General features: G+C 42.4%; 2 protein-coding genes across 5 annotated transcripts in view; both read right to left on the bottom strand.

Annotated features, from left to right (window-relative positions):
- Positions 1–29,822: 29,822 nt before the first annotated feature.
- crispld2 (cysteine-rich secretory protein LCCL domain containing 2) lies at positions 29,823–54,444 on the bottom strand. 2 transcript variants are annotated; one of them, XM_080760507.1, is made up of 15 exons: positions 54,228–54,444; positions 50,202–50,590; positions 46,893–47,011; positions 43,733–43,865; positions 40,529–40,644; positions 39,486–39,586; positions 37,730–37,927; positions 37,208–37,268; positions 36,817–36,883; positions 36,566–36,696; positions 36,361–36,404; positions 36,165–36,237; positions 35,745–35,820; positions 33,302–33,432; positions 29,823–30,536 (listed from the first exon to the last, which is right to left on the bottom strand). In XM_080760507.1, exons 2-15 carry the CDS (start codon positions 50,478–50,480, stop codon positions 30,485–30,487), a joined length of 1,581 nt encoding a protein of 526 aa, XP_080616633.1. In that variant the 5' UTR covers positions 50,481–50,590; positions 54,228–54,444; the 3' UTR covers positions 29,823–30,484. The 2 variants fall into 2 exon arrangements, with proteins under 2 accessions (XP_080616633.1, XP_080616634.1); XM_080760508.1 differs by lacking the exons at positions 50,202–50,590; positions 54,228–54,444 and adding an exon at positions 50,129–50,170.
- A 16,871-nt stretch (positions 54,445–71,315) lies between these two features.
- usp10 (ubiquitin specific peptidase 10) overlaps positions 71,316–72,089 on the bottom strand; it is a 47,657-nt gene continuing 46,883 nt past the window's right edge. For all 3 annotated transcript variants that reach the window (XM_080769370.1, XM_080769368.1, XM_080769369.1), the window contains exon 15: positions 71,316–72,081. In XM_080769370.1, coding sequence (XP_080625496.1) covers positions 71,894–72,081 — 188 coding nt within the window. In that variant the 3' untranslated portion in view covers positions 71,316–71,893. The remainder of the gene's footprint in view (positions 72,082–72,089) is intronic.

Genomic DNA, 72,089 nt, shown 5'->3' with positions numbered 1-72,089 from the left:
TGACTCAGTCATAACTGCCAGGTGCAACAAGCTCTTGTAGCGCCCGTTTGTTAGTTTCTGACGTTCTTTTGTTGGTTCACTCACTGGGTTTTGTTATCGCTTTCCTGTAGCTCCAGTTAGCTCATAACATTAGCGGTGTTGCCACTCGCTCCGCGTTGCAGCGTTCAGAGTATGGGGTTTTTATGCCGTTCAGACTCCCATTGGCTTGGCAGGTAGCCAATCATGACTAGGTTGCTAGTAAGGTCACTAGGAGGCAGCCAATCACGGTTTAGTAGGTCAAGTTTAGTAGTGGTGTGTGCAAATGTAAGCCAGGCTGCTTCGCACCTGGCAAAGAAATAATAATACCTTGAATATGACGTGATAAATAATGTTTACTGTGATTATGGTAAGCTTACATTTTATATCACAGCAATTAGATCCACCATAGAGTAAAAACTCTGGGCTGTGACTTTAACCAGCAAAACAAAATACCCCCAAAATACTGATACCGATATTATTGACCGATAACGGCAAATATTGGTGCATCCCTACAGCAGAATATGTTTATATTGTGGTATTGATACTTTTACTTAAGTGAAGAAATCAGATTACTTCTATTCTGCTACAACTGACCCCCTCTCTCAGAGAGAGAGAGAGAAAGGGTGGGGGGGAGGGAGTTGTTAATAGCGTTTCTACTCATTCTCAAGTTTCATTGTTTGTCACTGTTAAGAAGAGGTTCACCAGAGGCTGCTGCTAGCTATGCTGTTCCCCATCCCAGGAGGGGCTGGCCTGCATGCTGCCTGTCTGGCTGGCTGTCTTATTGATCCGTCATGCCCAGCAGACAGTGCAGTGATCAGTGTGTCTCATTGATCCGTCATACATGCCCAGCAGACAGTGCAGTGATCAGTGTGTCTCATTGATCCGTCATACATGCCCAGCAGACAGTGCAGTGATCAGTGTTCAAGTGAAGCGTTGGCAGACCAGATCCTCCAGTGACAGGAGTCCAGTCTGGGGAGTTCAAACCGCCCCGCTGGAGACATGGCTGACAGCTTCGTGGGGCCCCGAATCGTCTCAGGCTAATATCAAAGAAAGCATCCGGAAAAACAGAACAAGTTGCTTTGGGTTGTCATTTCTCACCCCAGTTCAGACCTTCATCAGGCGACCAAAATGTTGCTCAATAAATCTAATTCTGTAAGTGAAGACAGTGTTTGGGATTATTTTTTACTCTACTCTCCAGTCTTGGCAACAATGATTGCGAACGCAGTGAGCACTAACTATGAGACCTAGCAGAACATGTCTGTCTGTCTGTGTGTCACGCTTGCAACACACTCCATATTTGGACGTATAGCTGCTTTGGGGACTCCTTACATGGTTATGGCTGAGTCAGACAGACAGACAGACAGACATGATCTACAGGGTCTCTGCCCGCCACCAGAGGGCGCAGCTGTATCACACACAAAAAACACACAAACGAGCTGCGTTTGCTTCACGCGTTTGCGCGTCTTACTTGTGTACAGCACTGCACCGATGTACAGTAGGGCTAACGGTCAATCATGAGGCAGGACTGGTATAGTGAGGTAGTGTGTCTTAAATCTATTCAAATGCATGTTAAATCGGGGTCCTTCCTTGGCACAAAAAAGTTTGAGAACCACTTGTATACAGTAAGTACAGTATGTGGTTCTATGTTGTTGCAATACTGCAGAGGTAGTCTTCATGTCAATCCGTCTCTCCACAGCTCTGTTGCCGAAGTTTGGAACAAACACTTTGGAGATACAGCACTGGCCTTCTACGCGTGCATAAATATGCCATTGACTAATCTCTAAAAGGTGAAACGTTAGGCAAATATATTTTCGGTGGCTTTCCTCTCCTGAATGACATGTTGGACTGAGCTAGTAAACTCTGTATCTTCTGGTGATTGTGGAAAAACTGCAGAAAACAACCACGTCACCAAGGCCAAATAAATCCTTTGAATCACTAACATTGTCAAGGCTCATTATATTGAAGAATAGCACAGCTACATGTTAAAAAAAAAAGTGGTTTCCAGATATTTTTCATTAGCAGTGATAGCATTGTTGGATTTAATGTAGCATTAGCCCATTTAAAAAAAGACCTAAAATGAAATTATATTATGGTTGTTTTACCGTAGGATTTGATAATTGTTGTCTTCTTTGAACTCTTGAGAAGGAATTAATGATTTACCAACCAGGGAAGAGTGAGCGAGAAGAAAACAATCGTACTAGAGTTAATGCATAATGTATACTTAAGGCATTGTCGTGAACCCAAAAGAGCAGATCTACAAACAAAAAATGCATCACGATGCAAATTATGCAATACGTAACGTTTTAGATGTGCAACACCAGTGACCAATCAAGCATACTTTGGCACGTTGCCGTTTGTCAATTGTCATAAACAACAACAATCACTGTTGTTTATGAACATATCCATGTTTGACTTCCATCTACTGTACGTTTACTATTCACTGTAGTGCACGTTCTAATTCAATGTTTAGCTTTTCCATGTTTAAACAGTTGCTTTGGCAACGTGTACAGTACAGTGTGTTGCATGACTGAATCATGCCAATAAAGCCATTTGCATTTAATTTAAATTAATTGACAGCAGAGATGCAGATGCAAGAGGTAATGGCGTAACGGTGGATAAAAAGCTTGCGGCCATAACACAATCAAAGGAGTTGACAGATGCTCATCCCTCTGATCCCTGGCTCCTAGAAGACACTATGGACTGCTCATCCCTGGCTCCTAGGAGACACTGGCTCTAAGACACTATGGACTGTAATGTTTAAATCTGCTTCACAACACCCATCAGGTTTTCCATACAGACCTCTCTATAACCCTATGCTTTTAAAACAAGCATTGCACAGGGCAGATCTTATATGTATTAATGCACCAAGTCTCTGTACATAGGTATGTACTTACGTACGTACCCAATGCCAGGGTGGATTAAAGGACCCAATGCCAGGGTGTAACTATTACTTGCACGCTCTGCTTGCGCAAGTAATAACTGGGTGTGGCATGCATTTCCAACTTGCGTCGTTCCAAGTAGGACAGTGCCCAACAGGCACCACTCTAGTAGAATCTCTCAGGTAGATTATGTAATAATTGTGACAAGCCTAACTACAGTGCCAATAACTTTTGTCTTGCACCAGTTTCTAATAGATTTTTTATACCACCACCAAGATCCTATGATACTGTATATTGACAGCTAAGAGAAATAAGCATTGAATTAGTTAATTGTGCATATTATATGCCATAAAATAAACACTTTGGCGTGGTCAGTGACGGGACAGAACACGTCTTTATCTCAAGTAAGGCCAAACTGGTCAGTCGTCCAGATGTTTTCACTGCTCTCTCTCAGGTAGCTCAGAGTCAGACCGACAGCAGTCTCCTTTGTGTTATGGCTTTATGACAGGAAACCAGCCTACCTAAATATAGCTGTGTGGAGGGCCGGTCGCTCTCTCTCCGCGGGCTGCATTTCAATCAGAATCCGTGTAAAGAGAGACGGACGCAGGTAACAGTCGAGGCCTGAGCAGAGCAAAGCAGACATACCGGTAGGCAAATTTGTTTGCTTTAGTGACCAGTTTGACCTAAATTACTGGAGTGTGTGTGTACACAGTATTTAACATTTAAAGAACAGCTTATTAAAGTACTTAGGCTACTATTACAAATACGATTTAAAGATGGAGTGGCGTGACCAACCCGCAAAGGCTTTCAGCTTTCAGGAAGAAACCGAATACACACAGGGAAGACCATAGGTAGGGCAACTAGAAACCGAATACACACAGGGAAGACCATAGGTAGGACAACTAGAAACCGAATACACACAGGGAAGACCATAGGTAGGACAACTAGAAACCGAATACACACAGGGAAGACCATAGGTAGGACAACTAGAAACCGAATACACACAGGGAAGACCATAGGTAGGACAACTAGAAACCGAATACACACAGGGAAGACCATAGGTAGGGCAACTAGAAACCGAATACACACAGGGAAGACCATAGGTAGGACAACTAGAAACCGAATACACACAGGGAAGACCATAGGTAGGGCAACTAGAAACCGAATACACACAGGGAAGACCATAGGTAGGGCAACTAGAAAAGACCCCCGCCCTGCACCCTTCCCCACACAATACAAACTGACTGCAAAAATAATCTTAATAATAGAGAATGTATATCATAAATGAATACTGGAGGAAGGGAAGTTAATATGAATGTACTATGTGTACTATGTAAACTCTCAATTTCCATTTCCCAGCCATTCAGGGGGGGAAAAAAAAAAGAAAAAAAAACTTTTGAAAATAATTTGGGGACCCCCAAAATAATTTGGCGACCGGCCCGAGGGGTCACGACCCACGGGTTGAGAACCCAGAAAACACAATTCCTGATACCGGTATTACTCAGATTACTACAGATTTTCATATTCCATCTTGATTGGCACATTCTGAATATTCCTGGTCTACAATAACCTAGCTAGCTGACACCTGTGCTCTGAGGAGCACTTTTGATGTTTTTGCTAGTTTTCTTGTTGCTGCGAAATTTGACACTTATACTTAAAATAGGATGTAAAAAATAAAGAATAGTCATTAGCCTTTAATTAAATAATGGGCCGGTGTTTGTTTTTGTTTTGAGATAGAAAACAGTGAAGTGGAATTAAGAGTATGATTGATTGTGATTCAAGAGAACACATCTGTGAAGTCGCAGTGACCAATTTGTTTCACTGCTCAAGGGCCTTATATGAAAACAATTAGAAGGCAGCAGTCAAAACTGTATTTGCTTTTGTTCATTGTAACTATTTCTACATATTCTTCCAAATGCAGTAAAGTGAAATGAAGTAGAAGAACAGGCTACCAGAGTAAAAATGTTAAAAAAGATATATATATATCTGAATTTCTTTAGTGCCTTTATCTAAATCGCTTTAGAATGTACGTTGCCCATGGAGATTCACCCATGGAGATTGTCAAATGAAAAATGATTGCAATAAATTATGGTAACCATATATTAATATTCTCACTTTTCTGTTTCAATCAAATGTGACACTGGACTGGAGAATTACCCAATGCACTGAATTATTGGTGCGTGCAGCTGTTCCTTGAGTAATGACTATTTCAGAGTATTTATAAATGAGGTTGAGACAGATACAACGGATGTCCTGGTCCACTGAAAATATTTTCTTTGAAACATGAAAAAGTAAAAAAAAAAAAAAAAGAATCTGATGAAACTGTTCCACAGTATAATTATTATTGCCACTCTTTATTATATATATTTAACTTGAGCAACAATACAACAAAAGGTTTCTGTGTGTGTGTGTGTGTGTGTGTGTGTGTGTGTGTGTGTGTGTGTGTGTGTGTGTGTGTGTGTGTGTGTGTGTTATATGCTTCCAGTAAAAGGGCTTTTGCCATTATTAACCATAGAATAAATGGAATCTGGTCCACCATAGACAACATTTGGAGATTAGCCATAGAGGGATCAGCATTTATCATCCAGGCTGGGACAGAATGAGAGTATAACCCAGGGAACCACATCACCAATGAAAGCCAAGAATATGAAAACACTGTAAAATCATGACAAATTCTACAAATAGAACCAAAATGGACCTGTAAGGGTCCATTACAGACATCACTTCCATGGAGGCATACTGTACTGTAGGCATGACTACATTGTGATTCAAATACTTCAAGTCCAGCATCAACTGAGGGCATGTGTGCTTTTTCTGACCTGTATGATTTCTCTGCATAATACAGTTAAGCCTGGTTTTATATAAGACATCAGAATCTGTGTAGAGAGAGACAGACGCAGGTAACAGTCAAGGCCTGAGCAGAGCAACGCAGACGTACCGGTAGGCAAATGTGTTTGCTTTAGTGACCAGTTTGACCTAAATTACTGGAGTGTGTGTGTGTACACAGTATTTAGCATTTAAAAGAAAAGCTTATTAAAGTACTTAGGCTACTATTACAAATACTGTCGACACCATACGACAGTGTCAGAACAAAATAGGGACATTTTGAAAACATAATTTGAACGTCTTTAAACATTTCTGACAATAATGACATGCACAAAAAACAGGGACACCAGGTTGAAAGTGGTGTGGCCAGGAGAGGTGACTTGGGGGCATGCTGTGGGAACAGCTGTGTTTACAAGGACAAGGCAGAGATGTGTGTTCAGCCACTTTCTGATTTGTTTTTCCAAGCCCACGATGTTGTAGAACATTAGACCATTTATGAATGAGTTAGTTTAAATTTAAGTAGGGCAGTCAGGTTAACCACTTAACCCATTTAGGCCTGATGTCGAAATTCTTCTGAAAGAATATATATTCAAAGATTTGTGCCGTATTTTCACGATTTTTTTTTAAAATAGCAGACCTACAAGCTCGTAGCGTGCCACTCGGTGGCGCGCTATGAGCTTGTAGGTCTGCTATTTTACAATAGCTAAAGTATAACAGAATGCTTAGTTAAAACACCAAAAGGGGTTCCCGTCTAAACCCTACATATTTGTTGACCGGAGTCCCAGAGGTCTATACTGACCTACAAAGCCAAAGTGTAGTAAATTACTGTAGACACCTTGACTTTTTTGGGGGGGCAGCAGACTGACCTCATGCTTCCTTCTATGCATGAGGAGTCCAAGCTGCTTCTTTTCACCTGAAAGGGGAGAGTTTCCCCGGCCGGACGTAGCGTGTCGACGTAGCGTGTGAAACCCAGAATAGCTAGGGTTCATGTAGTTACGTAAGTGAGCTGCACCCAGACCCAATAAATCACCTACAGTACTGCAAACACATACAAATGCATACAAACACACCTGTGTGAGAGGCGAAAGGCTGCTGTGGGCTGTGGTACTGTACTGTACTGTACTGTACTGTACTGTACTGTACACAGGAGCCACCAGAACACCTGCTTACACAGAAACACCCCAAAGAGACCAACGCACAGCAGGCATGAATACACTACATGAGCGTTTCCCAAACAGTGTGGTGGTATACTAACTTGTGGGTCAAAAACATGAACTAGTGAAAATAGCTAATCTATACAAACTTTCTACATGTTGCGATGCTGCATGTTGTAAACTTGTAGATCAGCTATTTTTACTAGTCCTGGGGAGAGATTTAATTTTTCTTCTTTTTTTGGGTCTCGATTCGAGCTAAAAGGTTTGGGAATCACTGCACCTTCTACATCTAGGGTGCGTTCGGAAATGCGCACCGGGAATGTGGTCAGTTTGTTGAGTGTGGTGGGCGGTGACATCACAATGTGCCTTATTTACGATCGACCACAGCTGTGTCAGACTGCCGCAACACCTTTGTTCACTTCCCGCGTCTTACTTGTTTTAATCTATGGAACCCCAATCTACAGAGTAAAAATCATCCATGTTAATTTTACTCTGAGAGAATACAAATCCTAACTATGGATTATTTAGCTGTGGACCCCTGGAACCCCCTCGACTAGGCCCCTTGGAATCCCCTCTACTAGGACCCCTGGAATCCTCTCGACTAGGACCCCTGGAATCCCCTCTACTAGGACCCCTGGGCCCCACATTGAGAACCAGGGTTCTATACCAGGGTTTTTCCAACAGGTGGTCCGAGGACTACTGGTGGTCCGTAGAGGTATTGCATGTGGTCCCTGACCATTCATTTAGTAATGTAGGATTTGTTTTAAATGTTCTTTCCACTAGTTGAGAAACCGTGAACTGAATGACCTGGTGACCTATGATGAGTCCGTCCATGTAGTCATTTTACTGACAAGTTGGAGTTCAAGAAATTCAACAGAAAAAGGGAGTTAGAATCTCAAGAAGAGGAAAGTGCACCGGATTGTCTGGTTGAGTCATTATTATTAGGACATTTTACCAGTAGTAGTCAACGGCTGAGAAACAGTGGGATGTATTGTATACACATGGGATGCATAGCAAGTGTTAACTTACAAAAGCATTAATCTTAGCCCATATCCCCACCCAACACAATAGTGGTCCCCAGGTTGATTCTAATTAGTCAGGGTGGTGGTGGTGGTCCCTGGTTCACCATCAGTTGAAAACCCATGTTCTATACAATCAACACACCTCGACACAAGGTAAAGATTGACTTTTTCTACACGGGACACTCAAAAAGTTTGTAAATATCCTCCCAACATCGCATCTAGTTTCTCTAGTCTAAATCAATGCAACATATTAATGTCAGGGTTATATACTGTAGTAGTGGCATTCCATTTTGGTCATTGGTGCTCAGTGCTGAGTTTCTTGAATTGTCAACTGTGATGGAGCTGGTGTTAACCCATTCTGTACGGGAACCCGTTTTGGTGTCAGCATCATGTCATGCTTTAGCTATTGAAAAATAGCAGATCTACAAGCTCATAGCGCGCCACCGAGTGGTGCGCTACGAGCTTGTAGGTCTGCTATTTTTGAAAAATCGAAGAACTACTGACATTTTTTAAAATCTGATCTCAGGTCAGAATGGGTTCATCAGACCAGTGTGTGTCCAGGTGGAAACCTCGTATGAATCTGATCTCAGGTCAGAATGGGTTAAAATGGCTCTGTGTTCTGCCCTCATCAGCAGTACAGCTGGAGAGCAGACGTTGGAGCCTAAAGACAGATTGAAGCGGTCGGCCTATTCATCATGTTGTGAATGGGAGGATTATCAGGTCTGTGGAGAGGTTTGTGTGGCTTTGCAGTGTTTCCCGAACGTTGTAGCTCGAGAACCCAGGCTCCAGTGTTGAATTAATTAAACACCAAAACGTTTGGTAATTTTATCGTCTATACTCAGACAGTTTTTAAGCTCGATTCAGTAATTAAGATATTTTATATTAATTTCCTCCTTCCTATACAAACCCATTATAACTTCAAACTCCATTTTAACCATGATAGATTCATCGAAAACACCCAAACTTTTTTTCTGGTTTACAGCACATGAGTTCTTTAAACGTTCTATCTATACCTTTGAGTATTGTTGACCCTGATGAAGGCCCATTCAGGCCCAAACGCCTTGGTCGTTTTATAAAAACCCTTGTTTTTGAAATCTATAATGAAATAAAGGATTTTTCTACCGCAACTACACAAAGCTGCCTTGGATCCTCTTAAATGACTGCCACCTCCTTACCTCCTTCCACATTGATCTTTACTCAAAGATAAACAACTTAAAGATTTGGCTGCCCCTTGTCCATTACCTGAGTAGAAACGATTAATAGACAGGATACCATTGATATGGTTGACTGTACGCCATTTTCTTTTCAGATGTTTTCCACAAGATTTCTATCATCTTATTATATAGTATGCAATGTCACTGAGCAGTATGGGTGGGAGGGTTAAGGGATTTCTTTATCTTTTTTGTCTTTATCTTTTCTTTCATTTTGTTTCATAAAAAAAGTATTTCATATTATAATGTTTGTAATAATGTATCTGTTCAATAAAAACATATTTGACAAAAAAAAAAAAAAAGATAAACAACTTGTGCTCCATTATTGAAACCCTCCAAAGAGCACCTGCCTACAGTTTTCTACATAAAGGACCCACGAAGCGCTTTTTCTTTTATGTTCTGTCCTTTCTGGTGGCCCCCACCCTCACGTATTAGAAGGACAATATCAGTCAACATTCGATGAATGTATCACGGTTAAAATGGAAACACAATTTACACAATTTCGCCAGAGCAATATACCAAATAGGGGGTTTTGAGGTAGGTAGAACATTTTGACAACTTTTTAACATACTGTAGCTCATCATTTTCAGCAATAATAAGAAAACACTGATTAGAAGTATATTTCCGGGGGGTGCAAGCTACTAGAGTCTAGTAACTAGACCATTTACTGTTAGCTGCCCACCACCTTTCAACACCCCCCAGAGCCAAAACAGGGTGGTTGGTTTTTACTTGGGACATTCAACAGAGAAAATCTAAGTAAAGCAACCAAGTATTAACACCCTTGGGTAAATACAGAGTTTCAGAACATTTCCCATGCAACTATGACAAAAAAACACAGCTTTGACTTGTTGGCTTTTTCGGTCCCTCCCAGGCTCAGTCTGCAAACCGTACAGTAGAGATGCTACTGCTTTGACAAGAGGCCTAATTTGGGCCAATATTTCATCACATGACAGTTGACACCCACCTGACACCCAACTGATTTTTTTCATTTAAAAAAAGATGTATAAAGCCAAAGAGTGTTCAGACTATAAGCAAACTCTTGGTGCAGCAATGACCACTGCGGTTAGTTTTCCTTAGACTATTTTAAAAAGTCGAATAGGAATACGAATTTTGTGGTCATTGTCTCACACAAAATTATATTTAATTTCTTCAATATTTTGTTGCCGTCCGTCGGGCCAAACAAAGTCACGGAAGTGGAGAAAACAAGCACAATATGGACTGAAACAATTTTGTCTTGGCAGAAAAAGAAAATAAAAGTGGGAGTAAATGGCAATAGGTTATGTGAAGGGAGTGAAGACGCACACTGATTCACTGTTTACTGCCTTCATGCGTTGTTATATAATCACTTCAGAGACTCATTCATTCTGGGGAGGGAATGCTAAGATGACAAAAAGATGGAGCATGGACAGCAGAATCCACACAAAGTAATGTGGAAAACTAGCCGGAAGAAGCCTCGAAGTCTCGTTCATTATTGTAATCTACCAGACACATTGTGCATCACACAGCACAGTGAGGCGTATCATTTGTTAATATCTATTAATCAACCAAACATAATCACTCCAAGGTCAGCTATCGGCTCAGCCAGCTTTCCAACCGGGGACGACAACAACGTTTCCTTAACCCATTCTGACCTGAGATCAGATTCATACGAGGTTTCCACTGGACACACACTGGTCTGATCAACCCATTCTGACCTGAGATCAGATTCTAAAAATATCAGTCGTTCTTCGATTTTTCAAAAATAGCAGACCTACAAGCTCGTAGCGCGCCACTCGGTGGCGCGCTATGAGCTTGTAGATCTGCTATTTTTCAATAGATAAAGCATAACATAGTGCTGACACCAAAATGGGTTCCCGTTCAGAATGGGTTAAGAGCATGAAAGGCGAACACAGTGTACAAGTAGGATTTACAAACAGCTGGGGATGCTGGGGATTCGAAAATCGAAAGCACTCATCTTATGATGAGGATCCGTTTATTCAAGAGAATTGTCCATGCAGTCCTTCCACCACTGACTGCAGACTGGTGGTAAAACCACCACTAAAGACAAGCTGGGGGTATTTGATGAGCAGCAGAGCGAGCTACACCACTTTGAGGCCAGTTAGTCAGAGAGAGACAGACATACACAGAAGACACACGAGTTCCAGGAACACAGCCTCTTTGGCTCCGGAATCGTTTACTGGTCCCATTGCTGTCGACCTGCGTCAGAACTCCGTACGCCTGCTGAGATGGCTCAGTGCTCGTGTCAGCAGTCTGATTTTCTGCTTGCTACTACTTACTACTCATAGTGGGACAGACGCTGCCGCAGACGTCAACGTCAAGCCACCAAACCCCAAAATATGATTTATGGTTGAAGAGAGAGAGACACAAGGGTTTCATCACCTCCCCCTCAAACACTGGTCGCCCTCAACCAGATTTTGAAATACAACTACGCACATGTAAGACAAATAAAGCTGTCCACCGCCCCCACAATCATAATTGGCGACTGTAAATTACAGCACGGAGAAAAAAAAGGAAAAAAAACCTCTGGTTTGTGTTTTACACCATGATAACATATTGGATGTCTCTCTCTCAGCATGAAAGAGTTCACGTGAAAATTAAGTCCAGACATGGCTGGAGAAACATTATTTTTTCAATGAAAAGCTGTTCATACAAAAGGCTTAATTGCATAGACAGACAGACTGTTGCCCTGATGTGTAAACATGTAAACCAAGAGAGTCTGAACCTTCAGTATTTAAACCCTGGTGGTTATTCATCAGTGAACCGCAAGGGCGTGATCTAATTTCTGAGACGCTTGTTTGTTTGTGTTCTAAAAAGACACAAATGGTGGGAATTAAACTTTAATTTAAATTTAGAAACAAAAAGCAGTCTTTGTTTCCATAGCACCTAAGAACAAAAAGTCCCCAGAAATAATGCCTTAATGTGCGCACTGTGCAGCATCAAGGCATCCGTCTGGGAACCAATCCTTTCCCAGAACCCCTGCCACAGTGCAGCAGGGGACCATGCTAGCCCAGACCCGCTGGGTTTTCATCAGGAGCAGCAGCCAGGGGCAGCCAGGGGAGTCCCAGACTCAGTGACATTTGTGTTGGCATGAACACTCGATGCCAGCACTGCGCAAGTGGCTGTGGTGAAAAGAAGTACTCAGATTTCTAAGTAAAAGTCTTGCAGTAAAAAAGTAAAAAGTGCATGTATTAGCATCAAAATATACTTGAAGTAGCAAAAGTAAAAGTATTCATTATGCAGATTTATTGGTTATTGGACATAAATAGTCAACTATTAAGCCCCATTTTATGATTCAGAAAATAGTTATAGTCTACAAGCTCACACTGCTATTTCTGATTAATAATTTGATTTAATTTAAAGTAACTAGCAACTCAAGCTGTCAAATAACTGCAGTGGAGTACAATATTACTTAATGTGTATTAAAAGTACAATATTGCCCCCGAGAGTACAGTAGTGGAGTAGAAAGTATGAAGAATGGAAACACTCCAGTAAAGTACCTCAAATTTGTACTTTTTGAACTCAAATCTTTGCTTCTGGGGGGCCAATTATATTAACATATATTTTTGGGTGTCCTTGACATGAAAATGTTTGAGAACCACTGACATAGAAACATGGGTTTTTCAGAAAACTGTCAGGATTTAGAAGACATTTGTAGAATCGGGTCAAAATGTGTTAAGAGCACATGATAAATATTTAATCAAGATCCTCTTAGCATCAAGTAAAAAAGCAATCACACGACGCTGGTACCAACAGGACCCACCAACGAAAGATCAATGGATGGACATTATTGAGGAACTGTATTCTATGGAAAAACTAACATTCATACTGAGACTACAAGAGGATAAATTCTATAAAAAAATGGGAAAAGTGGAATCTCTTCTCTCAGCCTAGCGATATTGCGATAGAATTTCATTGAATGTTTATTGTAATATGAAAAATGCAGCCTTTTTTTCTTTTACTTTTTGTCCTTTTTCTTTTCTTTTTCTTTCCCGTATTGTCTTGTTAGTTGAGTTTTTGTTTGTGTCTGTTCTTCCTTCAATAAAAAATAAGTGGAAAAAAAATGTGTTAAGAGTACAGTACTTGAGAAAATGTACTTAGGTTACTTTCCCACCACTGGCCCATTTGTGTTGGCATGTGCACTCAGTGCCAGCACTACGCATTAGTACGCAGGCAGCATAATAACCCTGCTGAGTAACATGGGAAAGGAGATCCAAGTACGTCCACGCTGACGCCGATTAGCATCAGAGAGCGTAAGCCACGTTGATAAGATGTCCTTCCCATGAGAGCCTGTGTTAACCCATTCTGACCTGAGATCAGATTCATACGAAGGTTTCCACTGGACACACACTGGTCTGATTATAACCCATTCTGACCTGAGATCAGATTATAAAAATGTCAGTCGTTCTTCGATTTTTCAAAAAATAGCAGACCTACAAGCTCGTAGCGCGCCACTCGGTGGCGCGCTATGATCTTGTAGATCTGCTATTTTTCAATAGCTAAAGCATAACATGATGCTGAACACCAAATTGGTTCCCGTTCAGAATGGGTTAATAAGACAACAATTACGGGGGAAACCAAATCTTGTGGCTTGTGTAAAATGACAGATCTTATCAGCTATCCACTAGTGCTGCCAAGTTGACTGACTCAATTAGCTTACTTACGTCTCTAAAATAGTGAGTGATGCCCATGGGGGCATAACACCAGAGGGAGCTCACCTGACCTCATGTCCCCCAAATTCAGCTCAAACACGGGGCCATCAAAACATGGAATGCCTTATTACAAATGTCCTACCCAAACTAAACAAAAGCTAACCTAAAAAAGGATGAATGACCTTCAAATATTATAATATTATATTATAATTATAATATTACAAATAATTGGGCTTAGTAGACCAGCTTCTGTACCTTTCGCTGCCTGCTACTGAGTTTTTATGTATTCTACTGTATGTTTGTATGTATTATCTTACTGATTAATTGAGTTATATGGACCTGCACCACAATGGAAACAAGCAACTGGAGCTTTTTGTGTTATCCTTTTAGCATAACTTTTGACAGTACCACTTGTCATTACTCATTTCAATAATCTTGCTAATAAAGTATTCAATCAATCATTCAGTACAGATACATTGCTCACCATCAAAACAGCACTAAATTATCTACACATTGTAATGTCTTTTACTAGAACTAAAACCCCAGAGGTGAATCATATCACAGCTGCACATGAATCATATCACATCTGCAGAAAAGACAAACTCAAATGCTCATAAACAACAACTGTTCTACAGTATATTATTGTGACTCATAAATTATCTCCACCAGTCAAACAATGAACCGATCAGTGCTTGTTGTGCATGCTGCCAGTAGGCCAAAAGACAAGACGAGAAAAGAAAAGACAACACTCCCGGTATTCCCTTTTACAATCTATTTTTGTGAAGTAGACCTACCGTCCTTCTAGACTACAATCGGAAGGAAGCCTATAATATCCGGGTTCACATGTACTTCTATCGGCTACAGTTATGTACGGGCGGTGATGTAAATAACTCTACTAGTTCAACCACTAATTTAGAGTGACACCAGTTTTACAATTCCTCAGACACACACAGTGACCAACACAATGAACGAACCCACACACAGCAACATCGTAAAACACGGCACGCGCATGCACAGAGAGACTGCACACTGCATAGGACACGCCATGCGCATGCACAGAGAGACTGCACACTGCATAGGACACGCCATGCGCATGCACAGAGAGACTGCAACAGAGAGACTGCACACTGCATAGGACACGCCACGCGCATGAACAGAGAGACTGCAACAGAGAGACTGCACACTGCATAGGACAGACAGGCCTTTAGTTTAAATCAGAATATAAGTGAAGGTGAACTACTAAAAGAGAATGCCCTGCTATACTGGCCATTCAAAGATGACAGTTTGAAAGTGGACAAAATAAAAAATTACGTCTGTTGTCTGGTACAAGATCAATCGTGCCTTCATACAGTAAGTACATTACTAGTTGGTCGCCGACTCGCCGTTGACATAAATGTGGGTGGAATTTGTAGGCCTAACTTACTTGGTAGCCGTTGACATAAATGAGGGTGGAGAGTAAAATTAGAAGAAATGGAAGGTTCCCAGTTCGATCCCGACCCCAGTTTCATGTTAAGTGTTTCTTAGTAATACAAGGGACCCTTAATGGCGTCCCGTACGCATGACACGAACTCCAACGGAGACATCTCGTAAGTTTCGTAACAGTATATAAATGCACATAATGCAGACTATTTAGCATGTATTGATCAATGTGGAAATGTCCAGTCCCATCCTACTATTAGACACGCGGGGCAGACACCTGGGGATCAGCACCAGCTCAATGCCTCCAAGGTCAGGGCACTGGCAGGAGTATGTACCCAATATGCATTTTGGTGGGGGAGGAATCTGGAGGACGTGGAGGACACCTGCATGAACACCAGGAGGACATGTATGCCCCAGCAACTTAGTGTGGGAGATTTTTAGATTCTGGGGTATAAACAAAAAAAAAGAAAATACATCGCGTATACATCAGTGATGTATCCTGAGGTCAACAGGGTTTCGGGTCTACCAGCATCATACCCCTCACTCAGGCGACCCAGCCGGGAGTGATCAAGTCCCGACTTACGTCCCAGTAGCTACCCTCGATCAGTCCCACTAGGGCAAAACCAGGGCCACACAATCCGTTGGAACTACTCTGCCAGGGCTGGGAGGTACACTTCTGACGCATGGAAGGACTAGGCTCTGTGGGTTGTCTCCTGTCCGGGCCCCTCCTACGATAATAATATATTAGATGCTTTTAATCCAGAATTGATCGATGTCACCATGGGGCACATATTGTACAAAAAATAAAATAAAATGAACAAAAACAAAAAAAGATTCAAAAGGGCACATTGCTGTTCAGAGCGTAAATGGGCAGGTGGTCTATCTGTGCACGTCCCCCTCCCTTCCCCACAAGGACTTCACTAAACCACATGTCCTCAGGTCCCAGGGCCCCTCAGGACTCTACTAAACCATGAGGGAATACAAGGACTGTACTAAACCATGGCAATAAAAGCTCTTACCACTTCATTCACCCCATAGTCTCCTAAGCCATATCTGGAGTGGAAACTTGGTCAGAATTTATAGGCAGATTTGAAAGAATAACATTGCCATTCTAGTGATTAGAGCATTCTATGTGCGGCTTCACATCTCAACACCATCTCTTGCATAACCCATTCTAACTCTACCGCACGCACGCATGCACACACGCTTTCTACATAAGACTTACTTTTAACTTTGGTACTGTATATTTTGATGCTAATAATTGTGTACCTTATATAGGCCTTTTACTTGTAACAGAGTATTTTTATATCGTGGTTGGTACGTTTACTGAAAGGTCTAAAGTCTAAGCAGCACTTCTTCCACCACTGTATACAAGTGTGATGGATGTGTCACGTCTGTGTACTGATGGTCCAGAGAAATAACCTCCATTATATAAGATGGGATTAGTGGTCACAGACAGCAGAAGGGAAGATGCTTTCAGAAGAATAAGGGAACCTTTTGCATACCTGGCTGGTGGATCTACAGCTATACCATGGCCGTTCATATGAAGAAAGGCCTCTTGTCTTCATCTTTTGGAGACAGCCTGACAGACACAGAGAACGCCAGAGGGATGATTGATCTTCTCCACTGGCTCACAGGGCAGTCTGCAGCACATCTCAGGACGTAGGGAGACACTGATGTTTTAAAGCACAACAAGGAACAAAATCACAAGATTTACCATTTTATCGTATGCAGTGTGCACTGTAACAAATTCAAGTTTGATAAAAAGGAGGTTAACGATATGCACATGAACACTAGAAACTGAAGTTTTGAAAGCACACTGATGAAGTCCAGATGGCTGTTTTTTGAGTGGTGCAACCACTCCAAGGAACAGCTATGTCCCAACCTATGTGACTATGTCCCTGTGTCCCGATGTTTAGAGTACCAATAGGGGGTGCTGTTGCACCACTCGCTTCACACTGGTCTGATTTGTTTTCTTTGCGACTCAAAAATATATTAGTGAAAATGTTTTAAATAAAGTTGCTCTCAGTAGAATGCACTCCACCAGGAGAAGGAGGCATGCCCCAACTAGAAAGGGGCATCTCAGTGGAGCGCAGATCTACGCCAGTTACATACGTACACAGGGCTGTTTAATGACACTTTCTCACTGCATAGTGCAGTATCTATAGTCTCTCTTCTCTCTCTTAGTAGGCCAAAGAACTTGCTAAACAGGCCTAGATTGGCCTTTGGGAGATTAGGGACATTTACTGATGGCATGCCTGTGTAGTAATCACCAATGTGGCCTGCAGTCATGGCCTATCAAAACACAAGACAAAAATTCAGCCCAGAAGTACTATATAACTGCAGGCTACTTCAGTGAACGCAGCAGGCCAAGAGAGAGTTCATTTTCTTTTAGAGTGGTGCAACCACTCTAAAAGAAAATGCTATGCGTGTGGGTGCCTGGCTATGAGCACGAATGGGTGGCTATGAGCACAAAATAGAATGGTTGTTTTTCACCACCTGTGCGCAACCTAACACACACACGCACGGCTCGCCGGAATCTGCCTGACCCCCTGGGCACATTCCTGGGGGTCTGGATGTTTTCCCGGGGACCCCCCCCCCCCCCCCCCCCGGGGACCCCCACATGATAACTCACTCATTTCTCTACCGTTTCAGACGTGGGGGAGGCTCGCCGGAACCGGGCCGGCACCCTGGCTGTGGTCCTGTGGGTCTGGAACTTCCGGAGACCCCACAGGGATCCCCACACGGAGTTGCACCACTCACTTCACACGGGTGTGATTTTTTTTTATGTTGCACTGGCCTGACATGTTTACCTTGCTTACTGTAAGTCGCTCTAGATGTCTGCTAAATGCCTAACCAAGAACGAGTATCAGTAGCATTTTCAGTGTGTAATCAACTCGAGATTTTACTGTATATTAGTATAGATAGCAACATCCTTTTGGCTACAATAAATCAACCACCTACAAGTAAAGTTAGGGTGGGAGTTTAACACTGTAAAATATGGTGTAGCAAGTGTGTTGTGTTTTCAATAAGAACAGGACACGTTTTACAATCCAAAGTTGGCACCACAAAATAATAGCTGGTTTAGTTGAATGGAATCCAGCGGCTCTCATGTTTGATCAACGGGCTGTGTGTGAATCTTCAGCACACTTTTCCCAGAGTGGAATTACGTCATGAGAGAGAAAGAAAAAACTGTCCATGTCACTTTCATTGTGGGACACAATTTGTGGCAAATCATGGATGAAGAGTGGACCTAATTAATCATTTGATAGCGACGCATGTGGCATATATGGGTCAACTGTCCAGGGAGTAAGGCCAGTACACAGATTCATTTACTTAGTTAAAATTAGCAATACCACAATATAAAAAAATATTCTGTTAGAAGTACGTCTTGTTTTCAAAGAATAGGGCATGAGACGAGTATCAAAATATACTTAATAAAGTAAAAAATCTTTCAGGATTCCCAAAACATTATCACAGATGTGTCATTTTCAAATACACGTCGTAATATAAAGTATAGCCCAGGGATTACTGTAACTGGTTCATGTATGTTTTTTGGTAATCTAAATCTGCAAAGTAATTACCGTAAAAGCTTTCAAATAGAATAAAAACTGCAATCTCAGATGTACTGTAGTGGAGTAGTAGTAGTAAATACCTCAAGTATTGGGAAAAAAAATGGAAATACTAAAGTAAAGGGTACCTTGAAATTGTACTTGTAAGTTGTAACATGCTTAGTTAGTTTACACCACTGAATAAGGGTTGTTGTTGTTGTTTTGCTGTTGTGTTCCAGTCAGGATTGGTTGACTAAGCAGCATCACCATAGATTCCTCATCATCCGTCTGACAAGCTGTCTTTGTTCTGTTGCTTTGGGTTTGCTTTCATCTGGGACAGTTTTCAGACCAACTCCCCAGGGAACAGAGCCACAGATTTAATGCGGGCGCTTTTTATGCCCAGAAACAATTAAATGGACCAAAGCAAACGGAATAGCTCGGAGGGGGGATACATTAATTAATTCAGAGCGTATCATCAAGTTGAATTGCTCTTTACAAAGTGCTTTGGAGGCGTCAATGTGTTATTTTGTTTTATTACTTTGCAAATTCTAGACTGACCATTAACCTTTGTACAATAGAGTATATAGGCTGCTACTATATTCCTTCAGTAGATTTCAAATTATTGAGCATACAGGTTTACAGGGCCTAACATAACAAGCATGTTGTATATTTACTAACTATAAGAATATCCCGATTCCAGTTATACCGGTAATTATTTTTGTATCATTAAAAAAGGCAGGGAACAAGACAACTTCAAAGTTATTCAAACTTCACTGTTTTTTTTTTTGTTTAGTTTTTTCAGTTATAGTTGATTTCATTAATATACAATTTGTGGTTTTTACATTGTATTTCAGACTTTTATATTTTATACATGAACGTTGAGTACTGGGTGTTGTTGTTTTGTCCTGTATCTGTTCTGTAATTGTTGTCATGTACAGTAGCTGTTGTCTGTCCTGTCTTATGTACAAACTTCAATAAATATACTTGAATAATAATATTAATAACTTAACTGCACCATAAGCTTGAAACGAAACCTGTTCCATATCTCGGGGCCATACGGTATGCAGACGGACAACACAAATACTGTGATTTCCATAATTCTTTCCATAATTCTCTTGAGATAAGACGGCCCTAGGAGTGATCCAATACGCTTTTCTATCTACAAATCTTACACGTTTTACCACGGAGCAACAGGCCAGATGCACTGCTATCATAACAGCTCAAGTCACGTCTCCACATCATCTGTTTTATAGGACTGTCTGGAGTGCAGCGGCCTTCTAAGCCCCCACACACACAACCCCTTTTCCACCGGTTGGTTCCTAGTCCATGAGCCAGAGCTCCAAAATCGGGAACATTATTTATGAATTGAGTGGGCAAAACTATACCCATATTAAATTGTTTAGGATCAATATATATTCTCAAAAATATATATATTTTTTTTTGCATATTTTCCTATATAATGCCTAATTTGCATATACCGTATACAAATTTAAAATGTGTAGCCTAATACAATAAATCATTGTCTTCGTGTAAGTAATGAACTGGGGAAGTTTCATGGTGATAACAATCACACTCAATTCATAAATAACGAGTTCTGGCTCATGGACTAAGAACCAAAAAGAACTGAACCGGTTCCCATTGGGAACCAACCAGTGGAAAAGGGGCCTCAGTGACTCCACATGTCTTAATTATGTCCCTTTCTGGAAAAAACATGGTTAAAATTGGCCAGATCTGTCACATAAAGATGGACATGTTTATCTAGCACCTGTTCTAGCAGCATAGATATATGTGTTGCTGATGACACCCACCTCATCTCACCTATCCCGTAACCCCGGAGGGTCGTTGGGGCACCACAGACCATCTGTTGACCAGCTCTCTCCATCCCTCTCTGTCCTCGGCTGCTGATGACACAGTATGAGCAATATGAGTAAAACCCATGAACTATCTGCAGTACAATAAAGTAAAAATGTGTATAATTATATTAATTAATAAAAAATATCCATCCACCCAGCATTATAGTGCTGATGTACAGTAGGCCAGTGGTTCCCAAAGTGGGGTCCGGGGACCCCCACTGGTCCTTGAGGGAGTTACAGGGGGTACCCATGATAAATGATAGTTTGGAACCAAATGGACCCTTATGGGTCTGTAACTCTGAGAGTGTACCATTTGTACACTCAGGAGTTACAGACCAGTTAACTTAACATCAACAGTTAACTTAACATTGATTTTAAGATATAAATATGGGGGTTCCCGAGATAGAAGTGTTGGGAACCACTGCAGTAGGCTATAGCTTTTTTATATTAAGTATTACAATACCCTATTACCCACAGTAGCCTACCTATCTATGCCAACAACAATGCAAAGCCAATATTGTTGTAGAAATAGGCGCCAATTCCCCACCACTTTGTTTTTGTTTTGTTTTTTTGTTTTAGCCTAGGGGGAGGGGTCGTATATACGGTAGTTGTGTGTTTTCTTACATACATGTAATGCAATGTATTGTCAAAATGTAATAACGGAAGAAAATGTAAAAAATTAAGTTTACAAAAAAAAAGAAATAGGCGCCAATTGAAATATATCCAGAGCATGGATGTCAACTGTCAAGCCCTTTCCTATTTTGGACATAATTATATAAGCCTAATAATCTGTTTAGGCGACCTTTTTGAGAACTTAGTGGTTACTTTGGGTTTTAGCATATCACAGAAAGCCCTGGCTGATATCCCACACATTGTATCCCATTATGTATAAAATAAAACGCTGTAGTCTAGCCTAGCCTCTCTACTCACCCTCGCCCTGGTTGACGACGTTAGCATTAGCATCAGTGCTACTGCTAGTCCCAGGAGCAGCAGCATCACCTGTGTCGTCGGACTCTTCATGTGGTGGTTTAAGAAAGAAGTTTGAAGTCAACGGAACCCTTTTCAGTAATTTAGCCGTCTTCGCATCCTTAATCTTTTTTGCTTTCCTCTTGGAAGAACCGCTCGCCGGCATATTGTCTTAATTTGTCTATGTCTCAAATCTCACAAAACAAACGTAAACCAAATTGAAAAAAACCCGCCTCAAAGCCCGCCTCAATGCAGTCACAAATCTGATTGGACAAAACACAGCCGGATGCCGGATGCAGGGGTCACATGAGGTAGTCTTAGAGTATATATACAATAGAGAAGACACCCAAGTTCTCCTCCCGTCCACTTGCATTGAGTTGCTCAGAAGCGCATGAGGCGAATCCACTCCTCTTTCCGGTTTAGGAGCCCTGTGCATTCTGGATTTTTGCCCTCAAACACATGAACGCGCGAGCGACCGGCAGAGTGGACGGAGCCTAGTGCGCTGGAGGTAGTGTGTAGACGGTAGGTTTATCAAAATAAAATGTTGTTAAAGTTTAACCGTCCACAATTTATTTATAATATAAATTATCGCCACATCACCTTAGTATGTCAAGCTTGACAGCTTGATTTTTAGCTTCTACTGCATTAATGATAACAAATAAAAAATAATTTCATTTCATTAAGGCCCAAGGGTAACAAAATACAAATACAAAATATGTAATTTTCTCAACAATTATGACAACATTTATTTAAAGTAATAAGTGATGATAGCCTATAAAGTTAAAAAAAATCACAATATTTAATTATTCATATTTGAGCATTTTGAGGCAACAACATATTAATATTTGCCAATCTGCTTGAAACAAGTAATCAACATAATAATCCATTATATTTCTAGTCCTTAGCTTCAGGAAGGAGCTAGCTTGAACTGTGCTATTATTGTTAGGTTAGGTGGCTCTATTCAGAAATATATATATATACCTATAACTCCTGGTGGTCAGGGACGGGGTGGGAGTGACTTCCATTAACTTACAGCCTTCAAGGCCCCCGGCGGCCCCCGGCGGCCTCAATGGGACCTCCAAAGTGGGCCCCACTTTGGACCACTGCTTCACAGTACGGTGGAGCAGTGGTCTGCAAAGGGCCCACTTTGACGCCCAGCCTGTAGGGCCCCAGCCCCCAGGAGCCTGCGCTGCGGCTCAGACCGAGGGAGAATACAGAGCAGAGGAGGGGCCCACACACGTTTGAAATTGGTCCTCAAAGGGCCCACTTTAAGGGGTCCCCAGTAGGGGACCTCCAGCCTGGGGGGTGGTAGAGGCCGGGCTCCAGGGGCCCTTGTCAGGGCCTCAAACCCAGGGCCTCAAACCCAGTACTGCGCGACGCGGTCCAGTTTCCCGCGAAGGGCCCCTGAGAGCCAAGGTATTGCTTTTAAGTATTGAGTATAGCCTTAGTTATTTGTATTTTCTTTTGCAATACCAATTCATTGCTATATTGAAATATGACATTTAAGAACACCCGTGTGACGTGAAGGGCGCGCTGATCGTCGCACATCATCATGACTTTGATTTCCTCGTCCACATATCGATGTTCTCCATTCATTGTCAATGGGAATTTAGGACAAAAATACAGATTTGCTCGTCCACATATGACGAAAACTGTTGAGACAGGATATAGGATAGTGGTAAGCTTCTTTGTTTTTTGCAGATTTGCCATACATTTTGCCCTTATTAGGCTACAACACTCAAGTATTAGTATAATGTACTTTGTTATACTGTCCATCACCGCAAATGGATATGCTATGCTCAGCTGCTATACAGAACATGATGAGAGCTGACCCAAGTTGCAGCAATTAATGATTGGGTCAGTACACTACACAAGTACACAGTACGCTACAAATTAGAATGCCGGCTGAGAGGCCTGGGCCGTGGCTCAGCGGTCCAGGCACCTTGGCCGGTAGCCCAAGTCTGGCAGTGTGCCGCGGGTTCGACTCCCGATCCCGGCGGCCCTTACTGCATGTCACCCCCCCCCCCACCACCATCTCTCTCCCCATTTACTCACTTAACTATACTGTCTGTCCCTCCTATAAAAAATAAATAAAATAAAGGCGAAAGCCAAAAAATGCCGCCGAGATGAATCAGTCTACGAAATTGCTGGTATGGAATATAAGACATGGTCAGAGCTGCAGTGCAGTGCACTCCCTGACCCTTGCAGACTAAAAACTATGCCCAGTTATAGTGCAGAGTCTGAGCCAAAGGAGCTCCTGCCAAATAGCCTACAGTTTCTGTAACATCCTTCCCTTTAAACCCGAGTCAACTTCAAACAGCAGCTGGCCGATAAAGTTGTGGTCCTGCCGTGCTTCGTGGTGGGACAGAGGTGCTGAGATTGCATTCCTCCCTAGAAGTGCTTTTGTACAGTAGAGGATTAGTATAGCCTGACGTACAGGACAAGATGAGAAGTGCTAATTCCGTCTCTTACTAATTCTATACCCATAGACCAGTGACCACACAATAATACACCCTTCTATACAAACGGTTCCTAAATTGGGATCCAGGGAGCCCCGGGGCACTTGAGACTGGTTTCAGGGCATCCCCAGCATCATTTTAGCTTAGTAGCCTATATCAAAATCAGTTTTTATTTTTTTAAAGTTTTTATTTTAAATGTAACCATTAAAAAAGAACCGATCTACAAGCTCACAACGTGTCGTGATGTGAAGCGATGCAAGCTTGTACATTAAGTGTAAAATCATTTTGAAAGATTTTAAGACTCAAATATTCACTTATGGAGGGTTCCTGGCACAAATCATTTTCAGGTGTGGGTCTGTGGCCTAAAACATATACATTTGGTGGTCCTTGACATGAACAGAACATGTTTTAGAAATTACAACCACTGTTCTATACAAGTCCAGCCCCTGTTCTGACCCTGAGCAAAGGAGCAGATATTTGACTTGTATAGTCTATGGCTATTTCAAAGCATTTCTGTGGGTAAAGAGTTAGGTTAGTCTGTGGTTGTATGGAGAAGAAAGAGTGGTGCACCTGGCCTTGGTGGTATTGCATGCTTGTGGCCCATTCTTCACCTTCCTCGTCGACTCTCTCAATACATGGAAGTGGAAATCAGGGTCTGCAAACCTGGGCTTTATCTCATTAACACAGGAAGTAAAACTGTCCTCCCACAGGCCAACTGCAGTTGTTTATCAATAGTACGGTTAAGATCTTATTTGGAGGTTTGGATGTGAGATGAAGTGGATAAAAAAGTGGAAATATAAAAAAACTAAAGGAGAACATCTGGGGTTAATTAGACTACTGTTCAGCCAAATAGGATTGGCCTTCTGGGATTCAGGCAGAGCTACTCTGCTATGCAAATACCAGGGAAAAAATGCCAAGTATATATACAGTGCAAACGCAGAGTACTTGGAGAATAAAAAGGAAAATAATTATTTCAGAAAACAATGTTGAAACTGAGTGCACCTACCATAATGTCTCAGTACTTTTGGGATTTAACAGGCAAGTAAAAATCTTTATCTCATTGACACACACATAAAACTGTCATCCCCACAGGCCAACTGCAGTTGTTTATCAATAGTACGGATAAGATCTGATCCAACCGGGACTTAACTGAGCATCTGCCCCTTGTAAAAACCCCTGGCATAGGCATGCTATGTGACTTATGTTACAGTACTTCAGTGGTTCTCAAACCTTTTCATTCCAAACACCCACAGTTTGTTGGTAGTGCATTAAGTCACGGACCACCATGAATCTTGGAGTTACAGACCTGTCCATTTGGTTCCTTCTTCTAAATATCAATAATTTGGCGGGATACCCTCTGGAAGTCCCTCAAGTAAGTCTGGGGGACCCCACTTTGAGAATCACTTTCTCTCTCTCAGAAAGATATAGTACTTATATTATAGTACTTCATACAGTATTGTAAGATACTATAGATAACATATTAAAAGTAAAACATTTCCAACTGGATTCAACGTACTGTAGGTAGGTTTGATTTTGGAGCCCATATTTTGTGGAATACTGAGTGTGGAATACAAATCCTCAAAAATGATGGGTTATAGGCTAGCCCATTGTTTTTTGAATTTTTGGAGAAAAATCCTCCGCAATCCTCCGCAACACTCCGCAATTTGGAGAAAAATCCTCCGCAATCCTCCGCAACACTCCGCAATTTGGAGAAAAATCCTCCGCAATCCTCCACAACACTCCGCATAGGATGAAAAACAAGATGAGCAATATGAACTATACTAACGTTCACTTCATGGAGTGTGCTCCTTAGTAAATCATTCAGACATAATTAGTCTGTGGTAATGACGCAGAATGAGATCCACACTATCCCAGTATACGTGTAGTAGGTGATTCCCAACCTGTGGGTTCCCAAGTGCGTCCCCAAATAACTAAGAATCAAGAAAATAACAAAAAAATTACTTTTTCTGTAAAATATTGAGTTTTCATTGAGATGCTGATAGATAGGAGTTTAAAATACATTATGTTAGTTCCATTGATCCAAGCCAACACAATCGATTAATTGGTCATGGAAATGCACGTGGCCCACCCATCTGACAACTTAACACAGCAGCTGAGTCACTGGTCAGATATGGGTGGGCCGCAAACGCTTCAGAAAAAAGTGGGGCCTGATCCAGAAAAGGTTGGGAACCACTAACAGTAAAAGTATAATGGGATGATGTGGGTACGGTACAAGTTGTACTGTACCCACAAGGCGGAAATCCAGGTTCAGAACACATTCTCCAACACTGCCTGTCCTCCAGAGATAACAGACCAATCCTGGGTGGCCCTGCGTCTCCGTTTCATTCATGACGTTCTTGGTGGAGAATTTTAGCATGCCCTCCCGGGTCAACAAAACATCTAAAACATCAGGGTGATCATATAATTAAAAAATATTTCAGTACATTGGACAAATTCAAGTTTTGGTTTCATGTGTAATATTTAAGCACAATATTTATAGCATTTACGCACGCAAATATATTCAATGAGACGTTTTTATAGACATTAACCTAGCCAATATAACCTCCACCACTGTAAAATAGTCATTGTTAATTTAACTCAAAGTGTACAAATGGAACTAAATGGTTCCAGTAACATGACATTTTGGTTACATTTGTACAACCTCAGTTAAATTAACACTCAGCCAGACAACTATTCCACAATCTCTGAATGATATGACGAAGCATTTGAAAATTGTGGGAGGCAGACAACAGTCTGGCTCACGAGACTACTTACTGTAGGACTTGACTGTTAATGGTACAGTATGACGGGCATATACGTAGGATGGTGTGACTGATATATGAGTCACGTCATATCATGTGATCATATCAGTGTGACTGGCATATAAGATGGTATAGTACTAGGCATGTAACGATTCACTCAACTCACGAAACGATTCGTATCACGATATGAGGTTCACGATACGATTTTTCACGATATTAAAAAATATATATATAGATATTAAAGAAGAATTACCGTTTTTTAAATTTTATATAATTTATCTTCCCCCCTGAGATTTTTTTATTTAACTACATTGCAAAAGAAGTAGCATTACTTTTGACAGTGCAGAAACATAATTGCCTTCCTTGATGAACATCAACGACCATCATCACCTGGGCACAGTCACAGACACACACAGCTCCCCTCTACAGTCACAGACACACACAGCTCCCCTCTATACAGTCACAGACACACACACAGCTCCCCTCTACAGTCACAGACACACACAGCTCCCCTCTACAGTCACAGACACACACAGCTCCCCTCTACAGTGCTCTACTACTGAAAGGGACTACATCATTTCTCTCCAAAAGCACTTGAATATGATGGAATATGACTAAAGCTCACATTTCACATCACACACTAGCCCCCCTAAAATCGGCGAACTAAAGAAAGACCAAAAGAAAGACATTCGTTCTAAACAGTAATTAACACCACTATGATTGTATTTTTCTATGTAATGTTAACCTATATTCCATATTCTATATGAGTTTAACTTTATTAACACAGTGAGTTAAGATTGCTTCATAAATAAATAAGTGCATTAGATTTCTAATTCATTTATTTTCAAATGTGCAAAAAACATACAATGCCTGTATAAAAACTATACACAAAACAATCAAAAGATATTCAACCATTTTAACTACAAGGTTAAAATGTAAAGGCTAATTCAAAGACACAGATTTGAGTATTTACAAATAAATTGCATATATACATGTACAAAACCTTATTTGCCTAAATAATTCCCATATACAATTGACCAAAAGACCTTGCATAGCGATAGGACTGAGGTAGGATTAAAAGAAAGAACGTTTAAAATACGCTTAAAAGATGATATTTATGAGTGTTATTCTGCTTTGCCAAGCACTCATCACATTTTGAGGAAAAGGTTTTTGTTTCAATGAGATACCGTACTGTACTGTACTGTACTGTACGGTACTGTACTGTACTGTTGGCAAGAATCTTCTGCACAAAAACACAACCGGTACAGTAACTTCCCCACCGCCGCAGTATACTGTAATATTCACCTGTCTAATGCACTGTAGGTGGCAATACAGAAACCCTTCCTTACATTATACCTGGTGATGAATATTGAAAGCCTTCAGACATTGCATCAGTTTTTTTTAAATTGTATTATCTATTTAGTTTAACCTACATCACCACAATCTAGCATATTGTGATTTAATGGCCATATTGAAGTGGAACTTCTCGACTGAAGTGAGCCTTCAAAGACTTCTGGATAGTTTCTTTCTTTCATTTATTTTCTTTTTTTATATTTAAATCTGTGAGTGGTTTTATAAATCAGTGTTCTGTGTGCACTTTGTATTTTTTTTAAATTGTGAAAAAATAAATGTCAAAAGTGCCCTTTGCAAATGTACACACATTTCAAAATACTCTGACTCATTCTCTAAAGGAAAGATACACTAGTACCCATATCATACATTACAAAAAATATCCGACACATTCATTTGTCTCTAGGTGGGTAGAATCTAGGCCACATTGTATTGTATTCCCACCCACATTCACTAGTATGCCAGCTCTGTGGGCCTTTACATTAGTTCCATTGTCCCAAGCCGCCGGAACACGAGATTGAATGATCATTAAAATAAACATGCTCTGAAAATGCACGCGGCCCACCCATCTGACCGCTGAAAACGGAGTGTTTAAGTGGTCACATGGGTGGGCCGTGAACGCTTTCGAGATTCTCAAATGGTTCCCGATTCAGAAAAAGTTGGGAACCACTAAGTGACCGTCTATTTTTTCCCCTGTGGCTGTAGGGTCCCTCCAACACGCAAAACATCCCTACTCTATTCTCTGACATACCGTCCATGGAGCTATACTCTAAAATTATAAATAAACTTAGACTTACATAATGTTGATTCAGGGTCAAGCGTAGAATAGCCAGAAAAAGCAGAGGCCAGTTATTACAAAACACAAAATGAACTGATAGAAATGTAGACAGAATGATGCCACATACGATGTATTAGTAAGCATAGGGAAGCATTGACCTTGCGCTGGGAAACTACTGTATGTACAGTATTGACCAATTTGAACAAATCAATGAATCACAAACAAAATCAACAGCGCAGGACCTTAGCCTAACCCAGCTCACAGTGATGGAAAGTATACGTACATTTTTGAGGTATTTGAGGTAATATTTCCAATTTCCAATACTTTAACTTCTACTCCACTAAATCTCAGAGGCAAATATTGTACTTTTACTCCACTAAATGTATTTGAAAACTTTAGTTACTTTGATTATTATTACAAAACATGCAATAAAACATATATGCATTATATGCATATGCATTTCAGCCATTTACAAGCTCACAATGCATCACGATGTGACGCATTGTCAGCTGGTAGATCTGCTATTTTCTAAATATTTTAATACATTAGAAAACTTGAAATGGGACATTCTGCATAATAATGAGTACTTTCTACTTTTGGTACTTTAAGTACATTTCGGTGCCATTACTTTTATACTTTTACTCAAGTACATTTTTACTTCCCGACTTCTACTTGCGGTATTGATACTTTTACTTAACCCATTCTGAACGGGAACCCGTTTTGGTGTTGGCATCATGTTATGCTTTAGCTATTGAAAAATAGCAGATCTACAAGCTCATAGCGCGCCACCGAGTGGCGCGATACGAGCTTGTAGGTCTGCTATTTTTGAAAAATCGAAGAACGACTGACATTTTTAGAATCTGATCTCAGGTCAGAATGGGTTCATCAGACCAGTGTGTGTCCAGTGGAAACCTCGTATGAATCTGATCTCAGGTCAGAATGGGTTAAGTAAAACAATTGTGTACTTTTTCCACCACTGCCAGCTCATATACCAAGTTGTGACAGAAACAAACAGACATTGCTGGCAATTATATATAAATTATATACCCTCTCTGCTGGGAACAGATACACAGGAAAAACTGTTACTATAGCCTACCCTATTTTGAAAAACATCTGTTCTGTACACAATGATTAAATACAGTGTGATCAATATACATTCCTGTGTATTAAGATCAATGATTGATTTTGCAATAAGATAACATCAATGTAAACAATTTCTATATAAAACATATATTTAAAACCTATAAAAATGTAAAGACACAGAAGTCAGCACCAGCTGTTCATTGCATCTTAATATAAACACATTCTGCATTCACAGATTAAGTACCCTTAAAAAAATACATCCACATCTGGGAGTTAAAAGCAGAGAAAATAAACAACCAAAAAGGTCCATTAAATAAAATTGCTACTGTTGATTACCTAAAATGAGAACGGGGTCTATCGGTCCAGAGGGGGGACAGAGATGATAGAGACATGTATTTACCGTGGAATCCAACTGTACAGCTGCTCATCAATAGCAGACGACGAGGAGGGGACTCTTTAGATTGGACAAAGTTAAGTTTGAAACCACAGAGGAGTTGTGATGGTTCACTGCCTCACAGCGAAGACACGGAAGGAGCCTCCTTCAGTGTTGCTCTTACTGCAAAGAGAGACAAAATGAACGGGTTATATACTTAGACAACTTCTACACAACACAACAACCACATTTATTTATTCTGTGCCTCTGAAGTCAAAACATGTTGGCATTCCATTCCTTCTTTTAAACTGGGCATTTTGGGAAACATGACTCAAACACTGGCTCACTATGACCATGCTGCAGAAACTGACCTTTCCATCTACCTCTGCTCGAATTTAACTTCATGGTTTTGTTATTAGTTCATTAGCGGAGAGGCCTTGAAGGCCTGCCGTGCTCACTAATGTCAGTATGAGGCCTGCAGTCCTTACTGGTGTCAGATCAGTGGTAATTATCAATGCAGGAAGCACTGACTCAGTATGAGGCCAGTCCTTACTGGTGTCAGATCAGTGGTAATTATCAATGCAGGAAGCACTGACTCAGTATGAGGCCAGTCCTTACTGGTGTTAGATCAGTGGTAATTATCAATGCAGGAAGCACTGACTCAGTATGAGGCCAGTCCTTACTGGTGTTAGATCAGTGGTAATTATCAATGCAGGAAGCACTGACTCAGTATGAGGCCAGTCCTTACTGGTGTCAGATCAGTGGTAATTATCAATGCAGGAAGCACTGACTCAGTTTCCATCCATCGAGTAATTGGATAGGCTGTGATTACTTCCCGTGCAACAGAGGCCAGTCCAAACCAAGGGGCCAGTGAGGCGCTCCAACGTTGAAGCGCTGGGCCCTAGTGGTAAGAGGAAGGACTGCAGGCGGACCCGTGGATTCACGACGAGGACACCCCCCGTGCAGCAGCTGGGCTTTAACATTGAGCGCTCGGTTGCACTTCCGCATTGGACCACCAAAATGTGGTGGTCCAATGCGGAAGTAGACGGTCCTTCCGGGTGCTTCAAAACGCCACTGAGCAACTTCCGCTGACATGAATAGCGGAGGGGGCGGAGCTTCACGCCAGATCAGTCTCTATCCTTTTAATACTCTATGGTCCAAACTGCCCGCGCTGCTGCCCCCTACTAGATGTTGGCATAATTATGCCATGATTTCAACTAGAGCCCGACCGATAATCGGCCGGCCGATATATCGGCCGCCGATATATCGGCCGCCGATATGACCATATATGGGCCTGGCCGATTGGATCGTATCGGTGAATTTCTCGCAGATATACGCGATATGAATTAAAGCATGTTGCTGGTGAAATAGACTACTACTGGTGCAGTGATATGTTTTGCCCAGCAGCTCACTTGACTGAATAAGTTGAAAAAAAGTCTTGAATAAAGACATTGGTTTAAGAAAGCAGCTGTCCTTACTACTGTCACTGTGTCTGTACCATTGCATAATCATATCGGCACAACATCTTTGCACAATTCACACAGAAAAAAGGTCTATTTTCATTCCAGCAAAAAAAATCACTATATCGGTGGCAAATCGGCTATCGGTGATTGTCCCCCTCTATCTTATCGGTTATCGGATCGGCCACACAAATCCATATCGGTCGGGCTCTAATTTCAACTGTATTCAACGAGGAAATAGCCAATCTACAAGCTCCCAACGCAGCGCGTTGCAACGCATTCTGAACTTGTAGGAAACTTATCAAATGAAACATTGTCACCTGTAATGAAATGGCCAAAAATAGTGATGCCATGTTGTAAGTGGCTAAAATGTTGGGTGTAGAATTTGCCTCCGTATTGGGAAATGAGAGCACACAAAGAACTGATATAGTAAATTAACCCATTTTGGGCGGGAACCCCTTTTGGTGTTAGCATTATGTTATGCTTTAGCTATTGAAAAATATCAGATCTACAAGCTCGTAGCGCGCCACTGTAGGTCTGCTATTTTTGAAAAATCGAAGAACGACTGACATAGAAACATAGCTTTTTCAGAAAACTGTCATTTTTTTAATCGGATCTCAGGTCAAAATGGGTTAAAAAATATAATTCATAACGCTTTGTATAATTTATTAATTTTAAATAATAACGTTTTCTTGTCACAGAATCGCAAACGCACACCTGGCCTCGCCTCGTGGCACCCCCAGCGTGTCTCAGCACACTGTTTGGGACCCGATAGCTCAATCCATTCCTAACGCCCTGAGATGGCCTCCGAGTTTCTGCATCAGATTTCAACAGTACTCCAACTGGGATGATTTTGGCCATGCAGCACTTTGCACAGTCCATTGAAATGCTTGGGTAAAGTAAACAAAGAGCCCATGTGTGGCCCGTCCACAGACCAAACCACCCCATTACTCTTATAGCCCTTCGTGCCAAACGTGGACTTGACCAGAAGGCTTTCCGTGCCTTCGCTCTGGCCTACCAGACCACACCACAGACATGAGGGCCATGCTAGAACACTGATGTGCAAGAGAGTGCCATAATGGAGAAAGATAATATAGAGGGAAATTCATCACATTAAAAAAATGACAGTCAAAAGTACACTTCTTACTCGCACAATCTCTGAAATCTATCATTATTGTGGCAAAGATAGTTGCAATACAGGCAGTATTTAATCTATGCTCTGCTTAGATAATCATTATAAAACCAAGACTACTTGTATTACTGGGTTTAAAAGGCAAATAAAGCAGTGCATCATCAGCAAATGAACAAATATGAAACTACCCACCAACACAGTAAAAACATTTTCTCTCAACATCAAATCTCATTGCCAACAATAGCTGATCTAAAAGCTCACTGTGAGCTTCTAAATCAGCTATTCTCACAGAATGTTCACCCCAAAGAAGTGGTATTGGATTGGGTTCATGTGGTTGAAGTTGAGTAGATTCATACCTTTCAGATTGGATTCCATTTTTGTGGACTCCAACATAGTTCTTTCTCTTGTCCAGAGCCAGAACATCCACGAGGCCTCCGTCTGGTTTGATCACCCCAGCGTGGATGGCCGCTCTGCAGATACTGGAGCTCTGAGGGCAGAGGATGGAGAGGAGACCTTGTTAAAATGTGGCAGAAATATACAGCATTTGTATGTATTTGATTAAAATATATATAATAGCCTCATATTGTCCTGCTGGACCTAAGAGTAAAAATCACACCTGTGTGAACTGAGTGGTGCAACTTAACAGTGCAGCACTATCTCTCTCTCTCCGTTTCTGGCACAACAGCGCCCCTACTGGTACTCATAGTCATACTGGTGCTCATAGTCACATAGGTAGGTTAACGTCACATAGGTGAACACATAGGTGAACACGGACATTGCTGTTCCTTGGAGTGGTTGCACCACTCAAAAACAGTTCAGTCGTGCACTGTAGGCTGTGTGTGTGTGTGTGTGTGTGTGTGTGTGTGTGTGTGTGTGTGTGTGTGTGTGTGTGTGTGTGTGTGTGTGTGTGTGTGTGTGTGCGCGCGTGCGTGCAATCTGAGTCAGAGGCCAATCTGAGTCAGGAGCAGCCTTAGTCATTTATAGTCTAAACATATCACTCACCCCACCATCCACACTGTACAGTCAGCTCACCCCACCATCCACACTCACAGCACTCCCTGTCTCAACATAAGCCACCACCGACCCCCCCCCCCCCTCCCATATATCCAGTGAGTACAACTTGCTCAAAGGATGCTTCAATAAGTCAAAGATTCCCCCCCCCCCATCTCCCAATCCATGCAGATGACCAATTTGGAAGAATACCCCACTAGCTGACTTCACCACCCTATGAGCTCACAATGAGAGAGTGGTCAACAGGGCTGGACTGGCCACCGGGCATTTTCCCGGTGGGCCGCGACCGTAGGGGGCCGTCATGATTTTAAAAAACTAAAGGAAAGGTCCGGGCGTGCAGCCATTCTGCCAATGCCATCATGATAATTTCACTGTACCTGTATCAGTGAGTGACAAATAGTGTGTAGTGTGTAGTTGTCTGTTGGTTTGTATCATTTAGGCCTATGTTGTTCTGTAAAAGTGGTGGTATTAGGGCTTGTTTGTTTGTGTGTGCCGCGACGGAGCGGGCGGTAGAGTTTCTGCTATCTGCACGCTGGTTGTGGTGGGCCGGTCTGGGGCGGGCCAAATTCGAAAATGCCCAGGCCGAATTTTTGTCCCAGTCCAGCCCTGGTGGTCAACCTTCCAAGGACCCTGCATGGCCAGCTTGCTGGACCAGCAGCCCAAGCCCGCTGTGTTCTTGTGGAGAGGAGAAAACAATGGAACACATGATAATTGAAGCCTGCTCTCTCCAAAGATTATAAAAGGAGGACTAGTAGTCAGTAGTTCATGCAGTAGACCAGGAGGCAACTGCTTGGCTCAAGGATTTCGCAATCGTTAAATAAATAATCATCCACACCGACTATACAGCTCACCCCACCATCCACAGAAAGAAAATGTCTCCAATGTTTGTCCAACATCCAACTACAGTACTAAAGAATGACACTTCCTAAGGAACTAACATTCCTAAGTACATTTCACACATGAGTGCTAACGTTGCTTGATGATGATGCTGTGAATGTGAGCGTATGACTGTCAATTTTAGGCACTATAGCCCCAAAACATAGCTTGTTGGAGATCTCTGGATGGCTAAGATTTGTGATCAGCTGGACATTATGTATGTCAGCAGGTTCATCTGAGGAAAACGCTGACTCATTCGTAAAATAGCAACCTTGTGTTGATGTGCCAGTTGGTGAATCCCAAAGCTAAGCTTGGTCACTTCTGACCGAGCCAATACACACTGTAACAACTATGTGTGGGTCACTGGCCGGGCGCAGAGCTGTGAGACACACTGAGGCTGGCCTCACCACAGCTCCCATTCCTCACAAAGCCATGCTCACATTGTAGTTCAGAAGACCCCATGGTTTCCTTGCACCACAAAGACTGCATGGTCTCTGCCCAGGCGGTGGCGTAACCGTCTGGGCACCCGACTGGTAATCCAGTCGCAGTGTGCCGCGGGTTCGACTCCCGAGCCCGACACGGCCTTTACTGCATGTCTTCCCCCCATCTCTCTCCCGTTTCCTGTCAGCCTACTGTCTGTCCCTTCAAAAAAACCAATAAAAGGCGTAAGCCGCAAAAACAAAAAAAAAGACTTTCATGGTCTCTTAAGGGCAACACGGGGCATAGACCACTCATCTCTCTAACATAAACCATGCAACAAATCCAAAAACTCAGATCAGAACACCAAGGCCTCTCTGTCTCTGTCTCAGCCTCCCAAAGAGGGGGCTGAACTTCATGACCTCTGCAAGATGACCTGTGCTTGTCGCTACCAATTCAAGGTCTGTTCTGAACTCTCTCACTGAGTCAACTTACACATGTGTAGATGTTGTTCCCAATCACGGGTGACCAATATGAAGGTTGATTCTTGCAGTTGGCAGGACAGAGTACTCTGAGGAAAACATTATAGAACATTAGCATGTTTCATTTTCAGGCACCAGCTTTTAGTCTGCGTAAATATTGTCTGTCATTGACGTTGCATTCCAGCGACCAGGGACCCCCACCCATGAGTCATTGTGGGGGTTGGGGTCCCCAGCTAAATGACTGATACTTAGGAATCGTTACAGGTCTGTATAACTCAGACAGTGTATACACCAAATGGACCCTTCTTCACTTAACACGGAGGATTTGATAGTGTATAATAATGGGTCCCAGAGATTATAAAACAATTATGTCGCACAGGGGTCCTTGAAATGGGAAAGAAGTTTGAGAAACACTGCTGGACATTGAGGTCACCTTGGGCAGCTGGAGGCAGGCTTTTTGAAGGGGCAGATTTCAGCCACTGTGGTGTAGCAGTCCACCGACATTTCTGTCACATAGAGGAGAGAAAAGACATCATCAACACCACAATATTTATGTGAAGGTACTGTACATACAGTTACTGAAGTAATACTGAAGTAATTTTAGGAGAAACAAACGAGGCTTGATTTACCTTCCACCTTGGCCACCACAAAAGCATTGCTAGCTTTATATTTACTGCAAAAGAGAAGAGACATGGATTAAGAAATTACTTATTCTCCGGACATCCGTGATCGCACAAAGCAGAAATAATGTTTGAGTCTCATTGCTGTATTGCAATATGGTTAAAAAAAACAGATTTCAACATATTTGCCGGGAAACAAAGCACAAACATCTACCTGAGAGATTCAACACCGTTTTTTGCAGCTCTGACAAAGAATGGAAACTTTTCCATTCTTGTGATGTCCACTAAACCTCCGTTATTATCGATGGCACCGAAATGTATCGCAGCACGGCAAATACTTGATTGCTGAAACAATCACAAAGAATAGTATTTAATAGTTCATAATTAATTCATTAATGATTAATAGTAATTGAGTGGTGTAAGATGTACTATAATGTAAAATAAATTCATATACAACAGACTTACCACATCATAAAAGAGAGTTCCCCATACCTTCCCCTTCTTATTGAGACAGTTAGCAGGACAGTTATATCTGTAGAGTCAGAGAGGGACTGGCTTTAGACTGAATACACACAGGAATGTAGTAGATAGTCCAACAGATTTGTGGTTCCGTTTTCGATCACGATTTTGGAAAGCACTGTCCATTTTGTCCGAATGAATGCGGAAAAAGCGTGTCACACGACGTGAAAACATCTATAACGACATGGCCAACACCAGGTCGAATGTGGTTAATGATCGGGACACATCGGCTGCATAATTGCTGATATCAATGTTGTCAAAAAAGCCAAATAATGGCTGATATATCAGCCAAACTGCTCTGGATGAACAATCATTGTCAAAAACAACATAGACTGACCTGTTGCAAGTGGCTCCTTTGCACTTATCTCGCACTCTGGTCTCACACTTGATGGTCTGAGCTGTAAGATGAAGAGCAATGAAATGACAGTAGTAGGATTAATGAAAACCAATGCCCGATTGTTGGCACCAATATCGGTTATGGAAAGTCCTAGACAAAAGATCACAGATTTGTTGACCATTATTTTGTCAAAAAACTATTCTATTATCTGTCTTTCCAAATCACCCAAGTCACTGAATGCTCCTTTAACTTATAAGCAAACAAATAAATCATAAGGAGCTCAAATACGTTTTTGATGGACAAGCTCACAACATGTGACGTTGTGACGCTGTGTGAGCCTGTACATCTGCAACATATAAAATACAATAAAATAAATGTCCTCTATAATGACTTGGCCAAAATAGAGGCCCCAGATTGAAAGAGGTTAAAAACCGAGACACTGCATAATGTCCGACAACAACGATATCTTCAAAAAAGTCAAAAAAATGGCTGACATTATCATCCAGGCATTCCTATACATACCCAAGTAGATGTTCCCAGCTGCTGTCTTAGGGTGAGGGGTTCGGGTGGGTTTGGGACCAGAAGGCTTGGTTGGGGTCTTCTTGGGGGCGGAGGGCTTGGGTTTGCTAACGGGCTTGGTGGTGGTGGTAGTACGAGGAGCCACTGGGACCTGGGGCTTCTCCACCTCATTCATGTCCTCCGTCTCTGTGCGCTGAGAGTCTACGGAGAAGAGAAGACACAGTTATATTCTGTCACATTATTCACTGCAAATGCAAATCACCTTTACAACAAAGGCACTGCTAAATAGAGCGTCGCAGTCCCACCCCCTTTCATGACGACGCCAGGCCCAGGAAATGAATCCCAATGCATTTTTCCCATAGACATTTCACAAAGTATTTATTTAAAGACCTTTTAAGCGTCGTACAAAGCCAACTCGAGTCGTGACAAATCATGACAACAAACACAATATTTTGGACCAAACAAATAATTACAAAGAAGTGCCGTTTTTTTCTACTTTCCAATTCTTTGTTTGGCCCAAAACATTGTGCTTATTGTCATGATTGGTCACGACAAGAGTTGTCTTTGTCCGCGGCGTAAACGTCTTTAAATAAATACTTTCAGAAAAGTCTATGAGGAAAATGAACGGGGATTTATTTTCCGGGTCTCTCGAGGGGGCGGGACTGCAACGCTCTATAGGGCTGCATTATGGGCTCTGTGGTCCATGTGCATATCTTATGTAGTCCAGGGTTTCCAGGAGGTGGCATACATACCAATTCCTCTTCTGGTTCAGTGTTAAATGTCAATATGGCTTTGTTTGATTGGCTCAGCAGCAAATTTGAACGGGAAACGCACCTTTATTTGTGTTTCCCGTTCAAATCTGCTGCCGAGCCAATCAGATGAAGCTATGGGACTATACAGTTATGCACATGCCTATTCTATTGATTACCTTTTTGAATAATTGAGAAGCACAATTGTTATATTTTTGTTTTCTTTTTTACATTTATGAATATAAAAATAATATTGTCTGATTTACCACTATTAGAATAGAGCACCGAAGTCTGATGTCACTTTCAGTAGAGGGCGTCAGTCCCCAGGTTCATGTATTTGTTTAGTTGCATTGAAATCCCCATTGAGGCGATTTTATATCGCCTCAGATAACAACTGTGTTTGAAAAATAAACATGTCACCCCGGCCGCTTCACTCATATGGATATGAAGAATCAACTGACTGAGAGAAAACGCTAATGTTACTGCTGCTGAATTAGTTAGATTTTCGCTAGAAGCAGACTGTATCATATATGAGTGACTGACTGTTGCAAACGATACAGAGACACCTCCCTAACAATAACGCCGAGACAGCTTGTTTATTTTTGGACCACAACGCTTATAGTAGACGATATTAAGATCACCCCATGTTATTCTCCATAGAGAAATTACTTCCGCGAACCAGGGGAATCGTCGGGATGAGTGAGTTACGTCAGGACTTCGGTGCTCTATTAAGACCTATTTTATACTGATAACCGATTATAGGACCACAGTTTTTGTGTTATCCTTTTAGCATTGCCTGCGTAATTGTTCTCGCTGCCTGTACTGCTGTGTTAATAGATATGTGTGTAAATGTTATTATATATTATTTATATAATAACATGCCCAAGTTGTTTCCCCCAAAATCAATTACTGTATTACAATCTTTATACAGATTGAATCAATTATCTCAATTAACTGGTGTACTCCTATAGTGCTAAATGCCACTGTGTGTATCTTTGCATATATCTCACCCTTGTAGCAGAGATTAGCCCGGCAGCCTCCTCCATAGCTGGGAGGGCACTGGGAGCATGGGCGGCCATGTTGGTATGGGGCCTCACCTATCCAGTTGCCCCTGGAGAAGTTCACAACAAACAGCTTGACCGGGTGGAAATTACCGCAGTGTCACTGGGCTCATTGTTTTGAGCACTGTTTTCATTATCATCGTCACTTCTAGACTTTCACTCTCACAAGCTAATAAAAACAATCCATGCTGTCTCTCCTGGCAATTAAAACTTCAAGAGCTGTCTAGAAAGCCAGCGACCGTTCTTTGCCCTTCTGTCATTGTTTTCTTCCCCTTCATTATTTTTCTATTCTGTCTTGGTGAGGAATGTTAATGGCCTCAATATGTCATACATACTTCTTAGACAAACACTTAAAACAATAGCGTTGGACAGCAACAGCAAGCCATCACCACATATCCCTAGCAGTGCTACAGTATATTACGTAGGAACACACACTTTAGCATCATGCCAAATACTACTGTAAGCATAGAGAATGTAAACACTCAAGAGGCTTTGCACACTCAAGTGTCTTAACAGTGGCGGACAAAGTACTCGACCCAAGTACTTGAGTCAAAGTATAGAATATTCCTGGTCAAATATTACTCAACTGCAAGTGAAAGTTGCTACGTATGTCAATTTGTAATTGAGCTAAAGTACTGTAATCTTTTTTGAAAAGTATTCAAAAGTAAAAAAATAATAAAAATAAATCAATAATGAAAAAAGCAGATTTACAAACTCACAACCCGTCACTTAGCTATTTTGTATTTTCACTATATTTGAAATGTAGCTTGGAGATAGAGTGGTTAATTTATTTTCCCTTCTTAGAAATGTAGAGGGGTTAAAAGTATCACACGTATCCCAAAAATTAAAATACTTAGAGTAAAGTAAAGAATAAGATACTCAAAAATGTTTACTAAAAAGTAATACACATATACTCAAGTACTTAATACTGTCCACCACTCTGTTGCTGTGTATTGATGTTGATCATGGAAAAAGAGGAATATTGATCGTACTTGGGGGAGTAGTTGCACACAAGGTAAATGGCGTTCTCCCAGACATCTCCCCAGACGCTCATCCTTGGACACGCGTGCACAGCACAGCCCACACGACTAGTGGTCGCCCACACCAACTGTGAGACAAAGGAGACAACGGAAAGGAAAAGACAAAGTTTAGCCTTTCACACAGAACAGTTGCCACGGTAACGTTATAGTCCTGCAAACATGAGAGAAAGTTCATAGCCGGAGCAGAGCCTTTTATACTGCCCCAGCGACTGTCAACCTGTGGGCTCTGGTGAGCTGTGAGGATATTGAAAGTGGACCCCAAATTATTGACAATATAGAGTGACCACCAGCTAGATGAGAGCTGTGTAGAACGGGACAAACTCTAGGTCTGAGGGCCCAAACCTCTAGTAAGTTCATTTGACTCCGAGTGTACAAATGGAATCAATCATTTGTACACTTTGAGTTAAAAATGTACACTAAGGACTTTACTGTGTAACCCGAGATGCACACTGAGACACAGACACACACGCACACACACACACACACACACACACACACACACACACACACACACACACACACACACACACACACACACACACACACACACACACACACACACACACACACACACACACACACACACACACACACACACACACACACACACACACACACACACACACACACACACACACACACACACACACACACACACACACGGCTTTCTCTGTGAGAGGGAGTGATTATTCTCATCATCCAGAGTGGAAAAGGAAATACATGTCACAATATGTTTGATTAAATAAGAGGAGATCTGGACAGATCCAACTTTTCTTCTGTTGAAAAACAAATATTAAAAATGAACCTGCTCCATGGTTAAACCATTTTGGGGCGGGAACCCCTTTTGGTATTGAAAAATAGTAGATCTACAAGCTCATAGCGCGCCACTCAGTGGCGCGCTATGAGCTTGTAGATCTGCTATTTTTGAAAAATCGAAGAAACGACTGACATAGAAACATAGCTTTTTCAGAAAACTGTCAGGATGTATAGAAGACATTTTTAAGAATCTGATCTCAGGTCAAAATGGGTTCACCTACAGAGGGGAAGGGGGCGGTTCAAGTCCAGCATGGATAACAGTATATGAACAAAGTGCCCTTCAGCAAGGCAGCGCTACAGTACGAGACAGCCGATCTTCTCTCCACATTGTATCACGTTGTCTATATGAGCCCTGCCCTGTGTGTGCATAGTGCATACATACCATGTGATTGTCAAACTAATGTTTTTTTTATAATCCAATGGGGATTCATCTTCATTATGGTATAGCACTACTGAGGAATAATATTATGCCGCTTCACGATACTCTTAAACTATCATAATCATCATCTTCTCCATATCCATAATTATCTTGGGATAACGTCTATCCATTTCCTGGGACAGTGACATGAGTCGGAGCAGTGAGTCAGCACATGCACTGCGAGCATTAAGGGTGGTTAAAACAACAACATTACGCTTCAGTAAGAGAGTAAGAGCTCTCGATGTCTATCCCGGTTCCAAGTAGTAGTTAGGGCATCTAGGAAGCAGGGCTCACCGACACAGGAGTATTCCCAGGAGATGAAAGACGTAGTAAGACAAGGTGAGCATTTCAGATTTGGCAATGTTTCCTGTATTTCTTGTCTTCAAAGGAGTCCAGGTCAAGCAATGAATAACTGGCATGGCTAACTGTTACCACATGCCAGCGATGTGGTTTGACAGTCGAGACAGATGGGGGGATCCAGGCTGTTTTCAAAAACCTATCCCAGACCCAGACAAAGTGAAAGCAAAACCTGGTTTCTTTTCTTCCAAAAAAAACTGTACATTTAAGTGTATTTTCTGTGGGCATCTCATTCATTACAAATACAGAATTTGACTTTTTCACTGCCCACATGGATTTTCTCTTATACTCATCTGCCTCCTTTCCAAAATGCTGTTAGTAAAAACAGCTTCACTATACAACAATGCCGCTGTAACGAAGACATTAGCAAATAAATTGTTGTTGTCGATTACATTACATCATAAAGAAGTTCCACGTTCTCTTGATAATACTTTCTATGGTTTTTTGAGTTGCATTCACATCAGGCTCGGTAAGATGAATCTTTGGAGCGAGATGCATTTCGCCGATGCAACGGGAGGTAAACAGTATGGCCAGTCTACTCCGCCCCGGCCGTTTTCCAGAGAAGCTTTGCCGTTTACAATGAGAAACTGGAAATAGGACAGGCAAAATATCCTCGCACGTTTTTAACCACATCGGTTGGTCTGGAGGAGTCATGTAGACAAAGACAAATGAAAAATGTGGAAAAGTGCCAAAAATCATGGCACTGCGTCTTGAAGTCTACAGGGAGAGCCAGCAAATTGTCCCTGTGTGTCTGTTTTTCCCATGGATCATCTCTGGTCCTTTCTGTTCCTCTCCCACTGCTGTCATCCCACCCTGGCCTTTCCGTGCGCTCTACACGTTATTATTTCCATGTCTGCGTTTCAACTCTCCTGTCCCTTAAAACCACAAGATGCTCCAATGACCCAGTTTTGCTCAGAGAAACAAATCACAAACACAAAAGCTGCTCAACTCAACTCACATGTAATGAATAAACATCTGTGAGTTGAAAATTATATATATATATATATATATATATTTCAACTTTATTCTATAAACACAAATCAAATTGAAATGCAGATCAAATTAGACCTGCATAGAAGCCAACTCTGATCTTCTTTCCCTTTGATGCAGTCAGATGTACAACTACGCACGGCACCTACGTAGGCTTAGTGGGTAAAGTGTTCCGTCCAGGAGGTCCTCAGCGTGATCTCACCTGGGTCACTGGGTGTAATGCGTGCACATGGGTCCTGATTAACGTGGTCTCACCTGGGTGTAATGCGTGCACATGGGTCCTGATTAACGTGGTCTCACCTGGGTGTAATGCGTGCACATGGCTCACCTGGGTGTAATGCGTGCACATGGCTCACCTGGGTGTAATGCGTGCACATGGCTCACCTGGGTGTAATGCGTGCACATGGCTCACCTGGGTGTAATGCGTGCACATGGCTCACCTGGGTGTAATGCGTGCACATGGGTCCTGATTAACGTGGTCTCACCTGGGTGTAATGCGTGCACATGGGTCCTGATTAACGTGGTCTCACCTGGGTGTAATGCGTGCACATGGGTCCTGATTAACGTGGTCTCACCTGGGTGTAATGCGTGCACATGGGTCCTGAGCAGCGGTCTGGACACCAGGGGTTGCACTCCTGAGGGTAGGGATACGTGTAATCTTTCACTTCGTCATACCAGGCCTGGACATGGTAGGATGGGGAGCGATACCTGAAGCACGTGGGCACACACAGAGACAAGCACACACACACACACACACACACACACACACACACACACACACACACACACACACACACACACACACACACCTTAGGACAGCGATTTTATTTTACTTTTTGGGCATTATATATATATATATATATATATATATAACAATGTCTATTTTCTGAAATTCTACTATACTATACAAGTATAGTAGTACAAGTACACACAGAGAGACTGTGTGTGTGGGCCGGCCCCCACCCTTCCCTCAAACATCCAGTGATTAGTTTGGTTTTGACCTCTGACCTGGCACACATGTAGTCCTGTAAGGAGTGGTGTAAAGAAACTACTGTATATTTACTCTTAAAGTACTGTAATCAAGTACAATTTGAGGTACCGTACTTTCTTGAGTATTTCCAATTCTTGATACTGTATACTTCTATTCCACTACATTTCAGAGGCAAACATTGTACTCTTTTATACTTTCAACACTACTTAGTAAATTAACAAATCTACCTTACTTTTTTTTATCTACCCATTTTGGTGTTACGTTATGCTTTAGCCATTTAAAAATAGCAGATCTACAAGCTCATAGCGCGCTACGAGCTTGTAGGTCTGCTATTTTTGAAAAATCGAAGAGCGACTGTCATCGAAGAATTTAAAAAAATCTGATCTCAGGTCAGAATGAAAACTGTCAGGATGTAGAAGACATTTTTTTTTATCTGATCTCAGGTCAGAATGGGTTAAATACTTCTTCTACCACTGCCTGTAAAATTATCCCGTCCATAACAGGGGGAATTGGAATAACTCAGGCGAGAGGAGGGGAAAAAAAACCCAAAAACTAAACATGGCAACACAGCCTGACAAATCAATCGCAGCCTTTATTGTAAACATCTCTTTTTACGGTATTGAAAAGTGCTGAGCTCATAAATGGACCGGGCCAGGACACAGTGCACGGGGCGGAAACAAAAACACTGGTTCATGTGGAGGCTGCTGCCGTTTGGGCTGATTTATTACTGAGTTGCACAGCAATCCGTTCGCTCGCAAAACACATGTGACAGTGTGTGAGCTTCTAGATCTGATATATAAACACATGATGTGACAGTGTGTGAGCTTCTAGATCTGGTATATAAACACATGTGACAGTGTGTGAGCTTCTAGATCTGGTATATAAACACATGTGACAGTGTGTGAGCTTCTAGATCTGATATATAAACACATGATGTGACAGTGTGTGAGCTTCTAGATCTGGTATATAAACACATGTGACAGTGTGTGAGCTTCTAGATCTGATATATAAACACATGTGACAGTGTGTGAGCTTCTAGATCTGGTATATAAACACATGTGACAGTGTGTGAGCTTCTAGATCTGATATATAAACACATGTGACAGTGTGTGAGCTTCTAGATCTGATATATAAACACATGTGACAGTGTGTGAGCTTCTAGATCTGATATATAAACACATGTGACAGTGTGTGAGCTTCTAGATCTGATATATAAACACATGTGACAGTGTGTGAGCTTCTAGATCTGGGAACAAGGAGTGTTGTGAGGAGGGAGGGAGCAAGGAGTGTTGTGAGGAGGGAGGGAGCAAGGAAGGAGTGTTGTGAAAATGACAGAAGATTCCTGGAATTACACCCATTGAGATAAGGTTAAAAACAAACACCTACACATAAAGCACCGATCTTGACTAACTTTAACATAGTACACACTCACACATAACAGAGACAGAGTTGAACATAATATGCTAGCTTAGTCACTAGTGGTCCGGGAGGGGGTTGTTCCAGGGGGTCCCCAGCTAAATGATGGAGATTTTAGTCAATTAGGCTAGAGTCACAATGTAAATTAATTGTAATTTTGATGGTTTGCCTGTTATCTCTCCTATGATACCACATCAATACAGGCTAGCATGGAATTGTGGACAAAATCGTATCCAACGATAACTAAATATAGCCAGGCTAAATCTCATCAAATGGTGGTCATCAAAAGGGTTGAAAAGAAACCACTGTGTTAGCTACACCTGCCCCAGTGCACAGCGAGGTTCTGTCCAATAGACACTCACCTGCCCCAGTGCACAGCCAGATTCTGTCCAATAGACACTCACCTGCCCCAGTGCACAGCGAGGTTCTGTCCAATAGACACTCACCTGCCCCAGTGCACAGCCAGATTCTGTCCAATAGACACTCACCTGCCCCAGTGCACAGCAAGGTTCTGTCCAATAGACACTCACCTGCCCCAGTGCACAGCAAGGTTCTGTCCAATAGACACTCACCTGCCCCAGTGCACAGCAAGGTTCTGTCCAATAGACACTCACCTGCCCCAGTGCACAGCAAGGTTCTGTCCAATAGACACTCACCTGCCCCAGTGCACAGCAAGGTTCTGTCCAATAGACACTCACCTGCCCCAGTGCACAGCAAGGTTCTGTCCAATAGACACTCACCTGCCCCAGTGCACAGCAAGGTTCTGTCCAATAGACACTCACCTGCCCCAGTGCACAGCAAGGTTCTGTCCAATAGACACTCACCTGCCCCAGTGCACAGCAAGGTTCTGTCCAATAGACACTCACCTGCCCCAGTGCACAGCGAGGTTCTGTCCAATAGACACTCACCTGCCCCAGTGCACAGCCAGATTCTGTCCAATAGACACTCACCTGCCCCAGTGCACAGCAAGGTTCTGTCCAATAGACACTCACCTGCCCCAGTGCACAGCAAGGTTCTGTCCAATAGACACTCACCTGCCCCAGTGCACAGCGACATTCTGTCCAATAGACACTCACCTGCCCCAGTGCACAGCAATGTTCTGTCCAATAGACACTCACCTGCCCCAGTGCACAGCGAGGTTCTGTCCAATAGACACTCACCTGCCCCAGTGCACAGCGAGGTTCTGTCCAATAGACACTCACCTGCCCCAGTGCACAGCGAGGTTCTGTCCAATAGACACTCACCTGCCCCAGTGCACAGCGAGGTTCTGTCCAATAGACACTCACCTGCCCCAGTGCACAGCCAGATTCTGTCCAATAGACACTCACCTTCCCCAGTGCACAGCCAGGTTCTGTCCAATAGACATGAGCAGATCCTGAGGTCCATGCTCCCACTGGCACTGTTCTGCCCAGTGAGTCGCTGACGTTTCCAACTCATCATCCCACACCTGTGTGGAAACAAAAGTTAAAAGTTAAAATATGGAGATAACCTCCCCAGCAAAAAAACAAAATATTACTTTAACATTTGACACGACAGACCTCAGATACACTTTTATAGAAGTGGCTATATTCACCTGTCATTGGTGGAATGTATCCACCGGCTATATACACACACGCACGCACGCACGCACGCATGCACGCACGCACGCACGCACGCACGCACGCACGCACGCACGCACGCACGCACGCATGCACGCACGCACGCATGCACGCACGCATGCACGCACGCACGCACACACACAGTACACTGTCCCACTATACTGTACTTGTTCAGACTCACTAACTACCTAAACCGCAACCTGTTCAAGGCCTCTATAGCCCTGCCTTCCTTCAGAAGGAGCTGGATGGATACAAGTAAAACATTAACTTTTTCTTCTTCTTTTTCTTCTTTTTTCCCCCCGCCCAGCCCGGTACATCTGAGCGGAGCAGCTGGCGCCTGGCCCTGGTCCTGGTCCTGGCCCTGGTCCACTACAAATCCTCAGCAATCACAGCTGAATTATCCACATTTCCTGAGCGGTTTGCTTTATAGCGGACGGTGGAAAGCAGGGTGGAGCACGAGGAGATGACACCCCACTGTTGCCACGCAGGGATTGGAAGGAGCAGGGGTATATTATATATCCCATTCTGACCTGAGATCAGATTCATACGAGGTTTCCACTGGACAACACACTGGTCTGATTAACCCATTCTGACCTGAGATCAGATTCTATAAAAATGTCAGTCGTTCTTCGATTTTTCAAAAATAGCAGACCTACAAGCTCGTAGCGCGCCACTCGGTGGCGCGCTATGAGCTTGTAGATCTGCTATTTTTCAATAGCTAAAGCATAACATGATGATAACACCAGAATGGGTTCCCGGTCAGAATGGGATATATATAGGGCTGTTATTGAACAAATGCTCAATAGGCTAGCAAAGATTAATATCAGAATACAGAGCTTTAACATTTTAACAAACAAAAACAAAAAAAAATACCAAAAGAAATCACTGTAAAGAATCGACCCTCGCATACGCATTTTCCGAGTCAATGGAAGACTCCATATTTTGTCTCTGCATGCCGACCCGCAACTCAGTAAATTTCCAGCCGCTTGGTGGTCGCTAAAACTCACACTCACACACATGTAAACATAAAGCAACACACACAGACACACACACACACACACACACACACACACACACACACACACACACACACACACACACACACACACACATCTCCCTGAACCCAGGTTGCATGTGAAGTCCTGTCCTGTTCCAGAGGCTTGCGGAAAAGCACTAGGCAGGGAGGGTGAGACTTCACATCCCTGCAGCCCGACCACACTGCAGGAACACGTACAGGCCGGTCACTACACTGCCCGTACTATGCCTGCACTGCACAGTGTTGAATGTTGATTTATCCATCCGTAACTCTGAGAGTATAGTGCACAAATCATGGAACCAAACGGGTCATTTGGTTACATTTTAGTTGCGTTCGGGGCAGAAAACTTCTTGTCGTCACAAGTCCAATAGTTTTTTTGGACATGCCAGGGATTCCACCCTGACAGTGACAATGTGTCTCAGAGTTACATGAACACTGTGTGTTAATTAACCACATGATCACAGACCCTGTCCACACTTACCACATCACCACATGCTATAAACACATTGGTCCCTCTCTTAATAACCCTGAGTGATGTCTGGAAACAATAGGCTTTCCATGTCCCTCATCTCAACAATAACACCCTTTCCCCCACTCCAAGTCATTAATGCTCCAAACAGCAGCAGAGATGTTTCCCTCTTTCTAGCCTTAATCTCCCACTGTCCTCCTGTGAACCAACCTCACCCTGATCCTACACATTTCTTGCCTTCGTCTCCAGGGTATTTTGCAGGTAGCCAGGGGTCAATGTTGTTATCCTCCTCTTCTGAAACCAAGCATGTAGCGCTCAACTTAAGGGGACTGCCAAGAAGGATATTAGGCTTCTTCTGGGCATCAGGCAGGGTTACTTTGTCTACTTTGTCTTAGTTTCAGCACACAGGAAAATGATCTGGATGAGCCCCCCAATATCATGGACATTAAGGCAGGGTTTACTCTAACACCCTTTCCCCGCACAACAATCATTATGGAGATTGAAAAGGAGATCCTGCTTCAAACAGCAGGAGAATATTCCATCTTCTAGCCTTAATCTCCCTCTCTGTCCTCCTGTGAACCAGCCTCACCGCGATCCTTATCCTACCCCCTTTTCTCCCTTCGTCTCACGGATATTGTAATTTGTTACAGTTGTTTTTTTTCTGCAGGTAGGCTCGGGTCAGCATTATTATCCTGCTTGTAAAAGGGCCGCCCAGCAGGCTGGCAACAGCTTGCTGTCATGATATCATCTTTTCCAGCGTAGAAAAGAAAGACAGAGAAAGGGCTGTTTTTAAACACTTACTGTAACTCTAATTTAGCGCAAAATGCATGCCGACACGTCCAAATACGCAAACGATGACCTGAGACTCTGAACAAATAATCAAGAAGCCATTCTCAAGAAGAAAGAAAAAAATAACCCCAGTCTTTCCAGTCTCTCTCTCTCTCTCTCTCTCTCTCTCTCTCTCTCCACTAGTACTACAGTATACTAGCCAATAAATGCAGTAACACCTGACTCATTTTCAACCCATCTTCATATGGTCGTCAATAACGCTCTTTAGTCATTACAAGATGGCACAATTTCTGTCTACTCACTCGTTAGGCAGGTTTGATATTTAAAAACAAGATTTCTAACCTTTTGTTAAGTAAAATGGCATCTATTTTGCCAATTGTGCTAATTTTCCAGGAAGAGAAAGACTGCATAGTTTGTCTTGTCTCCCTCAATGATGTCACTGGTATAGGCAGGTTTCTGAACCGTCCACCTCTGAGACAGAGTGAGTAGATGGAAATTGTGCCACCTTATAACGAACATTAGTGATGAAAATGTTATGTTATCTTTATTTTCTATTGGTTATTGACTGATTATTACTCTTAATAAAAACAAAAATAAAATAAAAAACAATGACTTTGAAGAAGAAAGCGATCATTTTACTTTCATGACTAAACAGGACTGGCGGGGTCTTACCATGTGCTCCATGTTGGAGGCTTTGGGGTAGACCTCTCCCCTCAGCTTATTGTGTGATGGAGTAAGGTCTTACCATGTGCTCCATGTTGGAGGCTTTGGGGTAGACCTCTCCCCTCAGCTTGTTGTGCAACTGGAGGATCTCCTCGCGGTCCGACCATCGGATGGCCCGTCGGCCTCGGCCGCCTCCCGTCGTGTTTCCGCGCTCCGTTTCCTCCTCGTAGCGGCTCAGCAGCTGTCGCAGAACCTTGGAGTCGGGCAGGAAGAGGGCAGCCGCGTCTCTGGCACACAGCAGGACGGCCAGGGAGAAGGAGAAGACAACCAGCCAGACCAGGGGCAGGGCGGACGTGGTCATCTCTACTCGGTAGATGGTTTTTATTTATGGCTGTCTGTTCAGGTCGTCTGGTCCGGGTCCTCTCTGGTCTGAGCAGGGCGTAGTGGGACTGTCGAGGCTCCTCCTGAGGGCTGTAGGAAGGAAACACCATGAGACCAATACACAATACAGTCCTGAGGTTTAATTCAACTCTGTGAGTACAATATACAATTTTGGCCTTTAGCAGATGTCCTTATCTAGAGCCAAGCCCGCCACCGAGACCCCTTTTCCACCCGTTGGTTTCCAGTTCTTTTTGGTTCTTAGTCCATGAAATGTTCTATGAGCAGGGCCTGGCTGTAAACAAGTTCTTGAGCTTAGTCCAGTTACCCTGGGTAAACATAGTACCTTTCCTTTCCTTTATGTCTCACTGACAGCTGTTTGATTGTGCTGCGCTCGTTGCATATTCCTGTGTTGGCTTTGTGATGATTGGGGGGATTAACTGGGATCGACTACTTGAGTCTTGAGATACAAGATGATGTGTGTTGATGTTGCATTTGCCATTGTTATTATTATGACTGAGTTTGAAAGTAAAGAAGAGTTGTGTTTAAGCTGTGTCATGGTCCACTGATTGACAAACACAATACAACCATACCTACTACCTATATTAGATTGTTATCACCATGAAACTTCCCCAGTTGATTACTTACACGAAGACAATTATTTATTGTGTTACAAATTTCCTGAATGCAATTCCGATGACGTTTTAGGCCCAAAATGGGCGGAGACCGCCACTTTTCCAACCCGGAAGAAGGGGTGAAAAGGGACTAATGCGCTGGGTGAGCAACTCCATGCAAGTGGATGGGAGGGGAATTCCGGTGCCATCTCTATTATATATAACTCTATGTGTAGAGTGACTTACGTGTTGATTTAGCCATAGTCTCTCCAGTCGCTACGGGTTGGATATACAAGATGGATATACCCAAACAAACTATTCCAAGAAGTACTTGAAGAAACGTGTCGAATTCATACGCTGCACCAAGTCAAGTCCCTTCCTTGATCACAGGGAATTCCTGCCTGATGACTACAAACCAGCGACCACAACATGACGTAAGTTGTACCATCCAGCTCCCGACCGGGTCATGGTATGTGTCCCAGACTCCCAGCCCAGGCTATAGGAGACATTAAATCAAGGGAGGAATTAGGATTGTGGGCCTTAGGCAGGGTTACTCTGTCGGCTACATGAGCACCGTGATGAAGAGCTTACTCCCAATGATGGAACATTGTAATCAATTTGAATGAAATACAGTAACTTTATCATGGTTGTCATGGTCGTCATGCTCTTGTAGCCGGCAGAGTTGGGTGCATTCCGATATAGGCAAACTACAAATCATGGGGGCGAGTGAGTGAGTGTGCATTTCCGAACGCACCCTACAGAACATCCTAATGATGCACAGCATGACTGCACTGCCATGATCTAAACACACTGCCATGATCTAAACACACTGCCATGATCTAAACATCTATGACTTTTGCCTTTTCTTGACTTCCACCATTAAACATCTGGCGCAAGCCCTGGTCTCTCTGTAGTCGAATACTGTGCCCCAGCCTAGAGTCCATGCCCACGTCTCCAATACTGTGCCCCAGCCTGGAGTCCATGCCCACGTCTCCAATACTGTGCCCCAGCCTGGAGTCCATGCCCACGTCTCCAATACTGTGCCCCAGCCTAGAGTCCATGCCCACGTCTCCAATACTGTGCCCCAGCCTGGAGTCCATGCCCACGTCTCCAATACTGTGCCCCAGCCTGGAGTCCATGCCCACGTCTCCAATACTGTGCCCCAGCCTAGAGTCCATGCCCACGTCTCCAATACTGTGCCCCAGCCTGGAGTCCATGCCCACGTCTCCAATACTGTGCCGCAGCCTAGAGTCCATGCCCACAGTGCCCCAGCCTGGAGTCCATGCCCACGGTGCCCCAGCCTGGAGTCCATGCCCACGTCACGAAGGTTGACGCTGCCATTACGTTTCCTCTGCATCGTAACTACTAACTGGCTACCTGCCAATCCAGTGGGAATCGCCCCAGCCGCTACGAGGCTGCTACTCTCCCTCTCCCTGGCAAGGAAAGCCCCAGAAACATGACTGGCACATCCTGCATGAAACTAGAACTGCACTGCAGTGCCTCCAAGTAGATTCAAGTACAAATTAAGTATTTGTATTATTAATGTCGTTGGTCATATAGACCTGAATAATTTGTGCCAGGGAGGGGATACCCAAAAGAGAATATCCGTGTTGTTAAAAAATCTTCAGAATTCAACATTTTACAGCAGATCTACAATCTCTATATACAAATTGCGAGCTTCTTCTAGGTGAGTAGCTAAATGTATAAAATAGGGTTAAAGTGGTTATATTGATGCTATATTTTGCTGCATGGGGATCCTCTGGAACCTCTTCAAAGACCCTTGGAGGGTCCCCGGACCCCAATTTGATCACCACTGTGGACTAGATCCACACAGACAGTCGCTCTACCCTTGAATCCCTCCACCTCGCTGGATGAAAAGGCAGCTTGAGGTTTGGCTCCGGGGACTGTGTCAACACAAGCTGCTGTCAGAGCGCCAGCCCGGGCATAGAGACCCAGCAGCACCACCCTTCTCCCAGCGCGGTGCCCCCCCTTTCACACCAGACCTCTACCAGCTTTTATTTCTGGCCCGGCTTCTCATTGCTCTCATGAATTTTATAAGAGAGTGACAGACATAGTAACGCACACGCACACGCACACATTGCAAACATAACCCATCTCTGCAGAGGGGTATAATCTATCTATCACATCAAATGGATGATACAGAGCCAAGGCGCTACTCTGCCAAAAGAAAAGCACCAAAGGGTGGAATGCAAACATAACCTGGATCGTGAAATATGTCCTCTGATAGGCCTATATCTGACATTTCCATAATGTTCAAATCAGTGGTGCAGGTCAAAGCCCCAGGGTTCCTTGGGCATTCAAATGGAGTTATGGCGGTCATTGAGAATCAATGAATCAATGTCAAATGAATAAAGATGTCTAAAAAGGCATGACTGGTTGGTTGACAGATGATCCCACATCTTCCAGTAACGTAACCCCAGTTTAAATGGAACACTTACTTCTATGTTCAAAAGAGGAAATGCAAGTTTATCGAACTGTTAAAGCTGTATAAAGCACTTAAACTCATTCATAATAATCCATCTCTTGTTCAGGAGATACAGCGCATTTTACAGAGCTTATAAGCTCAAAATGACAAAATCTTGTCAAAATACTCTTGTAGTGTGTCCCATACACTACAAGAGTATTTTGACAAGATTTTGGAAAACAATAATTCAATATTACATTCTGACACCAGAATTGATATTTAGTCTTTTAAAAATCCTTCCAAAATGTCAAAACTCTTGTATAGGCTGCATGGGAAGCTTTAGCATATAGGCTCTGCCTGTTATATCATATCTTCTTACCAGTACATGACTGTAGCCTACTCCTGTATATTTTGTCATGACAGATGACCGTCTACCTCACCCAGACACCCAAAGTGATGTACACAACAGCATAGCAAGACCTGCATGTGTGCAGTGGCACGGTGGCACAATCCTACACCGCTGATTGTGCTATACTAACTAAATCATTGATTCATGTATACAATATAGTAACCTTCTAGAATCTAGCCTATACAAAGTGCGAGTAAATATTGAACACAGAACATTCTGAATTATATACCCTAGTACTGTAGGCCTATCGCCAGTTTCAATATCATCTTCGTTCCGTCTTACCTATATCTTAGCCGTGCAATAATCCAGTGCACCAGTTTATGTTCCTTATAGAGAGGCTCTGCTTTGGTGTGTGGAGGAGCTGTGTGTTGGCGGTGGTCCCGGAGCGCTGACTGAGACAAACTTCAACTTCTGACTTCGCATCGGCTCCACAGTGCCTTATATAGAGACGGGAGACCCCTACAGCACTGTTTATCAACGTCTGGTCCGGGGACCACCGCTGGTCAAGGCTAGGGTGGGCAAAAATCTCCGATTCTCCTTTTTTTTTACTCCCCCGCGTTTGCTTTGCCTGCCGTCCCAGAGGAGGCTATGTTCATAATGTTCCTGGCAATCGTCACGGACAAGTGATGTCGAAGGGAAGGAAAACGCTAGGAATGTAGTTCAAACTGCAATGTTGCTGCAACGCTGGGGTGGTGGGTTTCCTTCTTTGAATCTAATGTTTGGCAAACATTGTTAGTCTAGTCCAGTGTTTCTTAAACAGAGTTTGGGGACCCCAATGTGTGTTGTTGTTAAATTAAAATAGGCCTATATATAAATGTTACAAAAATAATGATGTTGTGAAAGCCGACGTACAAAATAAGGTTGAAGTGCAGTGTTAAACTGATTTTTGATGCTATATTTTTGCAGGGGACCCCACTTGGTTTGAGAAACAATTGCCTATAGCCTTCTCAGGGTGTCCTCAAATGTCCAACACTTTAAGATAACTCTAAAATTCTAACCCCTCCATAATTATCCCAAACAATATGGATATTATACCATAACCTTTATTTTAAATTCCACAATTCAGAAATAACAGAGGCCCATTTTTAGGCCCTCCTATGTCGAGCTTTTAGTGTGTGTAAACACAAACTGTGTCCTAACACAAACATTAAATGCCATTGACAATGAATGGACAATTTTGAGTGTTTGTGTACACACAAACATTGCGTGACACAAACATTGAAGACGTGAAGTGAGGACGCAAATTATGATTGGCCGGAATGAGATGATGTACAATGATTATGGGCGCCCCTCACTTCACACAGGTGTGATTTTTTCAAATATAAGTCAAACCTATGGAAGGAAAAATATATAATAATAATAAAAACAACAACAACAACAATAATAATATCAATGATATGGACGTTTCTAGCTGCCACAATGTTATGCTACCCACACGGACAGATGCAAAAGATACAAAGATGCTAAGCTACACAGAGTCACAGACACTGTATTTGTGGTCGTTAAGCAGCAGGAGGACACAGCTCAAGCACTGAAACCAAAAACAAACGTCCAACTCAGATAAAATTACGTGTGTGTGTGTGTGTGTGTGTGTGTGTGTGTGTGTGTGTGTGTGTGTGTGTGTGCTTGCACGTGCGTGATTGCGTGTGTATCACTGTAGTTACAGCGTAACTGCACGTTTGTATAGTGAGTGTGATATTAATAATAATATCCTCTTGTAAACAGTCCAGTCACATCTGCACCTAATGCAGAACCTCCTCACATTATTGCCTCTGTATACATTATATAAATGAGGACTTTCACTTTGATCCCAAGAAGGTATGGCGGCAAACTTACTATGTGAGTGGGAAACCGAAGGTGGAATTTTACAAGCACACACAGGTTGACTCGACACAACAAACCTGCTGTGCTGGCAAGCCGTCCTCTTGTCTGTGACGCTGCCAAGAAAGGCCTCCTGACATGCCGCTCGGCTAAATTTAGGTCTATTCTCAATGAATTGGATACAAAAGTGTTGCGCAACTAGGAGTTAACGTCCTACATGTACCTTATAATGAAGTAGTTAATTTACCAGCTCAGTGGCCTTGTGATTAGTGTCCACCTTGAGATTGGGAGGTCAGGGTTCAATCACGATACCAAAGTCTATAAAAATGGTACTCTGCTTGGCACTCTGCCTCAAGGGTTGGAATGTGGGTAAGTCCCTGCAACATATAGTACTAGCGTCATGTCCGGGGGGGTGTACTTGTACATCAACATACTAGCATCATGTCCAGGGGGTGTACTTGTACATCAACATACTAGCATCATGTCCAGGGGGTGTACTTGTACATCAACATACTAGCATCATGTCCAGGGGGTGTACTTGTACATCAACATACTAGCATCATGTCCAGGGGGTGTACTTGTACATCAACATACTAGCATCATGTCCAGGGGGTGTACTTGTACATCAACATACTAGCATCATGTCCAGGGGGTGTACTTGTACATCAACATACTAGCATCATGTCCAGGGGGTGTACTTGTACATCAAGCTATACCTCACAAAAAAGGAGACGAGTTCCTGACCTATGGGCTCGTTGGTTCCCAATGCTACTTACCCAAAAGCCTTATACATGACAAGTTTTCTAGCTGTTCGTTTCTACAGTTGTACAGCAAAGTAGGCATATAAATTAGGCTTAAGGCATACTGTATATCTCCTTATCTCACCTGACTGACATTTCCCAGCTGTGTACATAGCCCTGATGTTCTAGGTTGCCATGTTGGTAGATTTCCTGGGAGATAAGAATCATACGCACGGTTTTCAGTATGCATCTTCATTGTCTCTGAGTATATCAGCTCCAGCTCAGTGTTTCCAAACCTGAGGTCTGACTCTGGACCCCCTTTGGGGGGTGCCAAAGATCACATGGGGTGTGAGGCCTGCATGTCAAGTTTTTCACTTTTTAACTGTATATTATGATTATGTTTTCATAGAAGAGTCAGGGAGGTGCATGTTGGCTCTACACTGGAAACACGTACCAGTGGATCTCAAAGTGTCCTTGATAGCGGCTTCCAAATAGCCGTGTACGGGTCTGTAACTCTGGGAGTGTACGAATGGAACCAAAGGGACCTGTAACTCTCATCTCAGAGTTATGGGGGTCCTTGAAACCCACTGTATACTGAATGGAACAAAGCCTTAATTAGTATCATCGGTAACACCTGTGAAGGAAGTAGAGAAGGCCTGGATGCCAAGAAAGCGAGAAGGAAGGGAAGTGGTCACGTGACTGGGCTGCGCCATGACACTTTCATGGACACTTCCCTCCTTTCATGGGAGCCAAACTCACCCCCCCCCCCCAAAGTGATTTTAGGAGAAATTTAGAACCGTAAAAACAGGAAATATTTATTTAATAGAACCTGCACCCACTTTTGAAATCCTGCACTCGTAAACGCGATATATTTCGAAGGCTGCATTTGGTCCACCCCTGTGTAAATCAAAATGGTTTGGCCTGTTCCCTGTAAAAACGGAACTCGTTGTGGGGCGCCTTGGCAAGGAGAGTGCCATCATCGCATCTATAGTCAAGCACGGCACATGGTTAAGCCCTCAATGTCAACGACATATGGCAAATTATTGTTTTTAATGTTTTATCGACGTTTAATCAAATCCTCGCTATATTGTCCTGCCTCTAAAACACTGTATATCTGGTAAAATATTGAATTTCTTTGGGTTACGATATTGCCGATACTGATGACAGATTTGCCGCGCATCCCTAAGTTTGAGAGGCAAATATTATCTCCCCCCAGCCAGGGGGATTCCCGTCTGGCTGAGTGGTAGATGCTTAGGTTGGTGCCGTCACCTGGATTGGATTTCCTGGTGGGGGGGAGGTCAAAGTGGGGGTGAATGTAACACAGTAACCCTGCCAGCCAGCTCATGTCCTGGTGGGGGGGAGGTCAAGGTGGGGGTGAATGTAACACAGTAACCCTGCCACTGTTGCCAGCCAGCTCATGCGCCCAATATATCCCTTGGGAGAAACCTGGAAATAGAAAACTTAGGGTGACAGTGCATGACACCATATTTTCAAGCGAGCATGGTTCCTTCCTCGGGTTGAGTATATAGACTGACGTAGAGGGTGCGCTGTGACTGGCCAGTCGCTGTGATTGACAGCCTACACCTAAACCTAACCCTAACCTCGTACCTCAGACATTGGAGAAAAGCCCAGAAACCTAACCTTAACCTCAGTAAAACTATACCTAAACCTAACCCTAACCTCAGTAAAACTATACCTAAACCTAACCTTAACCTCAGTAAAACTATACCTAAACCTAACCTTAACCTCAGTAAAACTATACCTAAACCTAACCCTAACCTTAACCCATTCTGACCTGAGATCAGATTCATACGAGGTTTACACTGGACACACACTGGTCTGATTAACCCATTCTGACCTGAGATCAGATTCTAAAAATGTCAGTCGCTCTTCGATTTGCCACTCGGTGGCGCGCTATGAGCTTGTAGATCTGCTATTTTTCAATAGCTAAAGCATAACATGACGCCAACACCAAAACGGGTTCCCGTTCAGAATGGGTTAAACCTCAGTAAAACTATACCTAACCCTAACCTTAAACCTCAGTAAAACTATACCTAACCCTAACCTTAAACCTCAGTAAAACTATACCTAACCCTAACCTGAACGGAAGAACGACGGAATCCGCGGAAGATCCCCTCCTCGCTATTATCAAAAACCCTGTCACTCAGGTGGCACAGTGGTAACGTCCACCACCATGAAGGTGGTGGGCCTATGGAAACCCTGTCACTCAGGTGGCACAGTGGTAAAGTCCCTGGCTGCCAACCACCATGAAGGTTCTGGGCCTATGGATGGGGCGTTTAATATCAGGATATGGGACAATTACCGATATTGGAAAAATTATATTGTACATTAAAACTGAGTGTAGACTGACACTGATTATGATGCATCAAACTACTGTGGAGAGCCGATCAGAGCTCTATGTTTCAAAGATGAGGCTTAATGTGTTCCACATGAGTTGTTGTATTCCCTTATGTTACAGGTGTGGTTCTGAAACAAATACAAAATAAAATATGCATATATCAATTTAACTAAAAACATAGGACTTAACATGAAACTAACATAAACATGACTCACTTGCTTTTCCATGGACGCACACATGAACAGAAAAGGCTCAACACTGCACACCAAACTTTTCTCTACTAGAGCTGTGGTCCAGCTGCCTTACATAGCAATCAGTGAGTTCTGTCCTATAATGCTGATTGGCCCCACCTGGAGGGCCTTTTCAACATACACCTTTTGACAGCACCTTTCAACAGAACAGAACGTCTTGTATCTACTGTATCTATAAGCACTCAAAACAAGTATTATTTGTTTTACTGTGGGGAAAACAGGACAATTTGATAGTGATAGTGATAGTATTTTAGAGATATTTGTCGGGACCCAAGTCTAGACACCCATCAGGGATAATGTCTTGGTCTCCAGGCAGTTCTTCATCATGACTGCATGTGGTGGTGTGGTGTGTCTTGGGCAATTAAAGCTGGCGGCGCCCATCCCTCTCCAGGTTGGATGCAGTTTAACGTCATACCCAGGACAGGTATGACTGCATGTATAAGCAGGTACGGTAAGTACACTAAGTAGACTATGACAGGGCAAACACGGACTTTGTTAGTAAAAGCAGCAAAACAAAAGTATCAAATAAACGTCCCTCCAACATACAGCGTTACACATTCCAGTCAAAGGATTTATGACAGGTAAAGAGGATACAGATGGGTATACCTGCGATGAAAGATGAGAGCTGGCACAGTCACAGAGAAAAGAAAAACAAAGACCTTTATGTGAAGCTGAAGAATAGCTCTCTGTAATTTACAACACATAAAGGCTGCATTGTGACCCAGATAACTTACATTTCTGTCCATGTTGAAGATGACGGCTCTTTCAAACTTACAGTATAGGTCAGGTCAGCGCTAGCAGTGACCAGGGGGTCCCCACGAGTGGTTCTATCAGCGGTTTTTACCACAGACTTTATGGTTTGGCTTCAAAAAAATAGCCGATCCATACACACTCACAACACCTCATGGTGCTATGCGTTGTAGGCTGGTAGATCTACTATTTTTGAAATAGTGCGAATCTTTGGAATGTTTTTGAATAATTTAGAAATTATTTAACGCAACAAATGGTGTCATGGGGTCCTTGGCAACAAAACCTTTTCAAATTGGGGTCCACAGCCAAATAATACAAGGGTTCCTTGACATGAAATGTTTTGAGAACCACTGACATATATAGGACAGGTTAACATGTATTCTACAAAACCACTGACATAATATGTCAGTGGTTCTGTAGAATACATATTATATAGGACAGGTTAACATGTATTCTACAGAAACTCCCAAATGATGCTGACAATTACACTGAGGCTCTACAGAGACCACTTTTCTTTCCACACAGACTTTGACATTTCAGGTTGTGCACTCAGTCTAAATGCATGTTTAACAGGAAATCTAAGCTGTCACGCCCCTTCAGACTTCTGTCTTGAAATTCCTCTGTAGCTGTTAGCAAGTTTAACCATAGTCTACTGACCGATGTTTATAGGAAAATATGGATGTCTGTGAGGAGGAGTGAGCAACCTACCCTTGACTCTGACTATCTTTGATCCATATCGTTGCCTCGGGCAGAAGTTGTATCTCCATATTTCATTCAACTGTAAATTAAGTGTCACACAAAATGTAGCCAAATGAATAGCCAATCTACAAGCTTGAAGTTTGTAGATCTGCGATGTTTCTGAAATATTTTGAAAGTGATAAGGCGGTTAAGTCTGTGGGTTTTTATATGTAACCAATGAAAAGTGCTAACCTTAATTTGTGACTAAATTATATAACTACATTGGATCCATTGAAGTACTGCTTATAATTTTATTTTTTCCCTCCACTTGGACATGCTAGCTACAGGTTTCCACCCTGACAGTGACAATACTCTAGTCCTTTCTCCTAGAGCGGAGCCTGCGTGGCCGAGCTGCCTCATATCTAGCCTGGGATGACCTCACTTAAGTCAGTCTCATACATTGCTATGCAACACAGCTGAAAAAGTTACATTCCTATTTCCTACTATCCTTGCCTCCCGAATATTTCAGTTTGCGGGTGGGTGTGTGTGTGTTTGTGTGTGTGTGTGTGTGTGTGTGTGTGGGGGGGGGGGGGGTCTCATCTGGGAGACGTTCCTCTGTGACATGGAGAGGATTAACTACTTTCAACCTGGCTTCCATATTTGGGGCAAGTCATTATAAGTAAGTAGCGTTGGGACCAGAGCCATGTGGCCCAGAGGTCAGCAGCCTACTGTATATCTCCTGTTTCCATAGCGCGAGGCAGCTTGATGTACAGTACAGTACAGTACAGTACAGTACAGTACAGTACAGTACAGTACAGTACAGTACAGTACAGTACAGTACAGTACAGTACAGTACAGTACAGTACAGTACAGTACAGAGCTGCCCCGTGTCCCAAACGGTTGACAAATGACAGTTACCGTGTGGGGGTCCCCAGGGGGTCCCTCTACTGTACTGTATGTACTGTATTGATACACCTATGTATATATATTGCCGTTTCCGCAATTTCCAAATTCCGCAATTTCCAATTTTCCCAATTTCCGCAATTTCCGTAATTTCTAATTTCCGCAATTTCCAATTTCCGCAATTACAACCATGTAAATACAACACATTGAGCAGGGCACTGCAGGGAGTTGAACCCCAAATTCAACCCAACCATAATAACATGATATGTACATTGAGGTTAGTGGTGAGAAGAAATGCAGACAATCCTTTACCATAGAAAGAGGAGTTATTTGGACATAGATTTGAAAGACCATGGAAAAATAGATTGGAAGTGAGTGACAGTGTGGAACATCATTGCCATAATAACGTCTCACAAATACAATCATCTATTTTATTTATCACCAAGAAAATGCTGTCAACCTCAAATAGTACCGAGCCCTTTAAAAGAAACCTTTAAGTCATATGTTCTGGGAATGTGCAGGAGTCAAAACGATCAGGTGGCCAGGCTGTGTGTTACCTCACTTTAAGTTGTTTGAGGTTGTGGTCCCATGTTTAGCACAGATTGTGTTACTGAGTGATGATTCCACACACTCAACCAATCAATTGAGATATTATTTGCTGAAAAACAAATACCCCAAAAACCAAATCTATAGACGTCAATGCTGTGGAAAAGGTTAAAACGCACTTCATTTTCATGTAGTCATCAATGTAGTCAGTCATTTAATGAGTAGTGTCATCTTCTGCTGTAGTTTTAATGGAACCAACAGGAGGCTATGTTTGCGCACTGTTTTCTTTTAGTTACTAACTGACTTAATTTGGTGTCCCAACAAGGAGACAAAAATGGCATGATTAATTAAATTTACAATTTAGGCATTTAGCAGACGCTCATATCCAGAGCACCTTACACGTGTTTATTTAACTGTATCCGATAAACAAGGAGTGCAGAGAGAAGTGAGTATGGCAGGATAACCATCATGCTATCGCCTATACAACATTCTGTACACTTATCTAATACCAGGTAATCAATATTAACCTATAGCATTAACTAACATGTGTCCAAATCACATTCTTAACTATTTACAATGCTGCAGTAGTGCACTAAACTATTCTAAAAGCCATTATTATTTGCACATTTGATACATCCAGAAGAGGTTGCCATTTTGCAAGGCGGAATAGATCACTCATCTATGTCAACCTTGCATGCAGACCTAATGAAGTCCTCATGCACAGATTGGAAACTCATTGTTCCACAATCAACCTCTGTTTATGTTCAAAACAAGAGTATAAACATTACATAACCCAACCATGTATTTTTCACTCACATCTTTGGCGTTCGTGACCAGGGAATCTCCTGGACTGGACCTCTTCTAAACTCCAGGTCAGCAGAGAAGAAAGACATCATCTATATGAACTAGAAAGATGGATTATGAAGGACGCCCGCCCCCTAGCAACAACATGTTTGTGGATGATGCGAAACGGTAAACGCCTGAGATATCTCAGAGCCAAGAGCTCTAGGCTCTAGGCTACTTAAGTCAAAGTATCAATACTGCAATGTAGAATACTCTGTTACAAGTAAAAGTCCGGAATTTGAAAACGGACTTGAGGTAAAAGTACAATGGTTTGGTATCAAAATGTACTTACTTAAAGTACTCCAGTAAAGTACAAAAATAACTCATTTTGGATTAAAAAAAAACCCCAAAAACAAAACAGTTAGTCTTTCCGCTATGTCTCTGTATCACAGAGAGTCACATTTGAGCAGCTTCCTACATCTATTTAGCACACGGGACACTTTGCATACTTGGGTGAACATTGCTGTTCTGATCTGTTATTATATTATCAGCATTATTGACAGCATGAGGAAATTCTGCTAATTATGTTAAGTTAAGACAAGTCCCTATAAGATCTACATTGGCTATTTTCAAATATCTGATGTACTGTATTTGAAGGGCTAAATAAGTGGTTAAACCATGGGGTTGAGCAATCTTTTTGAAATGGAGTGCCATGTTTTTATTTACGTGATAGTCAGCGCACCATATCACCATTAAGTACCAGTACCTGCGTGCACACGTCTGCCTGGGTGACGGCAGACTGCTGGGCGAGCGCTGGCCCTTTGGCATGGGGGGGTCAGATCAACATATGGAATGAATTCTGTATGGAGCGTGTCTAGAGTGTACAGTATTCTTTTATGCTTTGTTGTACAGTACACAGGTTATTTGAGGCCTCGTATAAGTCCTTTGGGCCTCTTGCCTCCCCCTAGCACTTTCCCCCCCCCCTTTTGTATTGTTTTATACTGTAATAATATCAAATCAATCTGTTAATACATTTTCTTCTCCCAGACTTCCACTGCAGCTTGTTCATCAATCAGTCACAGATCACTAGGTCAGAGGTTGCATACCTGTACAAGGCAGGTCGCTTCATCTTCGAATGACCTTTGATGTTCAGAAAACAACATTTTCAAGACATGAACATAATCAGAACCATACACAACACTGCTGCACTTCTGGGTCATGTCAGGCCAGCTCAGTGGTTGTTGTTTGTGACAACCATTGAGCTGGCCTGACATGACCCAGAACTGCAGCAGGTGATCACAATCATTGAGCTGGCCTGACATGACCCAGGACTGCAGCAGGTGATCACAATCATTGAGCTGGCCTGACATCAAGGTCAAGTTTATTCATATATGTCCCAAACTGGGCACTTCGTTTTACATCTAGACATCTAGGTTATATTCTCAGAGGAGTACACAAAACAAAATATCATAGATAGACTAGTGTGAATAAGAGGAAGGGTTATGTGAAGGAGTTGCATATACAGATAGGGGACTTAAATTGACTACATTTATTTAAATATTTTAATTTTAAAGAAGAATCCTCTCTCTCACACTTATGCGTACCAGAGTACCAGTGATGAACCTCTCCTGTGAGAGTGGTGGTACCCCTAGTGGGTTAACCTCTCCTGTGAGAGTGGTGGTACCCCTAGTGGGTTAAACAGAGTGGTGGTACCCCTAGTGGGTTAAACTGATTTTGATGCTATTAGGCAGAGTAAAAACTTGGAGGAGAATAATTAAAGAGTTAAGGTGGGCTGGGCAAATATGGACAAAAATAATATTATCTACTCACAATGCGATGCATCTACTATGCACTGTGAGCTTGTAAATTAGCTATTTTCTCTATTTTTGCACAAAACCATTTTGTGACTGTAAGTAAATAAAATGCTTGAATAGTTAATCGATTGGTTGGGATCTAAAACATAATACATTTTAAAAAGCATTATTCGATTAATTAAAAGCGTTATGGATGAAAACAATGAATAGTTAGTTGCAAGCAGCCCTGGATGGAAGCCCAGATGACGTGAGGAAGTGTGAGACTAAAGAACCTCCTGAGTGGCAGACTGGCATGTGGGAGAGAATGCCTGACATTCCAAAGCTTCAAGGCCACTTGTTTGGCTCGTGGCTCAGATAGTTGTGAGCCAACAGGCAGGAATAAAATGCCATCCAACTCTCCAGCCTGGTCTTTCAGACCTCCCCGTCTCAGTATAATCTCGGTCTCTACTTGCCCAAGTTCAAAACATGCATGCGTGCAACGCATACATCACACTCAAGGACGAAAGGATGAAAGAATATCAAGTTTGATTGAAACCTCAAATCCATTGATACTGTGCTGTATAACCCTCTGGAGCGTTTCTGAACAATTCTTTAGACCACTGGACCACTTTAATCTCCTAACACCAATTTAATACCAGGGTATCAACAATAAGAGCACGAGACCATACAGGCACGATAACATGTAATTGTCCATCGACTCCAATTCTGTGGCAATCGCTCCTCGTTCTGTGCCAGGGCCTTTAACACGCCACAAGAATATGGCCATTAGAAATTACCGACTTGTGTTGAAAAATATGCCTTGTTGTACAGTTAGAACCAACCATTACAGAGGATCAGTCCTCGGAGCGGCTGAAAAAGACCCTGCTCTGAGTGTGTCTTCTAGGTGGTCCACCAGTGGGTGTCCATGGCTGTAATTTTCCCTGCAGGTCGTAAGGCCTATAAAGATGATCTTTAGTTGCGTCGTGACATTAACAAGGAAAATATTGCGCTTTAATGATACGTTTAAGTCTTAAGAGCGAAAACCGCACTCTGCATCTCAGCAGAAGGCCAAACTTGTAGTTTTGTAAAGAAATACAGACGGGGGAGAAAAAAACCTTACTTGGCAGATTCTTCAATAATGGGCCATGCTTTCCGTATAAACCCGAGGCGAGCTAGCTCACCCACTGGCCCTAAAAGACAAAAAAAAATAACAAATAAAAGAGCTTATAGTATGAATCTCCTTTGGAAAATGTTGACTATTTTACTTTGGTACTGAAAGCATATTTTGATGCCTTTTATTTAAGTAAGAAAAACCAAACATGCCTTTTACAGTATTTCTAGAAAATTCTGAGTACTTTCTCAGCCAGTGAAGGCAACCAGCTAGACCACAGAAGCAGAGATATACAACATAGTGGAAACGTGACACGGTCTGTGTGTTGACACGGTAGGCCAAGAGAGACAGTGTTGGGAAGACTGTAGTTGATGCGTACGGGTACGGTTAAAAATTATGCAAATATACAAAGAATGTTAAGGATCAGTTTCTCCTTTATTTCACGATTTCGTTTTGGTTTATTGTGCACATTGTTCTGTAGGCCAGTCCAAGGTGTAGAGACTGTTTGGAGTATAATAAGAACATTGTTCTGTAGGCCAGTCCAAGGTGTAGAGACTGTTTGGAGTATAATAAGAACATTGTTCTGTAGGACAGTCCAAGGTGTAGAGACTGTTTGGAGTATAATAAGAACATTGTTCTGTAGGCCAGTCCAAGGTGTGGAGACTGTAGATGTTTGGAGTATAATAAGAAAGCCATGTAGTCTTCTCACTACACGTCTTTAGCAAACGGCTTTTTGCACAATCTTTTATTTTGAACAATAAACAAAATAGTAGAATGCTGGAGGCGTAAAATTAAAAGACAGTATACTCTAGATCTTTTTCCTTTTCCCCCCCCTTTTTTAAAAGGTGAACATCCCAACAAATCCCAGCAGACAATAGTGTTAGGAGCAAATATTGAACAGAGCGACATCATTGAAGCAGTTCACCAGCATAATGTCCGGGCCAGTTATATATGAAAAGATTAAACAGAAAAACACGAGTAATTTAGTTGTCCGTTTTGAAGGTCCCAACTTCCAAAACATTCTCGAGGGAAAGTAATGCAAACCAACAATGTCACGACGAGTGCATCAGAAATGACTACAAACCCATCAGAACAGTTAAAGTAACGTTTATGTTACAAGGAGGAGTACTGACAATACTCAGTCATGTGGACCGCTATGAGTTATTTCAACAGAGACCCATGTGTAGACGTGGAGGCTAGAGGGCAAACTAAGATGTGTTTCACATGAAAGGCAGTAGGGTCATCGTTGTGACAATGTCCTTTGGTTTACCTGCAGGGAGCAGTTTTAAACTTTAGAAACCCATGAACAATTTTGTTGGAGGGGGAGGGGAAAATAAACAAATGAATGCCGTGTCCCATTGAAACTAAATAGTGCACTTAAAAAAAAAAGCAAGTTCTAGTCACTTCTAAATTTGTATTTGTGTCAAACAAATATTTTTTTGTTTGACATTAACTTTAATATTAAGAGAAGAGAACTGTGAATAAATTACAAAGTGAGGGATGGTGTTAAAGCTGCATTGTGCAATTATTCTCTTATAGTCACAAGGCCTGAAAGTTGTGCTGAAGGCTTCATGGAGACATAGCACCAGCTACCATTTTGTGCACACGCCGACCATTAACATCGTTTTCAACCTTCCTTACTACAGTAGATCTGGATCTTACTAGATTGGCTGGATTTTGACATCACGCATGATGTCCAAATCCAGACTTATGATTCCGCTACCCGAGCTCCTGCCATATTTGTTGAAATGCTTTGGCACCTCCCTTGCGCTCTAAAATCTGCTCACCCCCCTCCCACGATGGAAGATGTATACCCACACAACGTTTGAATGCACTTCAGCTGAATTTACAATCATTAGCCATGCAATTAACCAGTTAAATTGCTAGATACATTTAAACTACCGACATCTTCAATTTACATCAAAATGGAACATGAACAAAGAAACATAAGTTCACACACTGAGTGAAAAGCCCCCCCTATTTGTATACGTATGGCGCTCAAAACATCACGAATCAACTACCGGTAATCTATAGTAAACTCATTAGCAAGACCAGGTTTTCAACAGAAAGCCTGGTTTCCTTTCCATTTTAACCAGTGCTATCCAGTGTATAGTCTGGTTTCCTTTCCATTTTAACCAGTGCTATCCAGTGTATAGCCTGGTTTCCTTTCCATTTTAACCAGTGCTATCCAGTGTATAGCCTGGTTTCCTTTCCATTTTAACCAGTGCTATCCAGTGTATAGTCTGGTTTCCTTTCCATTTTTAACCAGTGCTATCCAGTGTATAGCCTGGTTTCCTTTCCATTTTTAACCAGTGCTATCCAGTGTATAGTCTGGTTTCCTTTCCATTTTTAACCAGTGCTATCCAGTGTATAGTCTGGTTTCCTTTCCATTTTTAACCAGTGCTATCCAGTGTATAGCCTGGTTTCCTTTCCATTTTTAACCAGTGCTATCCAGTGTATAGCCTGGTTTCCTTTCCATTTTTAACCAGTGCTATCCAGTGTATAGTCTGGTTTCCTTTCCATTTTTAACCAGTGCTATCCAGTGTATAGCCTGGTTTCCTTTCCATTTTTAACCAGTGCTATCCAGTGTATAGTCTGGTTTCCTTTCCATTTTTAACCAGTGCTATCCAGTGTATAGTCTGGTTTCCTTTCCATTTTTAACCAGTGCTATCCAGTGTATAGCCTGGTTTCCTTTCCATTTTTAACCAGTGCTATCCAGTGTATAGCCTGGTTTCCTTTCCATTTTTAACCAGTGCTATCCAGTGTATAGTCTGGTTTCCTTTCCATTTTTAACCAGTGCTATCCAGTGTATAGCCTGGTTTCCTTTCCATTTTTAACCAGTGCTATCCAGTGTATAGTCTGGTTTCCTTTCCATTTTTAACCAGTGCTATCCAGTGTATAGTCTGGTTTCCTTTCCATTTTTAACCAGTGCTATCCAGTGTATAGCCTGGTTTCCTTTCCATTTTAACCAGTGCTATCCAGTGTATAGTCTGCCTACTCCAAAAATACAGACTAGTTTCTGTATATGGCGATTCTCTCTAGACTGGATATGGTTGCAGTTGGAAACCTTAAATCTGCATATTTTAAACTCTTTCGTAAACGGATGCCCTACTTTGTCATACTAGTGCCACACAAAAGTAGCAAGAATAGCAGGTCTAGGAGCTCAAAACCGTCTGTGCGAGATGCTTTGAGCTCATTTAAAGTTGAATATTGAAAAGCAACAGTTTGACACTTTCCACACGACAGCAACAATATGCAAACTTGCAACGCAAATTGAAACCGGTCTGAATCTAATGGGAGTTTGTCAGTGTGAAAACTTTATTTTCTTGATTCACTCATGATCTTTTGTTGGGTGAGCACCTGAGCCTAGCTGGATACGCATACGTGTTGTGTTTAACACTTTGGCTGCGGTGTGGGGTTCAGGTTTGTTTCGAGACAGCCAGGGGAAGAGAAACCTTGTTTTCAAACACAATGGCTTGTTGTAATTCTCCTTGTTCATCTGTAGGGGGCGCATTCAAAGTAAATTGTTCTAGTATAGATTCAGTAACATTAGGTGATACTGATCAACTCTGACACTGTAATTAAATGGCTCTTCACCACAAGGTGGTGAAAAAAAAAGAATTATAAAATAAATGTATCAAGCAAAGAACTTGTTAGATTTTATTCATTATTGTGCTTTAGCCTGGGTAATTTATTCCAAATACCAATTCAAATGTAAGTGAAATTCTGAAGGGGGAGAGAACATGACATGAACAAATTATATATATATATATATAAAAAAAAAAAACATTTAGTGATTCAAAATCTCATCACAATCGACTAGTGATGCAAAAGCAATGTCTTGAACCCAAAGCATGTGCGCATGATTGAGGGACTTCAGCGTAGGAGCAGAGTAATAAAGGTGTAATCCCAACTTTCCCTGAACATGTTCAGGTCAGCTTCCTTCCTCAATTCCAGAGGAAGATATGAGCCACAAAATAGTAAAATACAGTCAGGTACATTTCCCTAACACTTCACAGACATTTGACTTAATGATGCTGCCCTGACAGCGTTATTAGACTCATACACCGAGAGATTTGGATGAGACGAAAAAGAAATAAAGAAAAACATTTTCTTTTCAAATACTGAACCTAAGGCAGCCCCCTGTTTCTGCTGAGTTGGGGGTAAAGGGGTCATTTGGCTCATAACTACACCGACAGGCTATCTATTAACACGGGTGCAATCTTTGAGACCAGAACAGAACAACTGAACGATGGAGATCGGGAGGGAGGTTGAAGTAAAACGATAGCAGGTTTTCTTTTTTAGCAATGAATGCCGTGTTCACAGGTTGCCACCTCTCCAGCCTATTATGTAGCGCTCACACAGAGTCCAATGTGTTTTATCAAGTATCCGAAGAAAACGCAGGAATCAAACTGGGTTCAGCTGAACAAATGACGCCGTAAGCAGCCCCAAGACGTTGGTTGACAATTTTGGAAAGTTTGTGTTTTTTTCTTTCATGCCGGAAACGGACTCTTTGACAGTCGCGTGCCTTTATTCCTCAGAAAGAGAGCACGAGCACAAACAGTCCATCAGTCACCTCCATTTAGATTGATGTTTATATATATGTGTATATATATATTTTAGTCTTTCAAAATCTGCAAAAATCTGCATTATCATGACCACATCTTATAATCATCAATCAGTTTTATTTATGTGCACAGAAGGTTTCGTTCTATTTTTATCTTTTTTTTTCTTTTTTCTTTTAAGCACACAGACATTTCTTTTAATTAGATCGTCAATATAATTCTAAACTCCCAAAAACTCCCACAATGTTCTCTCAAACAAGGAAGCTTCAAAGAATGCTTCAATACAACGTAGCATCTCAACGTAGCAACGTAGCATCTCTCCATTCCGTTTTTAGATTTTCCTCTTTTTTTCTTTTTTTTTTGACGGTTCAAGGATTATTTACCTATAATTAAAAGTGTCATAAAATTGAGGAAATGGACAAAGGGAGGAGGAGGAGGGTGAGGTGGTGGCAGCGGTGAGGTGAACATCACCCTGGGGAGAAGGAGGGTGAGGTGACCATCACCCTGGGGAAGAGGAGGGTGAGGTGACCATCACCCTGGGGAAGAGGAGGGTGAGGTGACCATCACCCTGGGGGTGAGGAGGAGGGTGAGGTGACCATCACCCTGGGGGTGAGGAGGAGGGTGAGGTGACCATCACCCTGGGAGTGCAGAAACATGAGAATGCCGTGTAGTTTTGCTGGTTGCCGCCGGGGGGCCTTTTTCAACGAATGAGGGAAATTCTCCAACAGACATTATTTTTACAACCGCTGAAAATCCATCAGGCCATCAACGACTCTCCTTACTAAAAAGGCAATACACTGATATCACTACACCGTTTCAAAAAAAAAAAAAATGAAAGAAAAAATAAAATAAAAAGTAGAGAATAAAAAAAGGGAAAAAAAAACAGCAGTCCAAATTGTAGCCTGGTGTGGTAGATAGTCTGATCGTCTGTTAATCCACTGTGCCTGGCCCCGCCCCCATCCCAATCCCAGAGCCTGGTTGTGGTTGCACAGAGTTGGAGAAGAGTCTCAGGTCCCTGCCCTTAAAATACCCCGACCCCCCCCCCCCCCCCCGCCCACACACACCCCCAGTCATTCAACGGTCCCTCATCGCAGCATTAAAAAAAAAATTAAAGAAAAGAAAAAAAAAACACACAACAAACAGCAGTGGTGGTGGAGCAACAGAGAAGAGAAAAGCAGTCACAGGGAAATCTTTCTGAACGGCTCGTTTCTCTTCTTCCAAAAAGAAAAACGGAACAGGAGATATTTAATAAAAAGGAAAAAGAAAAAGGTGTCGGAAAAGCTGGTTCTCTGGAAAGCAGGGACAAGGAAGGGGGAGGGAGAGGAAAATCTTGCAAGAGAAGAAGTTGGGCAGTGTTCCTGTTCATTAGTTTGGTGTGTATGCGTTTGTGTATTTTTATGGGGGTGTGTGTGTGTATGCGTGTTGTCTCTGTGTGTGTGTGTGCGTGTCTGTGTGTGCGTGCGTGTCTGTGTGCGTGCGCGCGTGGGGGCGGGTGCAAGTGTGCAGTCACGTGTGTAAATGTATGTGTATTGTTTGACGAGTGTTTTTTTTGCATGTATATTTTGCATGTTGTTCTTGTACTGTTCTGTGTATGCGTGGTGTGTGCGTGTGCGTGGTGGTGCGGTAGCGGCGGTAGGCCCGGTGGTCTCTACAGCAGGTCCACGCGGCGGTAGTACAGCAGGTAGGCGGTGCGCTCCTGGGTCTGCTTCACCACCTGGTACTGGCTGATGACCTTCACCGCCTGGTCGTCGATGCGCAGCCAGCCGTTCAGACCGATGTGGAAGACATCTGTGGTGTAATGGCCGCCCGTCGCGCTGTTCCCGTGGTGGTAGACCACTGTGGGA

Source organism: Protomyctophum bolini (genome assembly GCF_963924005.1).
Source record: "Protomyctophum bolini genome assembly, chromosome: 1".
Classification (NCBI taxonomy): domain Eukaryota; kingdom Metazoa; phylum Chordata; class Actinopteri; order Myctophiformes; family Myctophidae; genus Protomyctophum; species Protomyctophum bolini.
Note: the sequence above shows the minus strand (reverse complement) of the source record. Positions and strands in the feature narration are given on the sequence as shown.

What these genes read in the sequence shown, in the direction of transcription:
- crispld2 (XM_080760507.1), bottom strand. Translation starts at nt 50,480, where the DNA reads ATGACCACGTCCGCCCTGCCCCTGGTCTGGCTGGTTGTCTTCTCCTTC. An exon ending in CCTGCCTCCAGCTGCCCAAG is followed by an intron (nt 35,821 to 36,164) that starts GTGACCTCAATG and finishes TGTTTTCCTCAG; the next exon opens with AGTACTCTGTCCTGCCAACT. An exon ending in GGAACAACATCTACACATGT is followed by an intron (nt 33,433 to 35,744) that starts GTAAGTTGACTC and finishes CTCTGCCCTCAG; the next exon opens with AGCTCCAGTATCTGCAGAGC.